The sequence below is a fragment of the Chamaea fasciata genome, unplaced genomic scaffold (assembly GCF_029207755.1).
Source record: "Chamaea fasciata isolate MVZ Bird 193981 ecotype frontalis unplaced genomic scaffold, bChaFas1.0.hap1 SCAF_3, whole genome shotgun sequence".
In the NCBI taxonomy this organism is placed as follows: domain Eukaryota; kingdom Metazoa; phylum Chordata; class Aves; order Passeriformes; family Sylviidae; genus Chamaea; species Chamaea fasciata.
In genome coordinates this window covers 81,502,454-81,574,542 of record NW_027094088.1, presented here as the reverse complement: position 1 = coordinate 81,574,542, position 72,089 = coordinate 81,502,454, and the positions used below count along the sequence as shown (strand labels likewise).

The following is a 72,089-nucleotide window of genomic DNA, read 5'->3' as shown; positions in this document are numbered from 1 at the left end:
TGGGCACCACTGAGTAGGACAGCAGCTTGGTGACACCATTTTTGATTTTATATCCTTGATTTGCTAAAATCCTATGTAGGGTGCATTTGAGCCTTTACAGCTTGTAGTGCACAAACTCTTGCAATGTATTCATCAACTTCCTGGAATTCTCCTTATTACGATTAAATAACACTGGCTTCAGTCATCCTTGTGGGTCCCTTCGAACTCAGGATATTCTATGATTCTTTGAACATCCTTTTTGTCTTCTCAGGATTTGAAGTAGTTTAACTCCCCCTCATCGCCTCCCAAATGCTAGAATAATATACTGTTCATGTTGTGCCTCCATTCCGTTCCATACTGTGCTTCAAGGATGCTTAAATTGATGAAGACTGCTTTCTGGATGTTTTTTTCCCTTTCTGTTTTATAACCAAAACTGTCAATCCTCTTCTAAAACATAGCAACTAATGGGATCAGTCATCAACTGTGTAGTTGTCAGAAAAGCAAGGACAGTGACTGAACTAACCTGGAATGCAGGGGAGGGATGTTTCATATAGTCAAATAAAAATCCTGGATCTGCTTAGACAGATGGAAGGACTGCACTAGGGATGTTTACAAAATCTAATGCTGGGTTTGAGGGTCTAGTCCTCTGACAACTCATATCATCAATGAAAAAGGAAATATGTCCATCCAAACAAAGTGGGCGAAATAGGCTTTACTCTCTCTTGCCTTATCTTTTTCTGGTCCCCATGTGGTTAAAGTAAGAAAAAAATGATAAGAAGTATTGATTGTTGGAGATTTAGTCCAGTTAATTCCCTGGATATTACCAGGAGATAACAGTTTGGAGAGAAAAGTGGCATCATATCTCTCTGTGCCACAAGTGAAACCTGTCAGCCGAAATAAGGTAGGCGGTTGTGGTGTCCACACTTGGAGAAAGGTGTTGAAAAACTAAAAAGGCTTCCCAAACACATTTCAAGAATCACCAGTGGTCCATAAACCCCAATGTTACAGGGAGAGACAGCCACGAGAACATTCCATGCCAATAAAGGTTGAGAGATTGTTTGATGGTGAGCTCTATTGTTCCTCTTGGTAGAGACTTTGAGTGCAAAGGTTACAAAGTGTAATAAACCTTAATGGTGAGACGTTGGAACTAGTTCCAAGCAAGAAAAACCTTAATGGTGAGACGTTGAAACTAGTTCCAAGCAAGAAAATGCACTTTATAATAGTGGAAGGAAGTGCTTCTACCCAGATGAATTGAATGGGAGAGATGTGGGACTTAACTTATTTCATATTTTAGTTAAGTTTTAAGGCCTGTTCTTTTGAGAGCCTATGGAAGGAGGTGAGTATCTCAGGCATTCTGGGGTAAATCTGGTTTTATGAGTCAAACTCATCTTCACTCGTGACTGTAGCTGCCCTTCCAGGGAAGTGGGAATTTTATAATGATAAATTACCGTAACAATGTTTGCCAGAGCTGGTGGATTGTGTCCTCAGTGTTCTGAAAGTACAACCTGTAAGACCTGGTTGACACTGACTATCTGTCCCTTGGAGAAATAATTGTGACTAGGTAGGCTGGGGGGGTTTGCAGAGGCAGGATGTTGAAATTAGCTAACCTCATGGTTTTAACTGGATCCCAGCTCCAAGGTCACTTCTAATCTGGAACAGCATTGACATTGACAAGGAAAGCTGGGTCCCTGTGCTAGGGAGATACTTAGCTACAGATTGGTTGAACACAGGATGTAGGTAAGGTTGCGCTGGGATACGTCATATGTGATGTATGCACATTAACACAAGCCAGCCATGCCCTCTTGCAACAAATGTCACCTGGGGCTGTGAGGGGCAGTGCTGTCAGCAGGTGAGGGAAGGGACCCTCCCCTCTGTTCAGCACTGGTGGCACACTTTGGGAGTGCTGGGACCAGTTCTGGACACCCCAGTAGAAGGGGGGCATGGATATACTAGAGTGAGTCCAGTGAAGGGCCATGAAGGGATTGAGGCATCTGATGTATGAGAGGCTGTAAACACCTGATGAGGGGAGTGAAGGCAAAGGAATTAGGTGCTTCTCAGCAATGCCCAATGGCAGGACAAGAAGCAATGGACACACTCTGAAATACAGGAAATTCCATTTAAACATAAGAAAAGACTTGTTGCTGTGCAGGCAATCAAAGACAAGAAGTTTGTCCAGTGAGGCTGAGGAATCTCCGTCCTTGGAGATGCTCTAAAATGTGATTGGACAGGGTCCTGAACAACCTACCCAGCTGACCCTGCTTGAGCAAGTGGGCATTGGCTCAGACAATATAGAGAGGTCCCTGGGACCTCAGACATTCTGTGATTCTGCCATACTGGAATACATATTATGGACAAGGAGTGCTGGAGCTGATGACACTGGTCCTACAAAGACAGTGTGTCATTTAAATTCTCATGTATGCATATCTCATGTATGTATGTTTTCATTTGGACCTTTAGTGTGGCATCAGCACTCAATGGCTGTTGATTAACCCCTTCACTTCCTATGACCTTCTTTTGGCATGTCCTATTGCATTTTAGGACTCAGTCCCAGATCTAGATATTTGGTTCTGGTTTTGGTTTTCAAGTGCATGAGCTTGCATTTGTGATCACATCTAAATTAACAAAACTGGACAATTTTTTAATCTCAACAATTGATCAGTCAGTCTGTATAACAGAACTGTTACCTTTATTGTTTTTCACATTAGCAGCAATTTGTGTGTCATATTGCATACTTTATGTACAGTGATGCAGTTCTTGTCAAGGGCATTAATAAATGTGTTGAAAAAATTCATACCCAAAAGGTTCTTCCATAAGTTTGAAAAATATGCAATTCCTGAAATGAAAACACTTCAGGTATAGTGTATTTTTATGACCTAGCTGTTAACCAGGTTTAAAAATTAACGTGTAATATGCTGCATTGATTTTGTTTACAGTTTTTTTAAAATGCAGAATTATGTCAAATATTTGGCAAACACACTATTTCAGCCACAATCTTCATTATCAGTCTAATGGTTAATCTCATTAAAACAGTATCAAATTTGTTTGACAGTCTGGGTTCCTGGGAAATTGTGTTGACTGACGTTAATAAACCCGTAATCCGTTAATTCCTTCATTAGTATCCCATATCAGCATTTCTATTCGTTTGCTTGATGACGCTTGCTAGCTAAAGCTGCCTGTAGTTACCCAAGTGATTATATTTATTGCCTGAAAGGGCTGGTTCAACATTAACTTTTTCTATACAAAAGGTCTGAAATTCAAAGTACCGCGATGCCATTGCCAAAGACGCTGACAGCAGAAGCACAGGATTGCCGAGCAGGCCATTTTGTCTTCGGTTTCTTAACCCTTCTCCACTTCTTGAAAGGCGACGGAAGGTTTCTGTCGCTTGCCCCGGCTCCTCGCCCCGGAGCTGCGGGTGCCCGGTCCCGGGGGGGCGGCGGGCGCAATAGCGCGGCCATGCTCTAGATGGGGCTTCAACACCGGCGGAGGCAGCGAATAAAACCAGCCCTAAAAGACGATGGAGGGGTTGGAAACGAAGCGTCGTCCCGCCTTTAAATTCGTCCTTCTTCCTTTCATCCAACTGCCTTTTTTTTTTTTCCACAAGGGCTTGCTAGTAACTGGAGGCATCTCTAAAGAATGGAAGCTGGAGCCAGCATTGTTTAATGTCTCTATTATTGAGCTGGCCAAGGCAGGGAGTTTGCTGGGGCTTTGGGTTCATATTCCCACTCCTGAAGTTTGGCTCTTGGGCTGGGGGCTCCTTCCGTGCCTGTGCAGACAAGAGTGGTCTCCAAAGGGCTGTGGAGGGAGTGCAGCCGGGGCCAACTCTTGCCATCGGCAGCTGCCTTCAGCTGCGTGTCCTGTGCCAAGGGCACTGCCCTGCAGATGGGACCTCAGCTGATGCACAGGCAGTACCGTGGCTGTGGAGCAGCCCGGTGACCGCGGGGTCTGGGCTGATCCCACCGCTGCCCCAGCCCGGCCCTGCTGGCTCCGCAGGCGCTGCGGCGCTGGCCTCAGCCGGTGGGACTCTGCAGTCTCCACTGTCACCCTTGGGGACAGAGTAACCCCATGAAGCACGGATGGGCCAGGATGCAGTTCTCCAGGAAAAGCCCTGGGATCCTAGTGATGAACATGACTCAGCAATGTGCCTTGGGATCTCCAGTACAAGAAAAACATTTAAAACCTAGATTGGATCCTGTAAAGGACCACCAAGCCAGTGAGGAGCTGGAACACAGGATATTCAAGGGAAAGCTGAGACTTCTGGTTTTGCTCAGCCTGCAGAAGAAATGCTTCAGGGAGAACTTAGTGCTGTCTGCTGTTATCTGCTGCGAGGGTGTGGGGAAGATTTATCCACACTCTTCCCAAGGTGCCCAGTGGAAGGATGAGAAGCAGCTTGCAACATGGGGAATTCTGACCAGATGGTAGGAAAAAAATGTTCATCACGAGGGTGGTCAAACACTGAAGAAGGATGCCCAGAAAGGTTTTGGAGTCTTCAGCTTTGGAGATACTAAGATCTTAACTGAACGCAGCCCCAGGCAACCCAACGTAGCAGCCCCTACTTTGAGCAGCTTGTCTGACTGATGGCCTCCAGAAATCCCTTCAAAATATGTTAGTCTGTGATGCAGTGATTCTGAAATTGTGTTGCTGTTTCCAAGCCAGGAGTGTGCCCTGGCCTATGCTGCCTCCCGGAGCATGCACAGGGATCATTGTGGAGAGTGCTAGCTGCGCCATGAACTCCATGGCACTGGCTGTGGTCACATTTTCACAGGGAAGGAGACAGAGTTACAGTTCTGAAATTGTTTGAGTAAATAAACACAGTTTCCTAAAATAAAAATTCAGAAAATAAAAACACCTCTTTGTTTTCATGCAAGTGCTGTTAGCTTGTTCATTCTGTTCATCTGATTTATGACAATAGTTACAAATGTGAAATCCTGATCCTTCTCAGGCTGTGTTCTGGACAGGGATCATCAGTGGCTTGTACACACCAGTACAAATAAATACAGATATCTTTTCATGAGCAGAGATATTTCCTTTGTACTTTTGTAGACTGAAACTTCTTTTTAGGAAACTGAAATTTCAGAACCGAAGAGTTCTTAACATTTGACTGATTTCCTGTAATAATACATTTAACTAGTTACTAATTCCTTATTCCTATTTAAGACCCATTCATATCAAGATTTATGAAACGTGATGACTTTAAGGATTGCTCAGTTTTTCACATACAGAAGACAGTATTTACTTGATACATATTTTAAAGCAGGTTTTCTGGAGAAACTGAGGAAGCCAAGAATCTTTCCTGCACCTTCCAAGTTCACAGTGGGGAGAATGTGAGCCAAAGGATGTGAAAATGCCCTGCCATCAGCCTTTCTCTGTTTAATCTATTAGCCACTCAGCTGTATAATGTATTATCTGTCACACAGTGATAAGCAGCTTAGCTCTCTGAGATCATATTAAATATGTTCGGTTTAGCCTAATTCTGCAGCGCTCCATGAGGAGACACCCTGATGTCCACCTGGAGTGGAGCCCTTTTGAAACCAGTGCAGCTCTGCACAGGGATGGAACCCTCTTCCAAGGCTCATAGCCTTGAAGGAGAATATTCTGACTGTCTTCTTTTCTAAAACCCTTTCTTCAGTTCCTGTTCATGCACTTTGAGGAATGAAATATTCAAGTGAGCCCATGCCCTAGAAAACAAAAATATCCCTGTCGCAGATCATCCAGAAGTTTATAGGTTAGAACTGCCTTGATCTCTTTTAACAAGCTCTGCTGGAAAAATATGTTTTAAAAAGAACTCCTGCCCTGCATTTTTGGTACTTTAAAAGTACATCTGTGTAATATTTTGTTAATAGTTCATTGGAAGATTGACATCACATCTATTCCCTATATTGTCTTTAATTACTTGTAAAATTCATGTCACCTTGAAAAAAACCTGAAGCCTGCTGAAAGTCCTGACACTAATATATTGGTTAGTTAGCAGTCTTTATCCCATCAGCCTCTGAGAGGTGGCAAAACAGGGCAAAGACTGTGTAATGACAGATCATCTCAGCCCCTTCTCCACAGTGACTCCAAGTGTTCCTGGCACGGATGCATGGACTCCTTGGCTGTTCAGGGAGCTCCATCTGCAGCTCAGTGATCACAAGCTGGATTTTAACCAATAGATATAAATAGATCTGATGGAGATGATGAATGTGACAGTCATCCCTGGACAATCACTGCCAAGGAAACTGCAGTATTATTAAAAAAAAAAAATCCAAGATGTTTGGCTTTTTTGGAGGGGCAGAATGGAGACAACCTTGAGCTCCAAAGCAGCAGTTAAGGCAGATGCAGAACTTAAAAAGAGTATTAACTGATATTAATGTTGACTAAATATAATAAATACAGCACTGGCTAAAATGCAGGTGTACCGATATTGGTGGGTGTCCCTGAACTAAGAATTGGTGAATACTGCTTGTGGTAGGAAAAGTAGAATGAGTTTTGGTTTTTTTTTTTAAGCTTATTAAAAAAGTTTCTGCTTTTTTATCTTGACATTTCTGTTCATTCTTTGCATATTTTAAAACACAATCACAGCCCTCAGTTAATCAACTTAAAAAAAGGCTGCTGCTCAGGCTTCTTCTCCTTATAAATTCTAAAATGACTATTTTAAGGGTGTTGCATGTAGTCCTTTTGGTGGGAAATTACATTCGACATTGGAGTTAAAGGTCATATGACCTCACACAAGATGGGTGCCAGTGCTGAGAAAACTGAATAGACTGGCACAATTTCCACAGGATTTAAAATTAACCTCATTGGATGATTGGCTTACATTTCTAATCCGATATATCAGGCTAAATATAGACTTTGAAAACAATTTCTTTCCATGCAAATAATCACTGCAGGCTAAAAATGAGTAAAATTTAAATGAAGAGAGAAAAATACTAAATTAAATTATAGACAAACTGCCATCTTGCTAGAACATTGACCTGAAACTGCACATACAAAAGGAAGAGAAGGCAAAGGAGAAAAAAATAAAGAGCAAAATTATTATGTTTGGATATATATTTATAAAGGAAGATTTTCTGATGCTGTCAGCAATTTCTGTCAAAGATCTACCTTCAGAGGCATCACTGCTGACTTTGAAACATTTCATGTTTTATTACTGCATTTTAATCATTAACTATGAATGGTGTCCCTGAATGATCTGCAGGAGCTATGAATCATTCAGTATTACTAAAACAAACTTTTTTTTCTTTGCAAAAAAAATTTGCAAAAGTACAGCAAAACCTTTAGAAAACAACTAATATTTTAGGAAATGCTACACATCAATACTGCAAAAACTCCAAGGTCACAGAAGGAAACAGAGAGTGGGGAGCTGAGATTAAGACTGTATGCAGGGTTGCTTTTTTGGTTGTTTTTTCTTCCTCTAGTCCCCTGGATTCCTGAAGAATATAAATATAATAAAATATATTATGTAGGTGGATGTAACTTGAGTTTAGTCAGTCCATACTAATGGTCTGTAGATAAGAGAGATGCTTCTGTGCAAGAACCATCTCTATGGCACTAAACCCATCTAGAAATGGTCTTTCCTTTCCCATATTAAAGCAAGACATGAATTTCCATGTGACAGACAAAAAATTATTTGCTTCACTGACAAAGGTTCCTATCTGTGTTGGAATTCAGCAAGTTCCAGACATAAGAGAAATATTATAACCCAGTTTACTTGGTTTTATTTGTTAGTGTAACTTGTACCAAGAAATATAAATAGCTCTTAGTTCCTGGGGAAGCTCACAGCGCTGTTTTTGATCAGTCTCATGAGAAATTTATTCTAAATACTTCAAGAGTTTATTCTTAATACATGAATTCCAGCCTGTGAGAGAAACTGTATCTTTAGCCATGATCTTCATTATATCCTAGTCCCATAAAAATCATTCTTATTGGTTCAACTTCTGTGCTGAACCAGATGCAATTCCTAGAGGAGGTAAGACTAAGAGGTAATGCAACCCAGCCTTGGGAGTGGCAGCAACATGGAGACAGCATGAAGACACTACAGATAAAGCTGAATCCGAGTAAGATGGAGATGTCTGTAGGTATGAAGACCATGTTTAACATTTATTTACTGCTTGCCATGCTTAATAGCTGCAATGCAAAAAGTGAAAAAATTGAAAGATCCTAAAAGAAATTTTGCAAGAGGGAGTGTCTCTCAGAAGTTGCTTTCAAGAAGATATGCAAGATGCATATGATTCTCTGATTTTCTGCCTGCTGCAGCTAGGTTGGCTGCTAAAATCAGAACCATGACAGATTTTTCTAGGCCCGTGTCTCTCCACTGGATCATGCAATAGAAGGTTTGTAAGGCCCTTGCCAGTCATATTCCAAAAAGAAATCTTCTCTTGCTTTTATGATGATTCACAGTTGTCTCCCAGCCGGAATCTGCAACCCATCTTGTGGAGTATCTGTCTTTCATGCAGATAGTCCCATTTATTTCACTGAATGCTGCTTGAATGCTGCTTGTCTGAGTGGGGTCTACTCAATGGGAATAAGGACTGCAGCTGCAGGCTTTAGTGACTCAATGGGGACTTGAAAGATTTGAACTGGCTCTGTGGGTATATGAAACAATATTTTTCCCTTCTGTCAAGCCTCCCATGAGGTCTTTGCTGAACCCTTGATAGTCTTTGAACAGCTGATGATGTGAGGAGGAACCCCTCACACTGGCCTCCAGTGCAGCCTATTATGTAGTCCAAAAACTCTGAGAATGGGTCTGTTGTATGTCCTCTTATCTAGACTCCATCGAAAAATATTGCATCCAATTATGACACTATTGTGTTGAGTTTAGTATTCCTCAGACTTTCCTAAGCTTTAGTTATCTAAATTTTAGTTTTCTAAACTTTAGTTAACTAAAGTTATTTCCTGTTGTTTTAAATAGGACTGGTTGGGAGGTGGAGGAGGTTTACATGTTGAAAGTAGACATCACAAATATTCACCCACTTAGGGTCTGATAGAGCTCTTATATCATATTTGTCCATTTGTGGACAAATTGTGGTCAAAAGACCAACTTCCTGTATACAAATAAGGAAATTTAGACAAGTAAGCTTTTTAAAATACTGTAGCTTTTTTCCAGGAGTTATCTAAGAGCAGCCTATGCTGACCATGACTAAAATAGGTTATGACTGAGACAGGTATGCTGTCAAAATAGGTTTAACAGCATAGTTGCTTGGACATACCTTCATTAGTTATTTTATATCTGCTATTCTGAAAGTAATTTTAGTTCAGTCTAGCTGCATTTAGAAAAAATCAATGGCAGCTTTGACATGCTTACCCTTGCCATGCCATTAGCAGAGCAGCAGACTTGACCCTGCTGGCTGCATGATGTCTGTTGCTTAGTGAAATAGAAAGTATATACCTTGAGAAAATGGTTTTGATGAATTGACAAAATAATATTTCTTGCAGCAAGATTAATTTTGCTAACCTCTCATAGCTTCTCATTTTGATTAGGCCATGCTTGTTTTACAGATTTCCTATGAAGACCAGTTGTGTGTCTTTCATCATCCTTTTCTAGTTAATTGAAAAACCCCAAAGAAATGGGGTTGTATTAGCTTTTTGTTTTTACCATACAATTCATGATCTGACTAGTCTGGAAGCTGGCCTAAGCCAAGCCTTCACTGACAAAAGTCATACATACTTATTGTGTCAACCAGCAGTTCTCCCAGTGGAAAAACATGGATGCAAACAATGTCATTCTTTTTCTGCAAAGAAGAGATGGTAAGATCAAATGTGGCCAGGGGTAGCAGTACTGAGTTTTGTAGCTGACTTTTGGGAAGTGCTAAAAATTCTGCTTAGCATTTTCACCACTTTATATTTTACAGCTGAACAACAGTTGCAGGTTAATTAGCCCTCTGTGGAAAATACTACTTTCCAACTGCTACCTCCCCAGCACCTTTATAGCAGAACAAAATAAATCTTAGGTAGCTCTGAGACAGAGTAGCAGCTGCACCAAAGATTTGATCAGGGAAAACATTGTGCAGAACACAGGACATGGAAATGCAAAATATAAAAACTTTATTCTACAAATCTAAAAGGAATAAACAAATACTAGCAAATTTTGCAGGGTTACTCTACCAAAGAATACAAAATGTATATCTACTTTGACAGTCAGGTCTGTGTTTAGTTCAAAACAGTTTGGGTTGAGACTTGTAAGGCGGTACATGGAAGGACATGAATGATTCCTCTACCCATCACCTGGCACACTGTGTGGTTTCTCATTTATTTGGCTTCTTGTTTGCCTCCTTCATGTTCTTTGTTCAGAGTATTGGTTGCACAGGTTGTATCTATGCTAACTTGATGGTGCCAGGCCAGGCACCTTGTTTCCATTCTGTGTGCTCCTGCTCTGAATCCACATCTCTTCAGCTTCTGTCCAGGCAGTAAAGGGTCATCTTGGTTCAAACAGCCTATGACATTGCAATCACTTCTCATGAAGTTCAATACCCCCTGTCTGCAGCACAGGCCTAATTACTGCTGCCACTCTTTCCTTTTCTGCCTTCTCCCTCTACCAGCTTCAGCTAGTCCCCTCTCCAGACTGGGTCGTCCCCTCTCCAGTTTGGGCTACAGGACTCCTTTCTTCACTCTCATTCTCCTTGGCCCCTGCCCAAGAAGCCAACAATGTCCAATGTCAGGGCATCATTCCCCTGGTCCAGATGAATGCCAGCAGGTTGTCTGTACTGCTTCTATGGAGTTAAATTCATGCTGCTTGTGCCTCCTGTCTGTGGGGAAGGGCTCTGTCAGCTCTGTATCACCTTCTGCAGAGAGATGGTCTACATCTGAGACAGAGTAGGGGCCAGCAGACCACGACTGGGCCACCCATGCTGCATGTGGGGACACCTTTGGCCTCTGAGATTAGGATTAAAGCTGGGCCAAAGATTTTTTTTCTGATGGTTCCTAAAGATTGTCTCAAACTTGTGACCTAGTACACTCTTGTGTCCCCTTAGTGGGAGAGTGGCCTCAATCTGTGGGCTTGAGACCATGCTAGACATGCAGAGCATACATAATCCTTATCCTCAAATTTACATCAGCTTTCCACATTTGAGATGTTTCCCCACCTCTCTGTTCTGTGAAACATCTAAAAAAACACCTAAAAACTATAAAAATAATAACTATTCTTAGTTCATTTAGTGCATATACTTTAGGAAAGTTGCCAAAATTCATGTACTCAACTGCTCCTTATTCTCTGCAAGATTACTCTCTTTTTGTCCTTGCATATGTAAATATTATTGCCGACCCACTTCTGCATCCTGCAAGAAATTAATCTTCTAAAGTGCCTTATCAGAGTGGAACTGAACAGATCTGGGAACACAGCTGAAAAAAAGCCAAAATGGATGTGGTAGATTGTTTTTCCAAGAGCTTGGCAGAAGGTCCCTCCCGGAAAGGGCTGGCAGGAATGTAAGGCTCCATGGCTGCTCTTTGAGTGCACTTCACATCATGAGTACTTGCTAATTTAGGTTCCATTTGAACTGCAGATGGGGAAATGAAATTTGTGGGGGCTTTCATCCCTCATCCGTCTGCAGTAATGTAGATTACTAAAGGTTGTTCAAATCAGCAGAAATGTGGATGCAAACCTACTGGACTTGACAATTGTTGGGCCTGATTTGCTTGCAGTATCTTGTGCTGAAAGTGTAGACAGGATAGAAGACTTGACACTGGCTGAAACCTGCCTGATTTCCTCCTCCTCAGTAAGAGCCACCACTTTCAGTAACAGTGGATCATTAAAGACACAAGTAGAAAATGAACTCTAGAACTTCTTACACAGTGTAGCTGGAAGTTTAAGGGATGAGGACTGATTTATATAGAACATGAAAGACGTTTTAATCTCCAGGTTTAGTTGACTGAGCAGGTCAGATGACTGACCAATATCAGATATGGAATTTCATAGGAAACTATTTTTCTATTCAAAGATCCTTAATATTGGCAATTCCTGGAGGGAATCAAAGCAGCCACAGATATTAAAACTAGTCATGTTTTAACTAAAGAGCAGCAGATTGTGACTTCAACTAAAGAGCAACTGCTGAGAAGAATGGACTCATACAGCTTTGTCATTATTAAATATATTTAGATTTAAATGGCATGAAGGAAGGTTTGCTTAAGATATCTGAAGTTTTTAATATTTTTTTGTTTGTTTGTGTTTATTTTCTTCTGTCATTTATAAAGAGATGGTACAGAAATAATTCTGAAATGAAGAACAGCTGTACCTCTCTGCTCTCCTCAACATGCCACAAATTTGTAAATGCAAGAATCAAAAGCTTTCTCAAAATTTTTCCAGTTCTGTCTCTTCCCAAGAGCCTGCTTTAGCACATGGACTTTGTTGTAGCTTCAGAGTAATTCAAGTCAAAAGAGAAAGAGCTCTGTCTTTCGATGTTATCTCCAAAATCTGGCTGTGAGGAAAACTGAGAAATGCTCTCAATGTAAACCTCTGGCCACAGTGAAGGTTCTGCAAAGAAGAGAGTCTTGGATAAAACTGAGTTTGTTATTGAGAAATATCAATGATTAATAAAACGTGCAAAAATTTTGCAAAGGATAGAGTGATCCTGATGAGGAGCTGCTTGACCAGTTGTACATGTAGAGGACGATTCATAAGAATACACACAGCCCACAGCTACAGGCATTTAAGCACAATGGAGAGAATGTGCCCTGGAGGTTACTTCTGTGAATAAAATGATACCTTAAAAATACAGTGGTTTCTAGGATGTATACAGAGAGCTGGGCTCCAAGCAGCCTTACTTCATGTGCTTTTAAGCTGTGTCTAGCCAAGACAGCTATCAGCCACCACACTGAATGCCATTACTCAACAAGTGAAACAGTCCTGTACTTACATTACATTATCTTGGCCATTTTGTAAGGTTTAGAGCCCTTAAGTTATCTTTCTCTGGTGTTCTGCAGTGCAAGAACAGCTGATGGTACTCTGTAGCTCTGTTGAAGCGGGAGCACTGTGTCTTCTCTACCCTTTAACTTCATTTTCTGCTCCCTACCATGACAGTCGCATTTCTACCAAAAAAGATTGATCTGAACTGGCAGAGCTTTTAATGGCATTCTAAATCTGTAATTTTCAACATGTTTTGGTACTTGGAATTTTTAAAGTGATAAAGTGAATTAAAGTGATAAAGACCTCTTTAGAAATTTAAAGTGTGCAGACTGTTGAAGAGTCTGTGAGACTTCACTGTTTCTTAGCAATGTTTCACAGAACCCAGAGAAATAATTAATTGGTACCAACAACCCACAGACCAGAAAACTTCTAAAATGCCTCAGACAGACTGCTTCTTTCAGGTGGAAATAAAGTCATCTTAACAGTTCTTTCAGTCCTGAACATAACATTCCGTGTCTTCCGTATTTTTATCGTATTCCTGTTGCATCTTACTATACAATCACCTTTTACCATAACTAGAATGTTCTTTGTGCAAAGTTGTACTTTTATACTTCTGTTTCCACATCCTCATGAGCCTTGGGTCTGTGTGTACTTTGTTACCTTAGCAGCAGTAAAGTTCTGTTTAATCTTCCGTGAAGATCTGGCATAACAATGAATCATTCTTACCATGAAATCTTTAGAAAATACCCCTGCCCCCCATAAGTTCACATTGTCTACTCCAGTCTTTCTGTACCTCCTGTAAACATGGGAAACTGCTCATAAATCATTTTAGGAATGTTTTTAATTTATTACTTTCCTTCTACTTAACTAAAAGTTCGTACCATTTTGTCTTCAAGCACCCAGAACTGTTCAATAGAAATGGAGTTAAAGGCATAGCCTCAGGACATTTACCAGCAGTAGCTGCAGGACAAAGAGTCATACCCAGTCTTAACCTGTGAAAACATGTGAAACATGTGAAAATGCAAAACATCACTGGGTGATGTCTAATAGGTTTTACACCCTACAGAGGAACAATTCTCTGCTTAGGAGCCACATAAAATAAGATGATGCTCTACAAGCTTTAAAATCTTCAGCTTCTCAGTGTAATGCTTATTTTTCCTAATTTTCTGGATTACTTCCATAATGAACTAGCTTCATTATGTGTCTAGAAAGACTGGCAAAAGAGAGACATGACAAAGCTGTCTGGATTTTTCAATTCCCATGTTGCAACAAAGTTGACACCGAAAAGCCCTAGGTGCAAAATTTTTAGCCCAAAATATTACAAATATACTTTAAAAATTGAGATGTACAAGAAAATTCATTGACATACAGGTTGAGATTTTTCAAAATCAGTTCTAAAGAGTGTTTGAAAGGATGCTTTAATTAAGTTGTTGCATTTGTTATCAAGTTGTATGTGGACAAGGAGCCCCCTATTCTTTGATGGTTTCTGTAAATATGTGTGGAATAAAGATGCTGAAGCTTTGGCTAAAGCTGTGCCAAGTGTGATAGAGGTAAGATTTTCATGAGGTCTGGTCATGAAGACCAGACTGGTTATGATTTTACCTCAATTTGAGTCTATCAGCTGTGGCCATGAATTTAGCTGCTCAGACTCTGTTTTGAAGTTCCTACTGTAGGAATCTACCAACCCAAGGGCTGCAGGAAAAAAAGGGAGGCTCTAAAAACAATAAAAAAGAAAAATGTGCAGTCTTGTCTGTCATTTTCCCCCCATAGGTTTTGAGAATTTATGCAGCTTAAAAACACTTTCAAATGAACTGAAATGAAAGTTGTTTTCCACATGGGAAAGGAGACTGCATCTGTGGCTTTTGGAGCTAACAAAATAGAGGATACTTACAGGAAGAGGAAACAATCTTAAAAAATACCTTAGTTACAGTTTAATAGTCTCATTAGAATTCTTAATTTTCTTATTTCTAGCTCATGCTTTTTCCATTTAATGCCATTGCCACATGCCTTCTCTGGGTTATTGGTTATGTGTCAAAGCGGTCTCTAAGATGTAGGAGCATTCTCTTCTTCTATTTAGTGAGAGATAAAGATGTCCAGCACCCTTCAGAATCAGTCTTGCTATCTTTTTTTTCTGCTTTGCAGTATTTATGAAATATATTAGCTAGCAGGAGTTATTAATATTATAGTTTAAAGCTCTGTATTAGTGCTGTGAGTGAATCATGTACAGCCAGCTGCAGTGAGTTGCCCTGATTTTATTTGTTTCATAAAATGAGAGAATGGCCAAAACAGAATATTAAACCAAATATTTTCCAGTAGTGAGTAAATAGAGAAATAAGTAGGAAGTAAGCACCTCCATCTTTTAAAGAAAACTTTGAGAAATGCAGGAAAATTTGCTGTCAGAAATAATCCTGCAACGTGAAGGAAATTCACTGAGTAAGGTCATGGGAATTTTCCAACAAATTCTTATAATTACTCACCTATCACAGAATTTTGACAAGTTGCTTGATGTTGCCTTACAAACCAACATTAAAAAAAAAAATCTGTTTCCTTTGCTGCTTTCCCTGGTCATTCAGCAGCAATTAAAAAATAAACACTTGTCGTTCCCCAGTTTGTGGTTCCCATAGTAAAAGTTACGCTCAAGTGAAGGCAGGAGCACTGAAGCCAGAAAACCTTAACCTTTGTACCTTTTATTTAAAAGTAAATAAAATTAACTTTTTTTCTTTCGACAAGTACTCTCATGAAAGCAAAGTAATGCATACAGCTCTGCAAGACTGGTACTTGAATTCCCATTTTAAGACTTTATGTTCCTGATATTAAGCTCCAGTCCAGAGGACAGTGAAATCAGTAGAAAGGTTTCCAATGACTCCCACAAGATAAATTAAGCTCTAAGAGAGCAGTGAGAATTTTATGGCTCTTGCTAGGTACCTTCCTCAAGAAATTCAGGATTTTAAAATAAATAATCAATATTAAAATGTACAGCAAGCTTTAAGAATATATTTAGCAGCAAGTCGAGGTCTGTCCTTAGTCTGAATAGTGGAAATTCACTGAGGTCAGTGGCAATGCAAAGGTGTGAAGGAGGATGACCTAGCTCACTTCATCATTGGGGTGAAACGATGTGAAGGGGAAATTCAGTCAGAGGGAATGAGCATCCATCTGGCTGCGTGCAGAGAAGTAAGAGGATGAGGGTTACGACTGTAGTAACATGTACAAGGTTGTCGGCTGTGCGGTTCTTGACTTTATTTAAAGGCAGGCTGCATCCTCACAGACCCAAAAGCTGATGAGGACCGAATTCCCCTTGCAGATGAGCTGACTGATGAAGGGTTATTTTGGGTTATCTGCTTATCCTGTTGATTAATAACATCTGTTCCACAGCTGACAACATGGGGAACTGTACATCCATACCAGGGAGTGAAAATGGGCAGCGCTGTTTAACTCCTTTGGGATATATGGCATAGGACGGCGCTCTCACCCAGTGTCCTGCCTCTCCTGCATTGTCCCTGTTGCTTGCCTTGACAGGAATGCCTGTCCAGAAAGGGCTTATTTTCCACCGCTTTGCGCAGTAAGCGGCGACCAAGGGGCCAGACCCGGACCCAGCGGACCAGATCTGGCGGCTCCGCATGGGGTAGGAGGACCAGGAGCAGCCTGAGCTGGAGCGAGGAGCAGCCCTCGTGGCGGGGGGAGCAATTCCAGGCGTTGTTCACCTCGTCCTGCGGGCAGCGCACCTGGAGGGCGGCACAAGCCCCTCTCAGCCTGTCCCAGGCGCACGGCAGCATCGGGCAGCCCCGGGCGCTGGGGCACGGCAGCTGGGGCGGGCAGGCTGCCGCATGCCTCCCTTTCCCCGGCAGCTGGGGGCGGGCAGGCTCCTTCCTGGCTCCCTCCCGGCTCCATGCTACGGCTGTCCCCGCCCGGGGAGGACTACAGCGCCCGTCGGTCCCTGCGCGCCGCCCACACACCCCCGCCTCTCGCCGCTATCGCTGCCTTCTGCCAGCCGGGAGCCGGACTCGGTTCGCCCGAGAGGGGCTGCGCTCGCAGGGCAGGGCAGGACAGGGCAGGGGGTGCTGCGGGCGGTGGCCGCGCTCGGGGGCGGCGGCGGGGTGGAGCTGGGCGGCCCCGGCCCCGTCCCGTGCAGGGGAGCGGCTCCTCGCAGCCTGGCTGCCTCGTCCGGACCGCTCCTGTCGCCGCGGCTCATGAGGTGAAGATGGTGATCCGCGTCTTCGTCGCCTCCTCCTCGGGCTCGGTGGCGGTGAGTGGGGGCGAGCGGCGGGGAGCAGGGAGGGGAGCGCGGCCGCCGCGGGCAGGGCTCAGCCTGCGGGGCCGGGACTGCGCGGGGCTGGCAGCCCGTCCTCCCGCGCTGCCCAGCCTGCCCTCGGCTCCGAGCCTTGTCCCCGCACGCCGGCACGGACCCGAGGCCGTCCGTGGGCTGCCCTGGGACGCGGGGCTGAATTTGCCGCGGTTGCGTGTGCGATGGGGGCGGGAAAGACAACTCTCCTCCGCAGGGCTGCCGAAGCTTAACTAGTTCTTCAATTGCCTTTGGCAAACCAGGCACCCCGAAACCTTTGTAGGGGACAAATCTCGGGTGTGTTTAAAGGGTCTCAGAGGTCGTTAAGTGGGGTTAAACTTTCGCTGTTGGGAGGCGATCAGCGCCGCTGTGCGGGGGAGACCAACCCGAGCGGAGCGGAGCCCGGGCAGGTGCGGTGCCTCGGTGCTTGCCACCCACGGCAGGGTGGACAGATAAATATAAGGAGAGCCTAGGGATAGGCTTCAGGCCAACAGCACCTCTCTGCATTAAGAAATACTCTGGAGTAGGTACAGCTTTTCTCAGACTCGCTTTTGAAGGGTATCACTGCATTCTCTGTTTAATTGAAGCTTGTACATCATTCTCTTGTTAAATTAATTATGCGTGTGACCTATGAATTTCCATATTTTCATATAAAGTGACAGCTTTTTGTTAAGGAAATCTGGGCAAACGTCCTACTGAATTTGTTCTTTAAAAAGAAACATCAAAGGGATTTAGATACAATTGATATTCTTTATGCTTCAGCAGTGAGGGCAGCAGCACTTTCTGTGTTGCAGAAGGACATAGCACATTCCTGTCTAAAGGTTTATTATGTATTCAGTTCCTTCAGCTTTTTACTGTATGGATCTAGTTTTCAGTTCAGTAACATGATGACAGGTATGTGTTCTGATATGTTTTGGCATGAAGTGTTCAAAATGCTTAGTGGCTGCATTACAGCTAATAAAAACTAATTATCCATTTCAGTGGCCAACTGAGTAAATACAGCATCTTCAGAACTCTGTAATCCATGTCCATTAAGCATGCATAAGAGAAACATCATCTTCCCTGCATGGGCAGTTGGTTCACGCTGAGGTAGTGTAGCACTGCTGGTTTTAGTTTCTTTTTCATGTCCCATGGGCTGAACAATATACATACTTTTGTATTTTGTTTTTGTTGGAGGGGTAGAAAAGGGCCACATAGTTCACTCACCCCCATCTCCAGTCTGCAAGGAGGTTACTGGTAGGAGTTTTTGATCCTGCTCTCTCCTTACCCTGTCTGCCTGCAAAGTACTTATGCAGTTAGCAGAGCTATGTAATCCTCATAACTATCTCTTAATCCAGCAAACCAAATCTGAGTTTGACAAGCAGTTTAAATTGCACGTCAGTTGTCTTGCTGGGTTTTTTTCTGGGTTGGACAACAAGAAGATGACAGGATATGGGTAACAGTTTGCATGCTGGTGATAGTAACTTTCTTCATCTAGTCAGCAGTACATCTGAGTGCAGCCTAACTTCAGCAGAACAGATGATTCAGTGATTGAAGGTACTGTTATAAAGGGCCAACGCTGTGACATCTCTTTCCTGTCATTTTTTTTTCATCTGTGTTATCACAGCATTTAAGAACTTTAATTATGGGCTAGGTTCCTGCTGTTCTTAGTGTTGCATCATCGAGACTTTTCTTTTTTTCTGTAGGCTTTGCAGGGGGTGTTCTTAGATCCAGGCTAAGTATGGAGAAAAATGATGAAGAAAACACTATTATTAACTAGTTATGTGGGAATCTGCATCTGGAGAAGAGGGTGGTTGCTGTATTTCATGTCTGTAAACAGTTTTAAGGGAAGATTTAAACTTACTATCATCCTTCTAGAACTAAACATCAGTAAAAGGAAAGAAAAAGTGTTCGAGTCATATGATTGTCATCTTCTCCAGCCTTCAACACTACATCAGCTATTTTTTGGGATCCCATGCAATTCACAAGACAGAGTTATTTCCCCATTGACAAAAAGGAGTACCCTATATGGATCCTACTCTGTCTTCTGCTAAAAATGGTTTCAGAATACATGATTTAATTTCTACGTGCAAGTCAACCTGAGTCAAATTGTAGGCTAGCTGCTTGTAAGAGTAGATGTTTCTCAGATTAGTATCTGACCTGCTGTAATTGACCAGAAACTTCTATACATAGTACTGACTGACAAAAAAAAGCAGTGTCATTGTGACATAATTATTTTTCCAATCTCTCTAGACATACTTTGTTAAATTACTCTTCATTTTAGAATGGAAAGTTCACGTAGTCTCTAGAGTAAGATTTTGTTTTGGCAAATATAATGAGCTGAACTCTTTGTGTTTGACTCCTTTTGAAATCTTCAGAATACCCAGGTCAAATGATAGTCATTTGGCTGAAACATTCCTGAGAAATACACTGATTGTATACTCAGAAAAGGCTTTAGTTTGCATAAATATAACTTTGTCTGGAACCTACTAGAGTATTTATTGACCTCGATACTTGGTGTAATTTGCTTTGTACTAAAGAAGATAAAAATATGTAATTGTCACACATAATTCTACGAGTCCAGTGCATAAAATATTTCGAAGGTCATTCCAAAGAATGAGAAATGGAAGTAATTGAAGCGAATGAGAAGAAGGCAAGAATAATGTGAATTTCCCCTTCATTTGGTTTTGGAGTTCTCCCTGCAGCATCTTCCACACGTCTGAAAGTTCATAGACCCCTGAGAGGTTAATTGTTGTAACTGCTTTTTGTTTGTTTAATAAAACTTGTGACTATAAATGCTTCATGAGCTTAAAATAACTCACAGATCCAAAATGTAGTTGTTGCTTGAGTGGAAACATCGATCTTCAGTGTTTAGGGAAGCTGGACAGTGAGTTTAACCTGTAGGGACGCTGTAGAGAAGTTTCTGAGACCTTCTTGTGGGAAGGGAGGGGGGAGGCATTGTGTGTGCGGGTACATTTCTAAATCACCTCGTGTTGTGTTAAGCATGCATTAGGCAGATTCAATTGAATCGCAATGCGAAGCCTCTGAATAGGCAGACAGGCGTGTTTCTACAAGCCTTACTGTCTCCTGCTCTTTCTGACCTGAATTTCTACTTGTGTTGGTAAGCTGTGTCTCGAATTCCAAGCACTTCTTTGTAGGGCTGGGGAGGCAGGCTTTGCTACTCCTCCCTGATAAGGACAATCAATGTTCTTTTGTGCCGAAGAGAAATGTTACTTTAAAAGTAGCCTTTACTTTTCTCCCTCAGCAGTGCTTCATTATGTTCAGGAAATAGTTTATGCCCATGTTTTTCACCAAATCATTCCAAGGTGACTGTAATTTTATCTGTTTCGCTTTCTCCAGTCTATCAATAAAAATTTACACTTGTGCTACTGTACTACGTACGGACTCGTAGTTAAATGGTTTTCACTGTTTTAGAGCAGCTTTACCTTTGTCAGGAAGCTGGTAGTATGAGCTAAGTAACTTTAAGTTTGGAATTCCTACAGTTACTATCTAGAAAAGCCAAACCAGAGAAGACTTCAGTCTTGGAGTTAGAGGGCTGAAGATCAGGTAAGAGGAATATCATAGAAAAGCTGTTAAATAATGGAGAACCTTCAAACAACTGCCTCACTTGTACTTTCTCTCTTATGGAATTAATTTATTGAAGCTTCATCTCTTGAGCTGAACAGATAATATCGAGGAATTAGTGAAATAATGGCACAGCATGTACAATCTGCTCTGACTAGTGAGATACGTGAAACACTTTCCCATTGTAATTTTTGTATGTTCACAAGATGAGAAAAACAGGTCACTGAAATGAATTCCTTTTAGTTTGCAAAGATAAGTGCTGCTCAGGCACATTCTTCAGGAGAACATGTTTGGGAGGACAGGAGAGTTTGGGGAGGAACAGTAACAACCTGAAAAGAACAGACTTTTTTAAATGACCAAAACTTGGACTTTGACTCTTGCAACTGAAGAGGATTATGGATTTTTCACTAGGAAGCTTGATAAGATAGGTGCAGTTATAGTTAAATTGTTTCTATAGCAAATATTGGTTTTATGAGACTAAAGCTCTCCTTTTGATTAAGCGTATTATGGAGGTCAAATGAGTTGGATTTTTTGTTTCCTGGAATGACTTTAAATCACATTATAAAACATTGGAATGTCAGAATAATTGTAGTCATGTTTGTTTGGTTCACGTGTTGTTGGGTAATCCAATGGAGACAAATACAGTGCTAGCATTCTTAAGCCTAAGCTGGTTTCTGATGGATGATGAATTTCAACTCCACCCTTGTTTGTAAAAAGTCATTGTAACCCCACCTTTCTTATAGCACTTCGCAGAAAGATTGTGCTTCTTGTTGGAGTTGTGGAATAAGTTAACTTAGAATATGTCGCTTCTAGAATATCCACCATCTTAACTTTTTTTGTTGGTTTGTTTGCCTCTCTGCACCCCAAAAACACAACAGTCAAAACTGAAAGTGATTTGGTTAAGTGATACAAGTGCCTTTTGAGAAAACAATATTAGTTATGGTGGTCATTTGGAGGGATTGACAACTTGCTGCATATGATTTATGAAAGTTCAACGGAAGAAAATAATAAGCTTTGTAAATGATAAATATTATGATTTTCTAATACTTGAATTTTGTAAAATAAGATCAGAGCAGCAGGTAAGTTAGCTTTTCAGAAATGAGACAATAATCTTTACAGCTGGAAGTGATCCTGCAGTATTTATATTGGAAGTTGCAGTATTTTGAGTGCTAAACCACAGTATTGTCTACATCTGTCAGCATGCTGAGGATATACCTGTTGGATTGGATCTTCAAAGACTGAATCCCAGGTTCATGAATCCCACATGAACATCATACTGTGTCACTTCACCTGTTCAAGGTGGTGGTGCTTTCAGCTGTGCATCTACAGGGCACTGGATACTGGAAGAAAAAAGCTGGATCCTTGCTCAGTCACTGGAGACGTTATGTGTATCCACATCTTGGACATTAGCAATTATATTTGGTGCATAGGAGACATCTGGGGACTTTCTGGATCTAGTCCCTTTGATGAACAAAATTAGTTCCTTCATTCTTCCTCAAATTTCTTATTATCAGGTCAGGTGACTCACATTCATCTTTGCTGGCTTCTGTCAGTCCTATTTTGCAGGGTTGTGGCATAGAGAGCCTGAGAGCTTCACTCATGACCGTGAATTCTGTGAGGCAGGCGGGTCAATGTCGAAGGCTTCAGCTGGTCTTCACCTTAAGGACTCACTGTCTGTGCATGTAGGTTTCAGGTCTGTATTCTAAATAAGTGTAAACTCTAGTTCCATTCTCCTGCATTGTGATGGAGAGAACTGTGAGCCTGTGAACAGCAGTTCAGATTGCTTAAGGAATGTGTTCAGGAGGGAGCTGAGGGTGAACTCTAGTCACAAGGATGCAGGTTGAATTTGTGTATGGTATTTAGTACCTAACTGTTGCACCATTCTTGTATGCTCTAGTGCTTTCCAAATATTTACATTTCTTCTTGGCAGATAGATCATGTCAGAAATAATGCTACTTTAAAGAACATGCCTCGGACTACACAGTGTTACGTGCAGAAGGTTGGTTACCAACCTTTGATTGCAATTAGCTGTAATAAAACTTCAAAGGAGCTATTGTTCTGGCTGAGGTTATGAAGACTTTTCCCCTTTGTTTTTCTATAGAGTAGAGCAGTATCAACGTGCAAGTTCCCAAATGGACATACTTCACTGTTGGTGACCTGTTCTCCTTAATCTTCCACCCATATTGTTAAAGTCTAGAAATTTTTTCCTAACTCTGGTCATAGTGCCAGGGATTGCTGGATATTGCATATAACTGAATTTGATTATAATAAATGGAAAAGAACATTGAAGTGAAAGCTAACTTGCATGCAATTTATTAGTACAAATTACTTAGGGGTGTTCAGAAATTGGGAGTTGTGGAAAAATAGCATTTAAGGAAGTTCTTCATTGTATAAAATCAGTATCACTTTTGTGTTTATCCATCTGAGTGCAACTTGGAGATAGAGTAGTTGCTATTAACGAGATGCACTCTGGGTTACCAGCTCAGTGACAATTCTCTCAGGGCAAAAGCTTCCCCACCTGCAGCGTCAAGTGTTGGCCCCCTCAGGGAGTCTGTCCAAAAGGAAATGCTGCAATCTTTGTTTTCCTTACAGTGTGGAAACTTGCTAAGAAGAGGAATGAACACAGAAATGCACTACTCAATGGAATCTATTCCTAGTTGAAATCTACTGTATCCAAAAAAGCATGACTGTGTTCAAGTATGTCAATGTTTTTTAATAGCTTAATTTTTTTAATAAGTTTTACAGAAGATAGTTAACGTTTCAGAAGTCCCCTGAGTTGGCAAATTTTCTTCCTTGGCAAGGTAAGGGGAAATGTAGGGGCAGTGGTGGTGCTTTGTACCTGTGACTGTCAATGAAATTCATCTGCAGATAGCTGCCGAATCTCAGAAGAGCTTCTGAATTCCTCAGTAGCCAAGATACTGTTTCCATAATCTTCTCTTCTGGGGTTGGTGTGTTGTTTAGTTGGCACCCATTGGATGGGCAGATGGATTCAATTCAGAGACCTAAGTCACTGTTGCCTGTAATTTCTGAAAACATCACATTTCAGTGTCTCATGTAGATGAGCAAAGGGTGACCTGATCTTTTGAGGAATGACTCAAAGTTGTTGGTGACCAGGCAGAAGCAGTGACTGAGATACAAACGTTGTACAGGCAATTCATTTGACATAGTTTGCCTTATTGCAAGAGAACACAGACAGGAAACTTCCTTCCTTGTCCTATATGGGCTGTGGACCTCCATCTGTGAAGTATTTCAGGGTGAAATCTTTTAATTCTTCAGTTCAGAGCTGTAGGAGGCCTTCCATTCAGGTGTGCCACTTTACTGTAAGATATTTATCACCATTTTGAAGGGGCTGACTCTAAAGCATGTGGGTCCTTTTGTGGTCATAAGAGCTACAGTGATGAGGAACCTACTCAAAACAAGTTATTTCTATCTCATTAGTGGGGAAGGGAAAATCAATTTGATTTACATCAGTAAACAAGCTTACTTTGTCTAGATTTAATATTGTACTTCACTGTAATTGAATTTGGTACAAAGAAAAGGGGGTAACTCTCTTGCTGGCTGATTTCTGAAGAGAAGTTCTATGGGGATGCAGGTTGTTCAGGGGGTCAAGTGAATCATCAGTGACAGTATGCCCTTCTGTTGGTGCCCATCTGCCTTGGGTAGGACAGACCTTGTCTTCATAGTTAAGAGTTCCAGGATTTGTTATTGCTGTTGTTCTGTCCCTGGATAACTAATCCGCATCGTTCCTACTAAGACAAATTGGGAAAACACAAGTTGTTTGTCATTTTACTGCAAGGGATAAACTTACAGAAGTTAATGCCTGGGAGTGATATTTGCATATGCATCAACTTGCATTTTGTTTGAATATGCATATGTAGATATGTACTTTTGCATGCACACATATATAGACAGATACAAATATCCATATATATATGTGGATATATATATGTATACATATATCTTCAAGTATGTATGTATACATACTTGAACCTTTGAATCACTGATAGATGCTAATTATCCCTCAGTAAAAATAAACCACTGATTTTAGCATTCTCAGAAGAGAAATAAAGTCCTGGTGCCTTTAGGATGCTCAAGAAATTTTGGCACCTGTTGGGGTCATGTCAAAAATGTCTGCTCCTTTATTGCAGCTGTGGATGTCTATCTTCAGTGTAAGCTAGAGTGCTGAAATCCTGGTGCTTGCTCACCTATCTCTATTATTCTATGTTATGCCAAGTGTCTGGCCTGGACTTAAAAGCTTTATTTATGTACCTTACTTCAGCTAATGAGTTGTTTTGCAGAATATCAGAATAGTTATACCAATGTAAGATACCCGCCAATGTGATTGTGCTGGCTAATGGGGACATACAGTGGAATAAAATAGTTCCCTTCCTACCTAGGAAAAAGGTAACATCGGTGTAAACAGTGCTACAAAGATTTTTATCTGACAGCTCTGACAGGGACGGCAGAGGTATTTGAAGACCTTAGTGCTGATAACTTCAAAGTTGCTCTTCTGCCTGTTTCAGAGCTCCAGGACTGAACACGTGGCTGTATTCTGGCCTCCTCCATTGCAGCTGTGAGCATTTGCCTTTGTGGGTGCTCAGGTGGGTGGGTGATACACTGGCTCACGGAAACAAGTGTCTGCAGCACCAGGCCATGTCTAGTTGTGCCACTGTCGCAGGGGCAATGATAACTTATGGCAAGCTTCTGCTTGTGGCAAAGCCCTGAACAGGCACACTTGCTGGCTTTCTGAATGTTCCATTTCATGGGATTGTTCTGTTGCAAACTCTGCCAGCAGGGTTACCCTCAGAACTGTTTGTGAGAAGAGCCTGAAACCATGAACTTGTACTTCATATTAAATGCAAATCAAAACATGATTGGGTATGTTCCATTCACACATGCTAATGTGCTTTTGCATTGGCTTTTGGATTTTTATGCTGTTACAAAAGGGTAGAATATTGTTTACCTTCATATGTTGGGAGATACAGCTTTTGAGATTCTTTCCACCAGTCTGTGTAGCACAGATCCTCTGAATTCACTGGATAGGTCCCTCTTGAAGCAAGAGAAAGTGACTCATAAAAAATTAATCAGAATTAACAGTGGAAATTCTATTAAAGCTTTCACAAGTTTGTTTTGTTTCCTGGCATTTTCATATGCTGCAGAGGATGATATTGGGTATTATCAGTGCTATTAAAACCTTTATGAGTGATTATTTGGAACAATTTAATAGTAACATTACGAATCAATTAAAGACTGGTTTCTTAATCTGTGTTCTTCAGAGAAAATCAAATGATTTTTTGTGTGCCTTCATTTGAAAGGAGGCTTCCTTTGATCTGATGAATAATAGAGCATCAGCAACTGAAACCTGTCATTAAATTGCTGCAGGGTTAGTGAAATTATCATCCCTGTCCAATCTAAAGAAATGCAATTCAAGTATGCATTAAACCTTTGATCTGGATCTGCATCTCCTAAGGTCAGATAGTCTTTCTGAAACATCTCTAATTGAGTGATCTGATAGGTTTATGTAGAAACAGAGACAGGAGTGGCATTTGAAGGATGTAGATAGCATCACATTCTTCAGTAGGAACCAGCTAGGAAGCTAAAATTAGTTAGAAAAGAGATACAAAACTAGTCTTTGATCAAAGAAGACAGCTGCTATGAAGGCCCTGATGTGCGAGCAGTCCCTTCCTGCTCAGTCAGATTGGCTTGCCTGCAGAAAGGTCTGTTTTCTAGTAAAGGTTCCCAGTGTGGGGCCCCAGGGAAGTCTGAAATTCAGTGTGTTTATGCAGCATGGTATTCAGCAATACCTTTGGCTATGTGGAGGTGACTCCTGTTGACCTTACAGGAGATGTGTCTGCAGTTTATGGGATAATAATCAGATGGCTGCTGTGTTTGGGATGCACCTTGTCACTAAGAAATGAGTCTGTAGAAGTATAATAGAAAAGAGAATTTACAGATACAGAGCTGCAAAACCACACAAGCTACACAGATATAGTTGCATTTGTTGAAAGAGAACAAATGTTGTCATTTATTAATAAGGTTAGAAACCTTGTTCTGCTCAGTTGAGTCAAAGAGAATTTCATTACTGATCTGAATAATAGCAGGGGCAGTCAGCCCTGGTTTAGAAAATCCATCCACCTAGCCTTACAAAAACATGAGAAAATGTTGCAGTAACATAGTCCAATTTTATCTGAAATATGACATTTGTCTTGAGCCACAAGTGTATTTTTCTGTTGCAGTTTCATATAGTGCTGAGAAAACCTGTAAATATCTGTAAAAACTTAGCATAATGAATTCTGGAAAACTTGCACTGCTGTTATTTTAAAGTGCATTGTCAGGGGTGTGTAGATCTGTAGTTGGCAGAATGACACATCTGTGCTGTGTGGATAGTAACTGTTAGTGGAAAACAGTGAAAGCATTGACGACTTTATTTCACAAACTCATGTTTGAAACTCTGGGGGCATGTTGGAATCACAGTGTCTCTGCTCCTTTAAGCTGAGAAAACAAGCAAACGCAAGCACTGTCCTTCTTAAGGAAAGTCTAGATGCTTTTTCTAAGTGGTCAAGGGAACTTATTCCCCCAAATTCATGGAGGAGGATTAGTACCTGGATGGGAATAATATGGTTGTGACCTTGTGTTTATGTAGGAACAGGATTCTGCATTAAACCCAGCATGCCACTGCTGGGCTAGATAGTACTGCAGTCCTCAAGCTTGCCTTAAACCCTCTGCCTTGCTGTCAGGGGACTGCTGCATGTGGCATCTTATGAATCCACCTCCTGCATCCACTGGCTCTTGTTTTGGAAGTAGCTGGAGCTGCAGCTGTTTGTACCTGGGTGCTGGGCTATGGGCCCTGACTGACAGAATATAGAGGGTGCATATCATCATGGATAGGGCAGGAGATGGCCAGAAGAACTTGTATCTTGAGCTGACAGAACTAAGACCCCGCCCAGATGAAACAAGGCTAGTTGCTTGTTAAGTCTCCTGGACTGTTGGGTGTTTTTATCCATTCTGATAGGTAAATACTCCTATGCCACAGGGTTTTGCTGCTTAAAGCTAATGAGAAGGAAGAAACATGACCTACTTTTCTTACTGCTGAAAATTTTCTTTTAGATCTCATTTGCAATAAATACAGAAAATACGGCTGGGAATGCTTTATTCATTGTGGCTAAACAATGTGACTGATAAATACAGAGAACTAGTTCAAACACTTTCTGTGTTCTGCTGACTCACTTCACCACAAAAAAAAAGTCAATTTCGTGTTTTCATCTTAAAAGTTCCGGTGGTAAACATGTTACGTAATAGGAAATGTGTGTGAATCTCTTGTTAGAGGGATTTTTTTTGTTTTTAAACTTCTATTTTCTTCACAGAATTTAGAGTAGAATAGAATATTTTAGTTGGAAGTAGCCTACAATGATCATCTAATCCTACTGCTTGACCATATAACTCACCAGAAGTTAATTAAAGCATGTTATTGATATCATTGTCTAAATGTGTCTTAAACAATGTCTAGCTAGGAAGCCTGTTCCAGTGTTTGATTACCTGTGTAGAAAGGCATCCTTAAGACAAGTTTGAACCTCCCCTGACAAAGATATTACACATCCTATCACTGGATACTAGGGAGAAGAGATCAACACCTCCCATTCCACTTCCCCTCCTTAGCAAACTGTAGGGAGTCATGAAGTCACCCCTCAGCCTCCCTTTCTCTACACTAGACAAGCCCAGCGCCCTCAGGTGCTCCTTACAGGAGATTCCTTCCAGCTCCACCACCAGCTTTGTTGCCTTCCTCTGGATCCTTTCAAGGACCTTCACATTCTTCCTAAGCTGCAGGGCCCAGAACTGCTCAGGGTACTTGAGGTGAGGCAGCACCAAGGCTGAGTGCAGTGGGATAATCACCCTCTGGATCTGGTGGCGATGCTGTGCTTGGTGAACCCAAGGATTGTGTGTTGCCCTCTTGGCTGCCAGGGCACACTGCTGGATATCAGAGCATTTGCTTACTTTCCAAAACGTGCTTATAAGGCTGCTTTCTTTGGTGCTATTTCAGTAAATATTTAATGTTTTAGGAAAAATAAAGAAACAAAATGGATTAATCATGTTTTATTTCCCAAAATCATAATTCTCCCAAGCAAGCTGAAGCACACAACAAAGCAACATCTCTAAATCCCTGTAGATTTCTAGCCATAGCAGTTTTGTACTCCCATGTGCAAACTATTCCCCACTCTGCTTACTCTGCACAACTGTGAGACTAAAAGATCAACTTCCTGTTCGTCTATCCAGGACTGAATTTCCAGTAGTTTAGACTTAACAATTCTTATCGACCTTGCTGAACTGGAGCTTTGCTGAGGAGCAAAGGATACTCCTCAGAATCAAATAACTTGGAGAAATCAGAAGAAGTAAGCATGAATAAATGTAATATAGCATGGAGATCAGAGAACAACTTGCATTTAGTTAGTAGGTACTGAAAAGTGATTGAAATGATAACGATTTCAGTTATCATATTTGTGTGTATGTCTTATGAAAAGGAAGATATATGCTGCTTGTTGAAAGGGTTTCTTTCATGATGCAAAATACTTGCTATAAATATGCCACTTTAACAAAAGGGAGTAGTATGAGGAGGAATTAAATGTAGAATGCCAAGCAGGAGATTTAAATTATTCTCTGGCATCTTTAAAGGGTTTCTGCTGGAAAAATGCATGAAAATAATGGGGTTTTTTAACCACTCTTGAATTACTGAAACATATGGTAAATTGTAAACAAAAACATCTATCTATTGAAAGAAGTTAGCTGCCAGCTAAGATTTGATTTGTTAGCCTTTTGAAGCAATAGTCTAGCCCTGCAAGATGGTTCCATCAGGAAAAGTTCTTGGTAGCTGAGAGCATATTTTACAAATCCCTGAGACCTTCCAAGCTGATCAGTTTCTCCTGTCTGTTGTGCTAGCCACCAACTTCCTCAACTTTGTTTAAAAGGAAAAAAGGTCCTAACACATAATTCTAATAATTTTGACTTTTTGGCTCACTGTTGGCTGAGACATTTTTAAAATCAGATGAAGTTATGGGCAAGCTCTGGTAATCTGCCCTCTGTTTTAGTTAGAAGTGAAGAACTACTGAAGAACCAACACGCTTTCCCAGTGTCCTCACAAGAAAATACCTAGGACTAGGAAAGATCCTGTATCTCTAGCAAAAATAGTGTTTCAAGCATGCACTTTGTCAAATAAAAATGTTTTCAGGATAGTGTAATTCCACAGATTCTTCCTGTAGGTTATATTATAATCTAAACTGGCAACAGGCTTTGCAAGCTCCCCTACTAGAACAACCAGCTTTGCATCCTGACCTTTAATCTGGCAGTCACCTGCTGCTTGCCAGGCTGGGCAGGGAATCTTCTGGCTATGTTGCTCAGCCTGCATGGAGAGTCCTTTGGCTCTTAGTCTGTCTCACTAATTTGGAGCTGCCTGTACCCTCAGTGAGACTTCCAAGTTCTGGTTCAATTCTTGCTGTGCAGTCTACAAGTTTCACTTTGTTTAAGACATTTTTTATTTCCATAGCGACGCTGTATTTTTTAGTTTCACATTGATGCAGTAGAAAAAAAATTCACACCATTAATTGGAAGATCCAGGATCAATGGCATTCTTACTCTTTTGATGAGGAAGGAATGAGTCAAAATTTGGGGTTCATAGCATCTATTTTCCTACAGTCCATCAGAGACTCCTCTGTAAGTGGATTTTCAACACTGTAAGAACACATTGTTTCTACTGCAAGAGGAAAATTATAGAATCACTTACTTCATTTGTGAACATTGGTGACAAGTCTTGTTTCCCAAAATACACAAGAATTCAAAAGAAGTAGACTCATGGGTGACTTCAGAGGCTTTTTCAGGTGCAGACATCTCAAAGACACCCTGTGCGGCACTGTCTCTAGGTGATTTTTCTGTAGAACGTTGTCTTTTTCCTTTCTTGGTCTTCCTCCTTTTTCTGTTTCTTCCATTTTTGTCTCTCCTTTTCCCTTTGTGCTTATTGAAACCACACTTAGTAAACTCGTGAGAAAACTCCAATCATCTCTTGTTTTGGGCAGTGATAGGTGTATTTATACTCGCTAAAGAATCCTTTGTATTTCAAAATGTAACTCTGTTACTTGCACAGGGAGCAATGATTTCAGACAAACTGCCTTTAATAATAAACTTTTCCCCTTACCTCGTGATAGACATATGTGCACACAGAAATAGATTTGAATGCATTTATCAGAGTGCAGCATCTGGCTAGGAAAATATGAGGCTAGCAGGCATTGGGCATGGAGCAGTTTAACTGTCTTCGTAGCTTTATAGAAAATGTTTTCCTTTGCTGACTGCTTGTGATTAAGAATCTCTTAAAAACCAAACCTGTCTCAAATTTTAATTGCATTTCTAAAATACTGGATTCTTTTCAAAGTTACCATACAAACATTGCTGAGAGGCAAAGGTGTGCAGAGTCCTTGGCTAAGCAGTATCTCAGCAGCTCCCAGAGACCTGCAGACTGATTTTGCATAAAGCTGAACAGATTGCCCTCTCAGTTTAATAGTGTTTCATATTGTGTGTCCTTAATTATGTCTCTGTGTGCAAGCGGAAGGTTGCTGCTAGCAGGAGACCAGGACTGCATGTGGCCACTGTTCACACACTGTTCTGTTTCTCTTCAGGTTGGAAAGTTCTGTGGTTAATTTTTGGGATACTGAAACTTTTTTTTTTTTGAGGGTGAAGCATTCAGGTGCTTTTAGCTATTTGGAAGCCTGTTATGAGAAGACAAGTGTTTTCCTTCTGTCACATGCAGTGAGGTATTTGCTACGCTGGAGAGCCACTCACTTTACTTTCAGAAATAGTTATGCAATGCTGATTTTTGTTCATTTTTATTTTAAAATTTTCTTCTCTATTAACCTTCTTCTCTTCATCACAGCTTCTCATCCTTTTTTTGTATGTACATAGCTAAGTCTTATTTTCCTGTGCCAAGAACAATGAATTAATCATATGAACCTGTGTAAAGTTCTGTCTCAGTGCTTGACATTTCACTGCAATAAAAATTGCCAGGGGTCAGTTATGCTGTCTTTTCCTAAGTCAGGCAAAGAAAAGAGAAATTTGGCAGAAAATCTCTGTCAGTACTGATCTCAAATGTAACAGGACCATGAGGATTTGCATTCAAGCTTGTGAATGCATGGGATAGTTTTTTATTGCTTTTTTATGAGAGCAGAAACATAGTGGAAACATAAGAAGAGAATGTGTTAACACAGTTTGAAATTCTGTTCCTTTAATGTGTTTAGGGCTTATATCTGTTTGTTAGAGCATAGTATCTCCTTATTATCTGGGAGTATATGTTAAGCCAGAACTGGGTGAGAAGTGAAGATAAGTAATCCTGTGCAGTAGCTATATTACATCTGCATTTTACACTGCAACAGTCATTTTGCATATGTTTGCATGACTTGCAGAGGCTTACATATAATATTTTCAGTCGTGGGAGTGAGTTGAGCTTGTGTTTATGTAACACAAATGCTGCTTATGCAGTTCATATTTCAAATACCTGTAGCTGGTCATGCTTTAGCTACTGCTGAGCCATTTTCTTAGGATGCAAATTTGATGAGATTGTGGTGCTGACATTATTGATGCTCTTTGCCTTGTTCCCCTGGTGGTTCTTGCATTATGCTTACGTGAGGGAAGCTGCAGGAGCTACTTGGCAGGAGGGAGGAACATTGTGTCATCTCAGTGACAGCCAGCAGTGAGATCTGCTGAGTTGTATCATCAAACTGCGTCATAAAGGTGCCCCTGCCAGATGCAATACATTCAGTTTTTGGCTGAGTCAGTGGGTGGATAATGTGACTGATGCATTTCTGGAGTGAGGGCAGGTGTGTCGAAAGAGTAAAAAATTTAAAAAAAGGAAGAAAATTAGCAGGACCATCTCCATCTTTAGAGGCACAGGTGTGCCAGGCTGTGGAACAAGTATTTGAGGTGAACTTAGACACATATTCAGTTTTCTGTTTTTTAAATGTCAGGTTTCTAAAATGTGCTGGTGGTCTGACAAGCCAGCTTAGAAGATAACCTCATAAGGCTTTGTTCTCACTCACTATGTGTGGTTTGAATATTTTTTGGGATGGATTTTGTGTTAGAAAGGTGGCTGTTTGTTCTTGGGATCAGTCTGGAATGGTTGGACAGTTCAGGCTAGGCTTTCGGTTCCTTCAGTTCGAAGAGGATGAGATTGTAAAACAGTCAGTGCTGCACCTCTCAGTCACCAGCCAATGCATGGAGTGGTATTTGCTGTTATTCCCTCCACTTGCAGGCAGGAGGACAGAAACCCAGGGAGTGCCTTATCTCCAGAAAGTGAGGGTTAAGAGTCTACAGCAGAGGACCAACCTTCCACATCCACTTTGTGAGCACCAGACACTCAGCAACATTCTTCCTATTGACACTGTGAAAAAATTTGAAACTGAAAATGTTCGTGCTTTGCCCCATTTATATTAACTGGACCAATGATAAAAGGCAGAGAAGTTTCTTTAATCGTGGCACAGTTCCTATAAACATTGTGACTTGAGTCATCTTGCATATAGTAGAGTAGAAGTAATACTTGTTTGTCCTATCTGAGTTAGATAAATTCTGGACTACGGAGGTTTTTGCAAGGTACTGAGTATCTTGGTTAAAATAGTATAGAAATAGTACGAAATGCAGCTGACTTTTAGTAATGAAGAGACCACAGGCTATGCTCCTCTGGTTCAGCAGCTGTCAGTAAGGAAGCCTTTCTAGGACAGGAGAACTTCTGAAAACAGGTTCAGGAAGCACAGACAGACCAAAAAAGAAGGAAACTGTCACTTGTTGGAAGTGATGAGAAGCTTCCAGGGAACTTTGGATAGAGGATGTAATCTGATTTTTCTAAACTTCTGCTCCAACCTGGATATGATTTATAATGGTAACATCCTCATTTTCTCATTCTGCTACTAAAAGAGCAAGAAGATTTCTCTTGATACTGGAGATCACTGTTCAGCTTAGCTGGGAGATCTGATACTAGTTGTGTGGGAAACAGAAATCTTGGAACAGAGCAGTTTTTAGTTGGGGCAAAGATGTGGCAAGTGAGGTGGCTGAAGTGAGGTGAATTCTGGGCAGAAACAAGCAAATATTTCAAGTAAAGACAGTCAATTAGTTGTGGGAACAATTTGGAAAGACAGACCAGCTCTCTGTTATTTATTATCAGTTCAGAAGTGGAGCTTAGAGGGGAAAAGAAGTCTGAAGAAACACTTTACTCCTTAGAGGAATTAATTCAGGGATGCTGAAAGTCAGAACAGATAATCCCAGTGGTCCCACCTGGGCTGGCCTGAGTATGTCTTTGAAATATTTCTCCAAAGCAGTCTGAAAATGTATCCTCCTGTTATCTGTTGCAAAGCAGTATAAAGAAATGAAAACTAGGACAGAAAGACAGAATACTTTAGCTACAATAGACTTCCTTTATAAATCGGGTTACTGATTAAGTGATTAGCTCATTTTAGCAGTTTTATGTATCTCAATGGGCATCCTATTTTTACTACTTTTAAATCCTAATAAAGATACCAGCTCTGAATACAAGGATAAAATTGAGTTGTCTCTGGGGATTTTTTCCTGTCTTAGTTTTGTGAATAGAAATATATGAACAATAAAACCAAACCCAGATAAATGATATTCAGAAGAGAATTACCCTGCTAAAAATAGGGGATGCAAACGTTGGACTATAATAGCAGACCATTAACTCCGTCAAAGTTTTCTCACTGCATTTAAAGATAGATTAGGATCATATTACATAAAGATTTTCCTCTGAAACTTCACAGTGCATATATGTTTTGAAGGTGTATTTTACAGTGTCTATTTTTACCCAAAATATTTTGCTGCTGAAGCAGTCTGTCATGTAAGACTACAAACACTCTCCCGAAACAGTGTGTGAACAGCCACAAACCAAGTTCTTCTGAACGTGGTACCTCTGACAATGGGATTATTTTTTCCAGGTTCCTTTCAGTTGCATCAGACTTGAGAAACCTTGGAAGCAGCAAGATTCTTTACAGAGAGTATTGTCCACCTCCGTAGTTGTCGAATGAGAATGAATTTTTCTCCACTGGTCTCTTGACAGGCTAAGAAGGAAGTGAGGACTGACACTGCGCTTTGTGTTGCCTTTGCTCCGTGTTCCCTGTGGCCAAACTGGGAGCTTTTAGGGCGCTGGGTGAGCACAGATGAGAGCTGCAGGCAGGATTGTGAGGCTGACGCACTTCTGCGGCACAGATCCAGTTGTAGACAGAGACAAAGGTCCTGTGGTTTTCTTGGGGAATAGTCAGCTGGCTGCTGTTGTGACAGATGCTCTGAGCATCCATCTTAAACAACAAGGCGTAATTTAATAGGATTTTAAATACAACTAATGCACTTGTTTCGGTTTATAGGCCTGAATCGAATAAATTGGGGAGGAGAAAATGCTAGTTTTTTGGCTTGAAATTTTCAGGCTATTTTGTTTAGGTTTATGCAGCTGGTACATCCACAGCTGATAACTCATACAGATGTCATGTGGAGAATTGTAAGGCTTATGGCTAAAAAAACCCTAAAACCCCAATTTACTTCACTTCAACATCTTAATTGGTTTTATAAAAATAAAATGAGGCATTAGGAAATTTGTGCATGTGGGAGAATTCTAATGGTGTGAGCTGTAAAATAATAGGGATCTGACTAGATCTAAGTTGCTCAGTTTACAGGCTGCTGGGAGACAGCAGATGAAAATGGGTCCATGTGGGTACACCTCTACAGGTGCATGTCCTGGCCCTGAGAATGGAGTGCTCTGGTACTCTGGAACTGTTGGAAGAATGGTTGCTGGCACAGTCAGCTTTGGCCAAGGCTAACTTAGAGTCTCACAAGCAACCCGCGGTCATGATTTAGATGTTACAGCCTGCCAGGGATCATTCCCAGTGTGCAGTTTGCAAGCAGCAGCTTCGAGAGGCTGCAGGTGTAATAGCTTTGGCCAGAGGATGCCAATTGGCCTTGGGGCTAGAGGGCTGGCCCAGCCGCTCTGGAGTTTGCTCATTGCTCTGACCAGTGCAGGAAGGCATTTTGTGTGAGTTTTAGCAGCACTTGACTGTAAGGAAATGACCTCTCCCATAAATAATTCTAGACATCTCCTTTCTTTTAAACCAGATATTTAATAGTTGCATTAAGACTATCTCAATCTGTCTCTTTTGTGTTCTTTTGCAGCTTCTTTTTTTTGTTGAAAGGCAGAGGAAAATGTTTTTGTCTTTCACTTCTACACTTTGAATTTTTAGGGACGTAGTAAAAGGCGTGTTGCTTTTGGTACCACCAGTGATGATGATGCAGTAATCTTGCTGTTGTTGATAATGCATTACTTGCATGCAAGTTTAGGAGCTGCCTTCTCTATGGAAAAACGATTCTTTCACATATGCCTAAAAAACTGAACCAGTGTGTGCAAATAAAGGAAAAAGAATAAGACACCGTGACACAAATTTACTGTGCAGGCCACTTCTTAAGAAAGACTGTAATTGTTTCAAAGCTTTGTATTTGTAGTTTCTTGGGATGGCTGCCCTACTTCAAGGAAATAAAAATTCCATCAGTACTGCTTTCAAAATTACGTATTTTTGTGATGCATTTAGATAGGTAGACTCGGTTGTGTGACAGGAGCAACTAGCACATGCATTTTGAAAATCCTCTGATTTCCAAATAGTATCTAGGTCATATGATACCCACAGGCATGATTCATCCACCTGGGCTTTATGCCAGCCAGCAACTGCATGGATATGACACCCCAGGAATACTGTAAAATTATTAAAGCTGATTTTTTTTTTCAAATAACACTGCGATGATAGCTGTAAAAAATATGGCACATAATTTATAGTTCCTTTCTGGAAGTATTCATTTCATTAGGTTGATGCAGAAAGTACACAGGCTTCCATTTCAAAGGTTGCTGTCTTGATGTAAAGGTCTATTTGAGGCAGAGGTTGTCTTTACTTGACTGTATCTGCTTCAAGCCCAGCTAGCTCTTACGGGCTGGTCTTAGTATCATGGAATGGTTTAGGTTGGAAAAGACCATTGAGATCATTAATTCCAACCAATCTTAACTACAATGAAATAAAAGCTGCCAGTGTTCTGCCTCTTTGTATAAAGATGATACTCTCTTTGAGGGGCAGAAACCCCATACATTTAATACAAACTTCATGCTTTTTCTTTTTTTGCAAAAAAGTTAATTTTCAATAGATGACATCATGGTTACTTTCAGGCATGTGTATTATGCTGACAGACACTCTTAGCTAAATATTCAACAAGCCTTGCTCAGGAAACTGTTGAACTGCATTTTAAAAAATGTGTAGGTGTCAAGAAAAACAAAAATGTGTGTAGCTAGGGTGGGGTTTTTTTCAGATGTACTGACATGTTCATCTCAATGAACACTTTAAGGAGTAAATTCTTCTGGAACTTGCCAGGTTATTTACCTTGCATTTTTAGGTGCCTGTGTACTTTAAAAATGTAGCCCCTAATTGTCTTTGAAAACCAACTGCCTCTTTTAACTTCTGCTTCTGAAGAGACCCTTACAGTTTGCTTTTTAAAAATATCTTTAGAGGGCAGAGGCTGAAATAACCAAAGCTGAATTAAACAGACAGTCTTATGCAGTTGAGGTGAAGAAGTATAACCTTTGCCCAGCATGTAAAGAAACAGCAATGCTTAGCTTTTATGAACTTAAAACTGAAAAAAATATTTTCTCCTTTGTCTTTGTGAGTTTGTGACTTCCCATCCTATGAAAGTGCGATGGGAGAGGAGGAATGTTCTCAGATTTGTAAGCGTGTCTTGAGTTACAGAGGACTTGGTCTGACTCTAGGTTTTTTTATTTTCTTTCTTCCATGTAGATAAAGAAGAGGCAACAGGATGTGGTGAGGTTTCTAGAAGCCAATCGCATTGAGTTCGAAGAAGTGGATATCACCATGTCAGAGGAGAAGAGACAATGGATGTATAAAAATATTCCTGAGGACAGGCAGCCTGCACAAGGCAATCCACTGCCACCACAGATATTCAGTGATGATCGGTACTGTGGGGTAAGTAGCTGTTATGGCTGTCAGTAGACAAGATATTAGTACACTCAGCTGGCCATTTACACATGGCTTGCTGTTGAACTTTCTCTACTAGAATCTGAGCTGATGGGGCAATAGGATCAGGTAATGACCATACAGGGAAAATTCAGATCATTCTTCTGTAAATCCTAGGGCTGTCTAGGGGATTCCCTCCAGGAATGTAAAAATCAGTAATGTCTCAAGCTTCATGTACAACCTGTTGATGGTAAAGTGCCTGGTGAGACCACTATGAGCTGGGAATTTGTGGTATTCTTGCTGCTTGAGTATAGTCCAAGCACAAAAATTCAGTAGGAAGTCTGTCTTTGGCACAGTAAATGAGAACCCTGGCTAGATTGAGTTTTATTGTTACTGTAATTAAGCTCCTTCTCTGCTGCTGTCACGATGTAAATTTCATTTATGCTCAGAGTGTCTTTATACAATCAGAGTGTTTAGGATAAATGAACACTATTTGCTGTAAGTCTGACAACAGGTTGATGGGGGGCTGTTTTTCTGGTGTAAGCTTCTCCATCCACCAGTGCAAGCTGAAGCAGTAGCCTTTGATATGTACATCCAAAGTGGTTCTGACTTAGTCCCTGCCAGATTCAACTGTGCTGCTCAGTTCTCATCAGAGCCTGTTTACGGCAGTGCAATTGTTAGCTTAACGCAGGAAGCATATAAAAAGTGATTTAGGATCCTCTGCAACAGAGGGATTGGGTATGATGCAGCAGCTAACTGGTTTCTCGAAGCAAAGTATTTCACGTCCTTCCCATGTGCATTGTATTGGCCTTACTTGTTTACCTCAGCAGTGAAACACTTATCTTCTTACTTCCAGGTAAGGTAAGTCAATCAAAGAAATGTATCTGGGACGTGGAAGGGATTATTACCCTTGCTTATGGATCAGCCCCTCACAAATAACAACCTTTACATTGTTCTGTGTGATTTTAGTTTGCCTGGGAAATACAGTGTTTTAAGCTGTTATTTCTTACTCTTTCAGATTGCCTTTATAGAGTGTTTTAACTTAGTCTTAGAAGTTGCTATTTAGAATTAGTAAAGCAGAAGATGTCATGCAACATGTGAGATGATCTCATTAATCAGTTTGCTGAGCTGATAGCCATTTTGGTTGAGCAGACTTAATCCTATTACTGGACTTCACTGTCTGCATGAACATCTTTAAAGAGCAAACATGCTTTGAAAGAAACTATGTTTTCTAGGATGAAAGAGAAAGGATGTGCAGGATCTCCAACAGTCATGAGTTAACCTGCTGCATTAGTTAAAGAAGTTCTTGGGTAATAAAGTGGAGGTGAAACATTATGCAGAAGGCAAAGGAGGTCAGTGCTGGACAGGAGGGTAAGATATTACAATCAGATAAAAGTCAGCAAATCTTGCACGTCTTGTCTCTCTTTGTCATTTCCACAGTGTTTTCATGTATTTATCTTGACACAAATAACTAAAACATAATCTCTATTAAGTAACTTAATCTGAAAAAATGCTGTGTCTTCTGTTAGTTGAGTTATTGAAATTTGTAGCTTATAATTTCTGATTTGTGTCCTGGCAATTTTTAATCTCAGTTTTCTCTATTAAAAAACTCTGTTTTTCTGCATTCTACAGTCTTATCAGGAAACTTTCTATGTACTTATTCTGGCTTATGCATTGTTGCTGACAATTCATACTTCCTTGTGATACAATCTGGTCAGGTCCATTGCTGTTCCACTAAAGGTATGAGGGCTAGACTGTGCCAAGCAAAATAGGTACACTTCTTATTTTGGTCATATTAAATATTCTATTTAGGTCATATGAAATATTCTATTTCAATAGAAGTTCACAAGCATATGATGTCCATTACTTGATGTTATATTCATACCTATAGTGGTTTTCTGTGTTAGTGTTAGCATTAATAGTTTTGGGATATTTTTTTTCTCACTATTTTCTCTTAGTCAGAAACCTCAGCAATGTGCACAAGGGGTTTATCTACGACTAGATTTTCCTGGCTAGGACATCACCATTTGAAATAATCACTTTTCAGGATGTAACTGCAGGCTAGAGGACGTTTGTCTTTAATGCTTTCAGTAAGTACCCAAAATGAATTTGTGTCAACCAGTTGAAATCTGGCAGCTCATGTAGGAGGGGAGAAAGGTACAAAAAGATGGTCAATGTTTACTGGTTCACAGTGTGTCTTGTACCACAGAGGGGAGGGATTCTTCTGGTACCACAAGACTAACTCCATGTTTTGAAGTGTGAGCAAGACCTTGTGGTTTTTCTCAGTTGATGTAATTTCAGACACAATCATTAATCATTTATCTATCCTCTCCTTTTCTCTGTCTTCTGAGATGCACTCCCCATTTTTCAGTAACAAGTTATGCTAAGAGATTTTGAAATAAAGTACTTGGCAAGAACAGTTTTTATTTCCTGTGAACAAGATAAGAGCTGCAAGCACACGAGAACACAAATAATTTGACTGATAATCAAGTGCTATAACACCAACAATATGATAATTTTCATATTTTCATGACTTTACAATCTGTTGTTTCATCTTAGTGACATTGCTATGAAATTGTGTGTGAGAAGAGAGCCTACCTTTCAGAAAAATCAGACACATGATCCAGCTTTTCAAATTTGCAGTAGTGTAAATCTGAAATTAGTACAGTTATCTTGCTCTAGTTAGTGCTCTATAAGAGTGAGGAGATGTTAGTGTCTAATGCTTGTTTCTGGAGAAGACTCATGCACTTTGCATAAAGAATAGTGAAGTGGGGCTAATTTGGAGTAGAGCTTTAATAGGTCTGGTAAGTTGTGTTGCATTGTTGGGCACTGGAATCAGTTTTGTCTTCCCAGTCCCTTACAGAGCTTGTCTTCAATTAGATTTAGTGGCTCCTGCTATGGTACTTTGACGTTCAGCTATGAAATGCAACTCAAATTGTGGATTATGTTCCCCCAGCAAAATAATCCCATACTGTCTTTTCCAGCCACTGTTCTCTGCAGCAGAGGGGCTTCACTCACCTGAATTGCTTGATTGTGGTACATGTGTCACATTCCTGGATAACCTGTTCAGTGACTTCAGTGGTCAGGTCCACCCCTTGATCATGAGCGTGTCTCTACATTGCATCTCCTTCTAGGTGTCCTGATGTGTCACAGGCCCGCTGAGCTATGGTCAGCTTGCCCTCGCATTCCCAATCCAGGTCCACTGCAGGCATTTCAGTTCTGGCAGCCTGGTTGGTCTGCCTGTTCCTTGTTTCCATGTTCTTCAGTGACATGGCTCTGGGGTCTGTGAGTATCTACATAACATCCTTTTACAAGGTTATCTACTCAGGCAGCAGTGACCTACAGCAGCCCAGATATTTAAGTAGAAAGCCAGGAGTGCTGGAAAACTGAACGTCTGAAATTAGGCCTGTGCCTCACACCTCCCTCTTCTTGAATTCTCCACAGCTGAGTTCACAACTCTTCTTAGACTAGGAGTGATTCCTGGATCTTTCAGAAGCTTGGAAATATCCACTTCCCAGTGAAACTCTACTCTTGTGAAGTTGCAAGTTATCGCTTTGAACAGTGACAGTTTTATATGCAGAAATCTGCCACTGAAGGCGAATTGCCTGAAATTGAAGCCAACCAAAATTGAAAGGAAATCTTTCTACAGGTGGGAATTTGAGCCAAAGGGAAAATATTTACATAGCAGGCTGACTTTCTTTTTTTTTTTTTTTGAAGCTGTTTGTGGGGTTTAGAGTGTTATGGTAAGTCCTGATAGAGTGCCTAGTGGGCAGCAGTAGAGGCAGAGATATGTGGTATTTATTGTCCTTCCCCAAAATGTAATGATGGGTGTCAACTCCAATAAAACAGCAAAGGCATATAGACAAGAAAGAAATAAAATAGGCTGCTGAAAGATGTGCGGTGTTCTTGGGGAACTATTCAGTGCACAGACAATTATTGTAGCCCTTTCTCAAATTCCTGTCATGATCTGATTTGATAATATTCTTATGCAAACAATTTGTAAAATGACACAATGAGCTGGAAGGTGCACAAAAGGTGGAGGTGACAGCTCTTGCCATTCCAAAGTACTTACAGATTCTGGCACTAACTCCACTGAATGTTCCCTTACTCCAGGTGGGCACTAGGCACTAGGTTTGAGGTCTTGAGTGCTTGTCTAAGGGAAGTCCTGCTGCTCTTGGGCTCCCTGCCTTGGAGGTGAGGGATATCAGTTCTTAGATAGTGGATATCTGTGTACCCTGTCACCATTGCTGCCTGAATGGCAAACATCACATCAGCCTGAGTTTGTCCTGTGCTGTCCAAACAATAGAACTGTGGCTGACATCTGCTCCCTTTTATTAAAGCCTTTGTTTCTGGAAGGCTACAGCTAAACAGATTACCAAAATAAACATCTGGCCTTTAGTAGAGGAGTAACAAGTTGCTTTGTAGAGTCAATTCTATAAGCTCTTCAAAAATCCTGTGCAGAGGTCTTATCAGAAGGTTAGGTAATGAAAACTGTCATGTTTAGCTTGTCCTATGTTGTACAGACAAGATCTTCTTTTATTTGTATATTTTTATAATATTAGAAGAGACTCACACATGCGCCCACATTCTCCAAGGAGAGCTGTGCTGCGTAAGAGTTTTCCATTGTAATCCTAATCAGATCAGTAAATGAATGTCATCTGTTCTGGAGAGCTGAACTGCCCTTTTCAGGGAGGATGTAAACAGCTCATTCTCAATGGCATACAGTATTAACTCAGTCAGTAGCAAAGTGCTGACTCAATGTGTTTAGATTATGAGTTCCTCACTATTACTTGAAGAAACAATTATGCTGCCCCTTTTAGAAGAACAGAGAGATCATAATCTTACATTAAAAATATTGACAAAGAGAAATAAATTTGAACAGCATGCCAGTGGAGGAATCTGTAAGTGTTGTCCGGTAATCACTGCATTTTAAAAATCTTTAGGAAAAGTTATGCAAGCTACATTTGGGTGGGTTTCTTGTTTTTCTGCTTCTTGATGTGGTAAGCAATAAAGATTTGTCTCAGATGTTTAACAATCTTTAGTTGCCAACTAAAAGTGAACAGCAACAAAACCAACTTGCTTGTTTAAAGAAACTTACTGGAAAAAAATTTATTCACAGTTGCTGTCTTTGAAAGTTCATTAGATGTAATGTTCTCCTAATCTCAGTGCAGTAATGAAGGTAAAATTGCTAATTGTAAATCTACTTTGTGTTAATGTTTTACTATGACCCAAGGCCTTCACACTTCTGTTATGTTCCTTGAAGTGAAATAATTATTTATGCTGATCTGCAGTACTGCCAATTTTAACTTTGGTGTGCAGTAAATAGTTTCTCACAGCAGTGACAGTGTTTATTTAAACAATCCTGAGTGTACCTGCTTAACAAAATCCTGAGCCAAATTAATTATGGCAGTGTCTGTAATCACATCACTGCAATGATCTGGTTTCCCAGCACCAGGAATACATCACACTTAAGGTCTAGTGATCATCACAGCTGGGATACAGCTAATGCTGTAGCCAGCTTGAGCTTTGTGAAGAAGCTATTGAGAGAAGAACCTACCCTGGAAGTGGGATTTCTAAAGAGCAGAGAATTCCCAAGGACCAATGGTTTTCCTACTGGAGTAAATTGGCATAAAACCCACATGAAGGCCAGAAGAACCTAAGACATATGTGTCAGATTTCCTGAATGCTTGTCCAGTGTCTCAAAGACTAAGACTGATGTTAGTGTTCTGTAGCATTTGGGCAATGGATGGTCTTTGGGATTACTGAATAATGTAGACATTAACACAGTTCTCCTGTCTTTGATTAATCTGGTTTTACAGAGGTGCAAAGCAGCAACAGCACCTTTTATTTCCAGGATAAGCTGCAAAGATTCAAATTTTAAAAACAAAGCCATGGAAGTGTGAGGCTTGGAGGCTTGGGTTGATTTGTGTTTTGGTTTCTTTTTTTTCCCCTTTACCATGTCCATACTTTATGGACAACATCACATGGCTCTGCTGAATATTGAGAGTTGGAACTCGGTGATCTTTGAGGTCCCTTCCAACCTAAGTCAGTGTATGATTCTATGATCATTTTAAAACTTAGTGTATGATACCCCTTAAGATGAGCATGAGTGGCCTTACTTTTGTGAGACTGAAGGTCCACATACTCAACTGTTTTATATCTAGACTTGTTTGTGGTCTTTCCTAGGCTTATGGCCACTTTTGTCCCAATAGTGGCCATAAGCCTAGGAAAGACCACAAACAAGTCTAGATATAAAACAGTTGAGTATTTTCCTTGTCTCTAGTTATTTTTCTGAAATAAATGCCACTTTAACATATTTAGTAATTCTTACTACATTTTTCTTTCATGAACTTGAACCTTCTGGTGGAAACTTTTAGCATCTTCCGTATGCTCTGGAAATGCATTCCATGTGTCCACTAACACATCTAGTACCAAGCCTCCTGCCACCACAGTGAGCTTCCCAGCCTTCCTAGCCTTCCTCCCATTACCCTCTGGGGTAACTTTGGTCCTGAAGACCTTTGCAGCCACATCTTGTCTCTACATCCCAGTTTAGAGTCACTCAGCAGGAGCTGGAAAGGCAAAGCAGAGCTTTAGGCCACACAAGGCCAACAAGATTTTGCTTGTTTCTAAGTGAGCTACAGGCAAGTAGCTCACTTACAGTGGCTTCAGTTTATTTTCAACAAAGCAAGAGCTTATTAGGTCAGCTAATCCACTCCCTAGCAGCTCATTGAGCGTATTGAGTGCTGTAACTGTTGTGGTGTTAAAACAGAAAGGCTGTATCCTGCTCAGGTTAGGTGGTGGGTGATGGACCTGCCACCAACTTTAAGGGTGAGGAACCATGCCTAAACCAGTCAACTAGTTACTATCCTGTTAAAAAGCCGTTTCTGCCTTGAAATAGCTTTTTACTTACCTTCTTTATCCTCCTGTCCTTTCTTTATCGCTTTAAACAATCCTGAGATACATTTTTTCCTCCTAACTGGCATTTGTCTTTCTTGGTAATATTTCATACCCTCAGTCGTGGGATTTATCATCTGTATTTTTGGCTTTTCAACTTCTCCAGAGGGATTGAACATGTCTGCATTGCTGATGGATGATTCATGTCCACTGTCTCCATGTCCTACTAGTTTTAGTACTCAGTTTTTAGTCAGTTTTAATCAGCTACTGGTGTTGCCAGAATTCTATACATTAATGAAGTGTGAATAGCAGCTCTGGAAGGCACAAAGTTTCATAATTTAAAATGCTACAGTCAAACTTATATTTGTGCACGTAGTTGCCTTTTGAAGTGGGGCAGTGGGTAGCAGTTTGCTGTACTGGTGTATTTTTGGGTTAACAGCTGCTCTCTGAGTGCCTACCATGGACAATGGGAGTCACTTCCTTGCACAGGGGCAGGAGAGCACTGCTCCAATGATCTCAGCAAAGCCACAGCACTCCCTGGCTAGAGCTCCTTGAAACAGTGACAAGAGGGTTGTAGTAACTTGTTGCTGGTGGTGAAGCGTGGTTCAGCAAGAGGGAACCACTGTCTTGCCAAAACCAGTGAATGGTGGGGTCCTTCCTCTGTGGGAGGCAGGATGTCCCACAGAGTTTTTCCAAATGGAGCCCGTTGGGTCACCAGTGAGTTTGGCCTGGCTGTGAAATTCTCATTTTCACTGAGCTTGTGCTGTTTTCCATCTTCAGCCTCTGCATCTACTGCTGGTAGCAGTGTGGTGTTCTTTATTGAGATAAGAATTTTTGTGCCCTCACCTGTGGATTTAGTGTCTTTACATGTGGCCCAAATCTGCATAGACTTCCTCTCCTTCTAAGGGTAAGATCAAAGGCAGGGTGTTTTTGGAGCATCTTTTATCTTACTTGTGTTACAGGAAAAGCCAGGGATGCCCACTTTGAACTCCTACCACTCATGACACAGCCATTGAGTCATTGAGAACATACTTCTCAATAATCTTTTAAGAAACTACTGTGCTAGGGCGATTTCTTAACATTTTTAAAGGACTATTATGCATTTTTGCAACATTTTTTGTTTCACATTTGAATATTTTGAGATCATCTGTTGTAATTGCAGACATCACTAGGAAAATTCTCCTATTTAAAATGTACTTCTACTTTATCTAAAAGCATGATGCTTTTTCTCCCACACTGCCCATGAAAGTAAGTGTCAATAGCATTTAAATACATTTTGCAATGCAGATATTTCAAAACATCAGGGAGATTGCTTCTGGTGGATAATATCTTGTGGTTCTTAAATATTCAGGTCCCTTTAAAATGAATCAATCCACTGGGTTTTGTACTCTTTCAAACATGGATTTAGTTTATCTCACTGTTTAACCTTCACTATTTTTTCAGTAAGGAATCCAGGTTTGTTAAGCAGTAAAAATGTGGAAAAAACACACTAAGTCAGGACTTGATAATTCTGAAAGTAAAATCATAAACTGGTATTTGAAGACAGCTTTTTATTATTAAGTATTGAATTACTTTACAGAGGTTAGGTTAAACAGATGTTAACAGATGTTCATTGATGATGGTGGATTAGCTGTCAGTCATTGCAGCCTTTTTTGTTATGATATAATTTTCAGTCTCTTAGTCCTTCCCTTCTTTCTTTTCTTACCAGTTTATTAACAAAGAGTGAAAAAAACCATGGTCTTAGCGTAGTGATACTTCTATAGCTAATTGAAGTACTGAGATTAAGATACTTCAGGAGAACCCCAGGAACTTTGAAATAGTGCTGAGAGATGATGACTCACCCAAACGAACACAGAACCTTCTTTGGACAAACTGTTGAGACAAAGAAGTGTGCGGGGGTTAGTGAAGACTGCCCGTGGTGCTTAGGAGGGAGAGTATTCCTGGCGGGGACCCAAAAAGGTTTCTGCCAAAACAGCTGCATGCCTGCAGGTTGTCTTCTGGTAGTTTGCAGGGCTGTATGGGCATCTTCAGGCAATTTAGGCCAGCCCTGATACTAAAGAAAGGGTCCTTCTCACTGTAGGTTGTAGTCATCCACTGCTGCCCTCCCTTCTGCTCCACAGACAGTGTGACTCACTTGTCCATGAGCCCCGTGGAGCAAATGAAGGTTATTTCTCAGGGAGATCACGTGCTGTCTTCTCGTGTGTTGTTTATATAGCCTGTGTTCCTCATGGGTTTTCATCTGCTTTATAAGAGTCAGAACAGACCTTTTAAAGGTTTAATAGTGTCCATGCAGCTTTTGAAGTTTCATTCTTAGAGGTCAGGGGCTTAATCAAACATCCTTCTGCAGAGCTTCAGTATTACTTATTACACCTCTTGGTATTCAATGATTACATTGCCCATTTTAATCCATGGCACTGCTGGGAATCCTTTCAGTAATCTTTCAGTTTACACCATGACTTAGTTGATTTGCCTGTTTTACTTGGATTTACTTTCTGGCAATTGTAATTTTTTGTTAATTCCTAAGTTACCATATGTCATGTTTTAAGAAGAAAATAACAAAAAGTCATCTTAAGAAGGTTTACTTATGTCAGCTAATATATCTGAGGCCTGACGACCATTATACACTCCTGCTGGCCTCTTGGTGTCTTTCACAGGTGCTTTTAGTATAGAGGGTCAGGCTGAGAAATTGCCCTTGTACAGCTGTGGGTTGTGTTTTTGGGAGGGCTGAGGCTGTTTAGATAATTATGCAACTGCAAAGCATCCCAGTTCACACTGATACAGTAGTATGTCACTATTGAAATGCTGGCAAAGCACCTTCATCTAGTCCACCATAAAGGTTTTAGGGTAAATTCTGCACTTAAATACCTTTAAAATAGACCTACAATAGAGTTTATTTTGATGCAAGTACATGCTTGTACTTTCCTGTCAAAATAGTGAGAGATGTTGAAGTTAGAGGATTAATGTGTTTTTCTTCACCACTGTAGTTTGTAGTCTGTGATCTCATTGCAGTTTAGGTTGTAGGTTTGGGTAGCAGAATAGGGGTAAATATCAATATTTTTCTGAGCATTATTACGTGTCACTCTTTAGTCTAATACAAGGTGTGGTAATACAAATCAGGAGAATAGGAATACAAATGTTGACTCATCTTTTCTTCTTTTACTTCTCCAGGATTATGATGGCTTTTTTGAATCAAAGGAGAGCAACACAGTATTCTCCTTTCTTGGACTGAAACCTACTTTGGCATCAAAGGTTAGTGTAGCATTGCAGACTTTTAATGGAATTCTTGAGATGTTGAGATTGAATTTTCTTTGATCCCTGTGTGGGATGGAACTCTTTGTTTGGATGCATCCCTGCTGTGATCCATACCTTGTCCATATCACCTTAAGGCTAATGAAGTAATCAAGGGTTGTAAGGAAAAGTAAAGCATTTTAAATGAAAGTAAGCATATACATGGGAGTAATTTGGGACAGCAGATAAATTTAAATTTAAAGATTACATTCTCTTTCACATTATCAATCTAAATTGTAAGCAACTGGTTTAATTATAACAGGAGGCAGAACTAGGATTTAATCACTGGACTTTCTGAAGCCTTGGGTAATGGCTGAGCATTTATTCTTTAGACTTTTTTTTTTTAATGCTGAAATGCTGGAGCAGTCAGAACTTACATTAACCTTTTTGAATTCAGTTTTAGCAATCACGTATCTAGAGGTCAAAACACAAAGCCAGGTAGCATCTTTCTGTTGAGGGCAGTATAACAGGAAATTTTATTGCCATATGGAAGTCTGGACACTTGTTGAAACAGACTGTGTGGTGCACCTTTTGGCAATAGATCAGACACAGAGGGGAGGATTTTTCTTCCCTTGGATACTGTAGATGTAGATCTAGATTTATTTGGTACTAGTACTGTTTCAGGCCTGGGTGGTAGCTCTTGGGTATATATAGAGTTCTTCTTCTGCCAGGAATTCATTTATTTCTGGACCCCTTTAGGGAAAGGAGTAGGAAGGAACCTCATCAGAGAACCACAGAAGCAGGTTATTTTGGCAGCCTGCCTCACACTGTGGCTTGGAGAACTTGTCCCAGGAAAAAGATGATGTTCTGACTCAATCTGAAATAGCAGCTTCTGTGCAGCCTTGTTCCTAGAAGATATGGTGTTGGAGGTTTGGAGGAGTGTCTGTGAGCTTCCTGCTTCAATCTAGTAGTACTTCACAGAAATACATCCTCAGCTCCTCAGTGGTCCAGGGTTAGGGTCACCTTATATGCAAAGGTCACAGGTATGGGAGATGAGAATGTAACATTAATGTTATGTTAATAATAATTAATAATACTCTATTTTTTCTCTTTTCAGTAGGAGTCAGAACCGTAGAAAGTCCATGTGAAGTATCAACAAGCACATTCCTGAATGAGTGACTTTATTCTTCAGCACATAACAGCTTCCCTAATGGATCACTGTGATAGAGCAAACGTGTCATTAGTAGTAGTCTGCTTGCCATGAGATGGTGCTCTCCAATAATGTGGACCTAATAACACACATATGGAATAGGATTAAGGCTGGGCTACTCATCTTCCGTCGTAAAAATGCTCACTGTTGATATTTCACTTTTGTCTTTGGATTTTGCACCTGGCCCTGATATTCTAACAGGCATGTATGTTTCAGAAGAAGGAGTGGAAGTGTAGGGCTTGTATCATTCATGGGTATACTTATGTAGTCATATCCCTTTTTTAATTCTTCCCACTACTGTAGTTCAAATTAGCTCATCATGATAGTTGAACTGCTGGTGGTTATTACGATGTTTGTGCTGGCTATGATCCAGAAGGTAAAAAGCATCAATCTTGAGATCTCAGTCTAAGCCAATAACTGCCATATTTTTGCTCCACATTTATTTATTGTGATGTTTATTCTAGATCATGGTTATTTTAAGAGACATAGGCTGCTAATCTTGTAAATGAAGACATGATTTGTATAATGATGCACATAGCAAGTGACTGTTTAAAACAAGTTGCTATCATGAAGGAGGTGCCAAAGTGAAATATTTTGACATGTTTCCAAATGCAGGTGAAATGTTCAGTAAAACATTTGGTGGCAATACTGGGGAGTTCAGAAGAGCTAAAGGGGCTCTAATAACTAATGATAATATGTGGTTATCTCTTAACTGAGAAAGTCTTAACCCCCAAGGTTGGACCTCTGTAGTTGGACTGTCTTAAAATGAAATTTTGCCAAAACTTCAGTTTACCTTCAGTTACACACAGCTCCACCTCAAGCCACCCGAGAATCCAGGGGACACTTTGAGAGCCAGGTTTCAGTCCCATGATGGTTAAACACTCCACCAGGAGTGAGAGTGTCCAAGAGCATGCCTAACTTGCCTAGCTGTTGTCCTGGTTATGTCCCCAGATGTGGTTGTGTTGGAGGTGCTTCAAAGACAGTGAGAAAGCTGAGTGTGTGCTTTACCAAATGAGGCCAGTGAAGTGGTTCAGTTGAGGAACAGGAGCCAAGTAAAGGAAGTGGAGATTATTCAAGTGGGACTGCATTGATGCATGACTTGCCAATAACCATTACCAAATGCATTCTAGACAGAAGTAAAATTGCATTATGCATTCTGAATCAAATCTGGATACATAAATAACTGCTATGCTGTAATGTAGCTTTTACTCAAGTGATTTCATACTGGCAAGGTAGTGCCATCACAATGAATGTCCTTATGTCTTTGGGTGAATGAAAGACAACCACTATGTAGAAAAGCTAGTTTGCAATCACAGCATCACTCAGACTGTGTGGTTTGAAGGAAGCCAGACTTGTAAAAAGTGTTAGAAAGCAACATTATCACAACACTGTGGAACAAATCACTTCTTCTGTTGACATCAGTAATCATGGCATACCAAACACGTCAGCTGGAAGGGACAACTGAAGGGCATCTGGTCCAGCACTGTCAAAATCAGGCCAAAGAACTGATTTGGATCAGATATGGGTTTGTCTAGTAGAGCATTAAGAATATCCAGCGATGCAGCTCTCATAACTCTCTAGATAACCCGTGACATTGCTGCAGTGCATTCCTAGTGAAAACTTCATCTTTTGAAGTCCAGCTTTAGCTTCTAGGCTTTAATTTGAGGCTGCTGCCTTTGCTGGGGTTTTTTGGCACTCCCAAGAAGAGATTGGCACCATTTTTTTTTAAATGGCTCTCGAGATAGTTGTAGGCTACCACTGGGTCACCTCTTAGCCTTCTTCTTACCAGACTGAACAAACGTGGGTGCTCAGCTGAGCTGAAGAGCTAGATGGAGCAAGAGCACGCACAGATTTGAAGTTTGTGGTTGTATTTACTGGTCAAAATCTTTGCCAGAGCATCTTCTTTAGAGGAATCCTGAATGGGCATTGATGTTTGTACGTGTGTTTTTAAGAATTATGTTGTCTGTGTTACTGTGGCATTCTAGTAACCAATCCCATATTTTCATGAGACTTGAACCTCACTGTAGGAAGGGAAATGACATGAGGTGGAGCTGTATATTGTTAACTTCACCACGTTCAATATAACTATTCTGAAAAAGAAGTTAAATATTTAACTTTGTAAATGAATAGAGATATAAATTTATGTGATTTTGCAGTTGATTACTTGCAGTTGAGAAGCCATCCTGGATTTATCATGTACTTGATACGTTGTAAACTTTGAGAACTGCCTGAAGTCCCAGGTTTGAAAAAATTACCTAAGTGTGTAAGCATATACACATGAGTAATCCTGGGTGAAATCCCAGGCTTACTGATGTGAAGGGAAAATCCACACTGATTTCTCCAGGGGTGAAATTAGTTTCACGGAGCTCCTTTTGAATTTTGATAATGTAGAATAGAAGGCTCTCATTTAGTGGAGAGTTAGTCTTGTTTCAGCAGTTAAGTAAACCTGGCTTATTTCAGAGCATGCATGTGGGCATAGTCAATTGTATGAAGGACAACACTAGCTCCAAAGATATCCTGCTTGCCTGCATGGATTGGCAGTGTAAGTCCCTTAGAATGTGTGCTTTTGAATTATAAATAGCTAGTTAAAAAAAACAAAGTATATATGTTTGGATGTGAATTTTGTCTGTTGTACGACAGCCTTATTTTTGTAATTAAAGCAAGTAGACTTCTAGTTTGTTACACAAGATGATCTGGAATATTTTTAATCAGTTTTGTAGTAATGAAATGTAGCTATAACATAACTGAAGAGGTGTGAGGAAACTAGAGACATTTATTGAAAGAAATAGGAGATTCTTAATTCTGTTTAAAATTTTGGCATATTTAGTTATGCTTTAGAACCAAATGATCCCAATTTCTAGCTAATACTTGTAACTACCCCACTTTTTGAAATGGAGAGCAGTGTGAGTGAAACTTCCATCTTTTTACCTAGCTAAAGTTGCTGTGTGGGCTGACCTGCACGTGCACATTCACTGTATCAGTGGCTTTGATAAAGGTGTTTTTGTTTGTGCCACACACTACTGGATAGTGCCTTGCCAGAAAGAGGACTGTTTCTGTGGGGTCTTTTTAGATGTGCTTAAACTTTGAACTGAGAAAGGCATAGTTTCTATACTGCTATTTTTTTAAAAATACAGTGAATTTATTTTGAGGCCTGAGTCAAAAGGCACATCCTTTGTAAGACTGAAAGAGTTTTTGATGAGTCTTCTGAACTCTTGATTTTTCCCAGGTGACTCAGTTTTTTCAATTTTCTTTTTGTTGACTGTCTGGAACCAAACCTTCCAAGGGAAGTGAACCTGAAGTAAAGCCCATAAATTCATGTTTACACTTTCTTTAAAGTAGTGTCTGATTCTAATGTTGAGCAGCCCAAGTGCTATCACTGAAATGAGGAGTAGCTGCCAGGTTCTCAGTGGATTTGTTTTTTTAACCCTAATCCTGTCCTCCACCATCAGGCCATTTATTTGAGGTGTCCTATTCAGGCAATGCCATGGTTCAGAAGTAGGACCCTGAAATTGCCTTGTGGCCCTTCACAGGAGTGCAGGAGTGGGGTGATTAGCAGGAAAATGCCAAATCTCATTAGTTTTCAGTAACTTATTTACTGATTTCACTACACCTTGGCATGAACAGTGGGGGGAGGATGGAGCCCCATATATTCACCATTCACATAGAGCCCAAGTGGAAGACCCAGTGCAGAATGGTCCACAGCTTGCTCTGGCACCCTGAGCAGTGGTTATCACAGGGACCCTTGGCTGGCAGTGACACGTGTGGCACCACACACCACTGCATTCTACGGGACTCGAGCTGCATCTTGGCCTATGCTTCACCCTCCTGCTCCCTAAGGAATTTGGGAAGGAAAACAGAGAATATTTCCTTGAGGGCAGTCCTTCAGCCAGGGCAGATCCAGCTTACTCCCTCCTTCCCAATCTTTACCTCTTCCTCATGTGTGTCATCCTGTCCTGTGTAGACCTACCTGTGTGCAAAGCTTCCACTCCCAGCCATCTGTAATATCCCTGTGGGGTCACAAACGCAGAGCTGGTGTTCCCCTTCACGGCGTCAGTGTTCTGTAACTCGGTAGAGGAGGGAGCATGTTGCATCCTAGGTTGTGTACACGTTATGTGTTCAACTGTGTTCATCTAATAAAAAAACCCTGTAATTCAAAAAAGAAATTTGCACTGTGTGGTATGTGCTAAAAGAAACAATGAAAAAATATGAGTTTATTCTTGCTGCAGCTTGCTCTGGTGGCAGCCTTGGTGCTTTGGTTTGGGCAGCCTCTGCAGAACTTTTCACCTGGGATGGGTGAGCCTGATTTTGTAAGATGTTAATTGCCTTTCAACCCCAGTGACTGCATGGGAATTGCAATGTGTCTAGAATACCTCCTGGTTTGGTGTCTCCCCAGGTAAATAGTAGTAAAGAAAAAAAAAAAAAAAGAAAAGAGGGATGATGTATTGTCTCCCATTTTTTATACTTGGGTTACCTGGAAATAAAGGGCAGATACTTTGGGGTGGCTTGGACACTGGGGACAGGAAGTTTTCACACAATGAAGTTTTGTTCCCAGGGCTAAAACCTTGACTGCTTTTTACATCTGAAAGGAATGTGAGTTCCTGGTTTGCCTATCCACTTTGCCAATCCATCGAAGGTAATTAAATACATTTTACCAATTAAGTGGCTAACCAAAGGTACAGGTTGCAGAATTACAGTCTTCCCTTGATTCTCAGTCTAGTAAATAGGTTTTAGTGCCTTATCATTCCTGTCTAAAACTTGCCCACTCTCTATTGTGGTTGCTTCCATGAAAACTCCATTTGTGACTTTTGCTGCACCCTGGAGCAAGGTTCTGTGCCATCTGCTTTAGGCAGGATGCATAAAAGAGGTAGAGATGGGATAGACAAGCCTGAAATGCTTGCAGTGGGATCCTCAGCGGATGCAGGATCAGTAGCACTGCTCTGAAGTGAGTAGAGCTGTAGTAACTCATCTCTTAGCTCACGGTGGGTAGAAGCAGACTGATTTTGCCACACAGGTGGGCAGGATCTTCTTGATTTGCAGAGGAAACGATGTTCTGTGTCACTTTGCTCATGTAGCATCAGGGCCTGCACTCTCTGTGAAAACCAGTGGCACTGCCATTCCTCCTACCTGGTGGCGGAGACCACACTGAGAGCAGAAAGCAGGCAAAGGTCACATGGTGTGGCATGCCTTGCCACTGGCTGTCATTCTTCCGTGCATCCCAGCTCTGCATCTGCTCCCTGTTCCAGGGCAGCAGCAGTGCAAAAGAAGTGCTTAAAGGTCATCACTGTGTTTGTACACATGCAAGCATGTGTGTGCCAGTCTGCCTGCATCTCATTTCTACTCTACGGCAGTTAGTCTGGGAAGTGACAAGGTCCTACTGAATTCTCATTTGTTTTTCAGGTGCCAGAAGGACTTGCCTAGTTCATTCCCTAGACTTCAATCAAGCTGTCACTGAAAGTGCCTTTATGGTCTTATCTGAAGTAGCCTCCTCAGGCTGCATGGTGCAGCACAAGCAAACATTTTGGGTGCAAGTCCTCTATATGATGTAAAAGTGACCATTGCATGTGATTCGATCTCCTGGTAAATTTGGGAAACAGGAAATTACAGATATAAGGAATTAGCCCTCTAAAGAAAAGGTCAGCTGGAGCCTTGAAAAATTGTGTTCAGAAGACAAGAAAGAAATTGTTATATTCTGATTTGGAAACAGGGAGTTGAGAAGCAGAGACCTGGAGAAATGAGTGCCAATCTCTAGCTGCTTGGTTGCTTTATCCAGTTTAGCTGTCCACAGTACATACATGTAGTTCAGGAGAGGAACCTCACCCTCCAGGGAAAGCACACACTTCCAGGTCCAGGGATTCTATCCCCTTCAACCATGCCACACAGCAACCTGTGCTTATGTTTCCTTTTTACCTCTTTGGAGATCAAGATCAATTCCACTGCAATCAATGAATCTCAAGATGTGAAAATAAGAGCTGAGACAACATCTGTCTGCATTACAGCACCTTCCACAAATAAACCTGGCAGATTGAGTTACTCTGCTGGGAACCCCCCCCAAAAAAAAAAAAAAAAAATTAGTAGCTTGTTTTCTTGCCTTGTTTCTTTGGGTGAGGCACTTCTGGTATCAGCAAGATTTTGCAAACATGTCACTGTGGAGTGCCAGAGGTGAGGGTGTAGAGGGCTTCTAGCCCCAGATACCAAGCAAAAGCCATCACTGCTTTCCTGACTCCCAAAGAGACCAGACTGCAACTGCACATAGGCATGAGGGATTTATTTCACCAATGTGTGACTGAAGGAGTGAGGAGCAGATCAGTGCTGGCCTAAAGAAACCTGCAGAAGGTGGTCAGGAGTCCAGGGGCAAGGTCAGGCAAATAATATGGAGCTGTAGCAGATGAGGTTTGCTGAGGAACAGCTCAGTTTTGTCCCATTCTGCTTCTCCAGCTGCTGCTTCCCCATTACTCCTCTTCATTAAATAGTTCCAGTTCACACCTTCCCAATAGGAAAAGGGTAATTTTCAGATTTGATGGTTTCTGCATGCATTTCCAGGATAGCCTCAGCCAATTTTCTTTCTTTCCTGCCAATTTGTGCGTCAACTTCTCTTTCACAGGGCAAAGCTCTAAGGAAAGCACACACAGTGCTGGATAAGGCATGGGTGTTGCTGCTGTGGGGCTCCAGTCTGCAGCACATAAGCACCAGTCTATCCTTCATTTGCAAAATCCATCCCATGGAGCCTGATGTTACGGCTAACCTTTTTCTTTAGGGTCTCTGACTTTCACAGTTTTATACACTTAATGGAGGGAGGTGGGAAGACTGTGGATGTGAGGAGGTCAGCCTTTCAGGTGTGAGGATTAGGAAAGCTGAATCACTCTTGAGCATGATACAAGCAACACGCTGATGTGTTCAGATACATAACATTTATCATTTAATTGTGGATTTTCTAATTAAAGCTGTATCTGGACAGGGCTCCCCCTTTTCTGGTACCGTTTTCTTTGCCTACACACCTATATTGTCCTCTTTCAGCTATTGCTTCATGGTTGTCTGCTGCGAATAGCCCTTGCAGAGTCCTTTGGTGATATCACCTGCCTGGAGCAGTGACACAGTCATGTGCCCCCTCCAAAAGTCAGGAACACTGCTTGCTGACATGGCTGTGGTCCCACAGGCACTGCCTCTGACTGGTGCTGCAGAGCCTGGTCATCCTGCTGCTGCCCTATCACACTGCCCCCAGTAATGTCTGTTTAATGGCTTCCACTGCCAACACCCAAGATAATGGTTCTCCTATTAAGAGACTTCTATAATCATTGGCACTAGTGGTTTGATTTTCCTTCAGCACATTTTAATCTCTGGGTTTTCATAGCTTCAAATCCTCTTTTTTTCTTCCTAGTTTTGATGGATATGCTTTTTTTTTTTTTTTTTTTTTTTTTTTTTTTTTTTTTTTTAGATATATTCCGTGAGTGGCATAAATTTGGATTTAAGCCATGAAAGGGCTTTTAGGTCAGAAGAGCTATACAGCATTGCTGTGAAATATGCTCTTGAGTCATTAAGGTAAATTGCTGTAGCATCAGTGCTACTCCAGCTGGACCTTAATGCTTAAGCCCTAAGTGGCCATTTCATGTCCTTTGGAACAGTTTTGCTCTGAGCAAAGTGTGAATATCCATCAAACCCACTTACACCTGCTGAAACCTGCAGAGGGGATGGCATCTCAATGCAACAAATTTCATGGTCTGCATTAAATAATCAACCTAGAGAAGATTCTTGGGTTACAGAGACAACTTCTCTGCTGTTTCTGTTGCCACAGAGTCTATGTCATACAACTACACAACTCCAGCTAAAAGCGCAACATCGGGTCTGGGTTGGTATTTTTTTCCTGTGGATTTTTGGCTCTGCTCTGCGAGTTGGGAGGCTGTCTCAAAATCCTGCTTCTCCTACAGCAAAAAAAGAAACTTTCTTCCAAATTCCAGCTGAACTTTATTTGTAACCCGCTTATCTTCATCGTCCTGGTTGTTCTTTCATTTGAATAAATCTCCCCTGCAGGAATTACCTGTCCTATGAGCTGGTTTCTTCTACCTTAGCTATGCTTTTGTCAGGTAGAAGTGGCTGAGGCAGTTCAGAGTCCAGTTGTCCTGATGGCACCACTGACATCCAGGGCCAATTTAGATCCCCAGGATGAGGAGACTCCCACTAGTCAATAGCATGGAGTAGCTTCATGAAGCAAGTCCAGAATGAGCTCTTTTAATTACTTCAGCTAGCAGAATTCGTAATTAGAGAAGATCTTGATCCCTGCTCTCAGTGTCTTGGCAGAAGTGTTGCTGTTTAACAGTTTTTCATTTTAGCTCTGATTGGGCTATTGCTCCAATTTAGCATATTTCCTGGCATATTGTGTGGGCAGATGAAAGAACTGTGCCTGCTAAATACATGAATTAAACATTCTCTTGACAGACTTTAACCTTCAGTTGATTCAAAGGTGTCAGAAAAATCGATAGCCAGGGATGCGTTCCTTGAACTTACAACAGCTGCAGGACTGAAATACAGATCAGGAAAAGACCATGGGTAGCCAGCCACCTTTTAAAACTTTTAAATTTTTATTTCAGTTTAATAGATAGACATGTATATTTAAAAATATTTGTAAAGGCAGATCCCAATTCTCCACTAGTTTGAACAAGGAACATGACTATCCTTGGCAAACAGCAGCAGCTCCAGCATAAGATCCTGTATGTGAGGGGCCTGTGACCTGTTGTGGCTCTGTTTGTGGGCTGTGGTGAGCAAGACAATGGCAATGGCCACTTTTCCCCAAGCATGTACACAATCTGTCTCCTTCCTTTCAGCTGCTGAATGCTGCCTGCTGTTTCTGCACGAGGCTCAGGCTCTCCCCCTTTCCCCTTCTCTGGCAGTTCTTGCTGCTGCTTCTCATTCACCCCCAGCACAGTGCTGCTGCCTGGATTTCCTCATGTCAGAGCAAAATCACTGTGTGTGTTTCAACAAAATCACTCTTGTGGTGTTTGCTCTCAGCAGGCTCCTACAACTGAATCCCCCACCCCTTGTTGTACCATCCTGTCTAGACTTCCAACACATCAGAGTAATTTCCAGTCTTCTCTCCTTGTTTTACACCTTTTTGTGCCTTCAAATGCAATCCCTGTGCCGTTGTGTCTTCTCTTTGCCACCACCCCCAGCTTTACACAGTCTCCCTGCCTTGTGCCACCACCTGAGAGGTTATGAAGATGAATGAGTAGTTTTGGGATATTTTATCAGGGGAAATGTAACAAAAGTACTGATTATCTTCTTCCCAGGGTAATCAATTGCCATTGCAATCTACAACTCACCAGAAAACTCACTTCTCTCTCTGGCAGTCAAAAGCCCCCAGAGTAGATGCATCAAGACAGTGCTGTGGAGTTCATGCTCTCCAAAGCCCAGCGGGACATATGCTCTTATGTTTGGTAACAATAATAGGAAGAAAACCACTGTTGCATATGTCCTAAAACCATGGAGAATGAAACATGAAATGGTGACTGCTTCAGCAGCTTTTCCCAGCTGAAGGCTGGGGACAGTTTTGATCACTGTAACTTTTTACCATGAAGGACCTCCTTTACCATGAAGACCTGCTCAACATCCTCTCAGGGCTTGGATGACCTAATATTTATATTAAACTCGCTTCAGGGATGGTAATAGTTGAAATTAGAAAAACATTTCAGGTTTTCTTAGCTTTCTCTATCCCACCCAGCTACATTACACTATCTTAGCAATATCTTCAACCAACAAGCAGCAGTCCTTATAAAAGATGCTCTTAGAGACTTAGCATTATAGGGGATCAATAAAGGCAAACTGTACAGTTGTTGTACCTTTCTGAAGACCTTTTTCACATTCTGTGGAATAAAAAGGGAGGTGAGGGGCTGAAAAAAAGGTGAAGTTAAACAATGCAGTCTCTAGTGAATTTGGTCTTCTCAATGTGCTGACTGAAGAATCTTACATGAGGGATGTTTGGAAAAACGTCACTCATTTTCTTTGTAGAATAAATAGATGGAAAACAAGCCAATGCAATAATTATTTTTTGCATTTTTCTTGAAAGATAGAAGCCCCAAAGAGAGCAGATACGTTGACATTTTTTTAATGTATGCTTTCAATCACCTCATTTTTCATCAAGAAAGGCTTTGATAGAAAACTATTTTACCAGCAGTTCCATTAATAATAAGTTCACTTCATATAAATTAGCACAGGAAGTTGTTGAATAGCCTTCTCTTTCTTCTTCCCCTCCTTAGCTATCCATTGTTAGAAAGTTCTGCTGTAACACCACCTGCACACCCTGGTGTGGCGTTCCCCATCTCTATCAGGGGTCACCTGATCACCTCTGAGGAGAGCACACCTGTTTTGGGAAAGCACAACCATGCTTTCATGGAAATCCAGATGGTCCACCAGCACACAGTGAGATGCCATGGTACCAAGGAGCCATGTTCCTGTTTACCCGTGGGAAAACTGGAAACCTGCTTTTCAAAAACTGGAAGTCATGAGTTTGCATCTTGGCTTGCTTTGGAGGGTGGATGCTTTGGTGCTGCCACAAAGTGTCAGTCCTGTATCAGAGACAATGAAGCCAGGGAAAGGGAAGGAGGGAAGAGCCTGGCCCAGCCATGGCGGGGTGTGGATGGAAGCAGGGAGCTGGGATGTGCTGTCTATCACTGACATCTAGAGGACAGCACAGACAATCTGTATATTGTGAAACAGGAGGTAACCAAAACCTCACTATGGTGAGCCTTCCCTGATGACTCACAGGTTCCTTGCAGTTGAAACTCACTGGCTTTCCATATTCATGCCACCTTTAAGTGTTTTACCCAGTTTGAACACTTACATGGCATCTTCTGTTGTCTGTGAGGCACTAGCTGTCTTCTGTGGGTGCCTCCATCTTCCTCTCCCCAGCAAACACAAAATTTGAGACTGATGAAACCAACTCACAGCAACAGAAGTTTCATCATGGGGAACACGCTGGCAGAGCCGTCACCCACTGTGGCTGTGAAGCCCATGGACTTTCCTCAGCCAGGTGAGGGAGGTCAGGGGCTGGCAGAGCTCTCTGTCTAATGCCAGGGTCCAAGGGCACCTGGCTGGCACCCTGTGCTGACAACAGTGTCAGGAGGGGGCTATGGGGTGCTGCTGGGTGCTGTAGGGTACAAGCCCTACCACAAGGTGTGTTTCCTGCCCCACTGGACTCTGGCTGGGGGCTGAATGGGATCTGTCTGCTTGGAGAAATATCCAGGAGCTTTGTGTGAGCCTGTTGTCATCCATTTGCATTATGAGCACTTCACGCCTGCCTAAAAAGAACATGTTGTTCAAGCCTCTGTTAATGCAACATAAGGCAGCTTTTAAAATTAAAGAAAATAAGTAGGGGTGCTCCTGATAAATTAGCTTTAATTTTAGAGACGGTTTTTCTCAGTAGGCTCCTCTTCTTGGCACAGCTGAAGAGGAAGAAAATAAAAGTTATTATAGACGGATCACCTTCTCTGCCTTCTCTGTGTCTTTCTGCCAATATCAAGCTTTTGCAGATGTAGAAAACAACAGAAAAGGCTCAAACAGCAATTCCTACCATTTCCAGGAAGCTTTAGAGGGATTATTTTTAACTGTTTGCTGCTCTTTGGGCTAGGCTCTTTCGCCCCAGGTGGTAGTCAGTAATCACATCAAGTCAAGGAGGTACTTCTGCATCAACAAGGGCAGCATCAACAACGATAAAGGAGTTATTACCCCACTTGTGAGGCCACACTTGGAAAGGTGTGTTCAGTTTTAGTCCCCATTAGGCGAAAAGAGATGTGGACAGGTTGGAGAAGGTCCAGAGAAGGGCCATGAAGATAATTTAAGGACTAGAAAGACTCCACACGGGGAAAAGAAATTGTTCAACCTTGAGAAGGAAGGGGGGACACTATTGCCATGCTCCAGTATTTATAGGGTGACTATAAAGAAGATGGTGACTCTCTTTTTACAAGGAGTCACATTAAAAATACTAAGAGTAAGGAGTAAAAGTTACTCCTGGGGAGATTCTGACCAGAGACATGAGGAAGATTTTTCACAATGAAAACAATCAGCCACTGAAATAATCTCCCAAGGGTAATGGTGGATTGCCCAGCATTAGACAGTTTAAAGATTTGGCTGGGCAGTGTCCTGAGCCATCTTGCCTAGACCATGTTTTTGTCAAGAAAGGTTGAATCAGATTGTCCATGAGGTCCCTTCCAACCCAATATTCTATGGTTCTATGACTCCTCTCAGGGTAGCTGAGCGTGCAGGCAGCAGCTCAGCACTCTGTTTAGACCACATCAAACTGGCACATAAAGGGTTAATTTCCCACGCTCATGGATTACCCTACACCCTGGGTTTTCAGCTCCCCTGGACAGTCTTTCCTCATAAAGAAACTGAGAAGAATAATAAAAGGATGAGTAAACTGTTTTGCACAAAACTAATAAAAATTTTAGAGGGATTTTAATTGAGTGCTGCATTTAATTAGCTTTTCCCATGGTTTCAGCTTTGCTCTCTGGATTTACAAGGCAGAGTTCAGTGAGGGCAGGTAAGGCAGTACGTGTAACCTGTGCCACTGCTTCCCAGAAGCCACCCCCATTGCTGTCTACTTTCCTGCTGGGGAGGCTCCTGCACATTTGCTTTTGCAAGCATTGGATCCCAGTGGCTGACATTTGCAGGTTCTTATTTTATTTCATTAGATTGATGAAAGATCCTCAGTAAAAAGAAGTAAACCATGAGCATGGTCCTTATTCCTGTGGTGACAGAAATGGCGTTTCTGCTTCTCCTGCACACCATGTCAGGAAAAGCAAACACAATAACAAGAAAGTAGGCAAACCTGCTCATCTGCAATGAAAGCATGTTATGTGTGGAAAACATACATAAATTGGGCAGTGGACACCTGATGGTGCTTCAGGAGAGCTGAATGACATGGGGACTGACTTCTTCACAAAGCTTTAAAATTGCAAAGTTGTTCCAGTTATGTCCTGGGTCAAAAGTTGCAAATATTTATTGTTTCATGTTATAAACCACCCAGTAGTTGCTATCCTTAAACCAAGGAAATTTCTTCAATGGATGGAGAAAGGTTACTTTATTTCTCCTCCTTGTTCCCCCAAGGGTGGGGCTGTCATTTACTGTTTCAGCATAGACCCTAGTGAAGGAGGTGTATGGACGAGGTAGAAATGGCCCTATCTTAGGTAACATCATCCCCCTGGGACAGGAGCCACCTCTTTGGAGCAGTCCTGCATGAGAACGATGCCTTTGGGGGTCGTTTTGCACCATCTGAGACAGCTGATGTGGACAGTGCCTCCATGGCCAGGGAAGGCTGAGGCAAGTCCAGGGGCTCAGCTCAGTGCCACACAGGGATGCCCCAGCAATCAAGCCACTTGCTAAAGGGAATCAATTTTAAAAGCAGATGGTTTAATTAGAGCACTAAGCTTCTTCGTTTTAATGCTACATCTCCAGATAGTTTCACTGTTTTATTATCAAGTCTCATGTACTTATTTCTTTCCTGTTTCTTGACAGATGCTTTCATCAGGGTTATATAAAGTCCTGTTTTCATCCTTACTTTGCCTAGGAATAGATTAAAGAAAAGCTGAAATACAGATTATTAATTATATGCAGAATGAAATATTAACCATATACATTTTTCAAGTAAAAAATGCAATTTTAAGCCAGTTGCCTCATTGCTCCACAGCAGTATGTGCTTGCCTAGGAGTGGTTTCTCCAGGGAAGCAGCTGTTTTGCTGAGGCTGACAGGAGCTCTGCACTGCTGGGGGAGAGGTGAAATGCCTCTTCTTGCACAGGCACACATAAATGGGAAAAACCCCTCAGAGAATTTCAGTGATGCTTCTGTCAAGTCAGAAAATTAGGCTGCAGTTGAACAGGCTCCTGTGAATCTCTGTTGCTTCTACACATATTACTGAGCGGCCAGACCAAAATTCTGTAGGAAGACACAAGTTCACCAAAATTCCTGAGGTAAAGTTAGCCCTCCTCATTGCTGGGTTCAAAGATGCACTTGCAGGAAGCACAAGCTTGCCATCAATGGTCCTCCTGCACACTTGCTTGGCTCTGTTGGCAGATGGACCAACAGGTGGACAGGTATATCTTGGAAACAGCGATGTGCTTTCTCACAACCCAAACCAACCTCAAACGCAAGCTCTGTTAAAGCAACCATGGTCAAAGCAGCCACAAGACATAAACAGCACTGTTCTCAATTGTTTAAATATTGGTTACAACCCTTCAATGTTAAGGATTCCATCATGATCATAGCAACCCAATAGATGCCCCCACCTCACCAGCTGGTGTTACAAAAGCTAAATTAATCCTTTAGCCTTTTATTCAGTTTAGAAAACATACTAATTGTGGGATGTAGCTTAGCTCAATTTAAGATAAGTAAATGAATGTTCTCATGTGAACAATGCATCAAAGTTCTCATTACTGCAAATGGACATTTACAGAAGGCTACCTGAATGCAGCCATTTGTCTGTCTAATCCTGGATCCAAATCCTGTCTTCTGTAGAAAAGATAAGAGATCTCAATATTTTATCCCACATCTATCTCCAATACACCAGTGTCACAGCTCCCAGACCTCCAGGGACACACTTTCTTCCTGCTTGTACTACTACTGTTGCCCAGAACTTTGCTGTAGTCACTGTGAGGCAAGATTTTGGGGATGGAGGGAAATTAGAAAAAGTCTGCTTAAGATAATTTTAGAAGTTCCACCTTTTAGTAAAAAAACCTCATTTCAGCATAAAATGAAAGACCAGTCAAAGCAATTTGGTCTTACAAGAACTTTGAAGGTCTCAGCTGTGCTTAGAAGATTTTCTCCAAGCCTGTATGTTTGCACTACCTTTCTTTTTGACTGAAAATGCGCTTAGTGCCAATAAGGCTTTAATGTGCCTGATTTTACATATCAAAAAAGAGTGGAACATCCTTTAATTGTTCTTCAGGGAAGGACAAGACAAGTGAAGAAACAGGACAATCTCAACATTCCCTAGTAAGTTCCTTTTCACAGACTATTAAATAAACAATAAGCACTATATGTTGTAGGCTCTGTGGTTTAACTAAAAGATGCCATAACCCTCTGGAGTTTACAAGTGCTCTGTGTGAACTAAAACAATTTGGCTGGCATCTGCTTCTGCAGCAGATTTCCCATAGCATCTAGCTATTCTAGTTTATTCATAATTAAATCACAACAGAGACATCTGTTTTAAAAGCAAAAGTAAAATTTCCAAATCAGTTACAGCTGCATGGTCTTGATATCTTTTTTTTTAAAAGGAATGGGACCATCTTCGTTTCAAAATGGCCTTTAATTAATCTCCGTCCTCCAACTATCTCTATAAATATTACCATTGTCCATGGTTTGTTACCACAGTAGATTACTGAACTAGAAACAACATAGAAAGACCTTTTAGATAAGATTACAGGGCAGCAAAGCCGTGGCAGCAAAGGAAGGAGCAGGAATGGCACAGAGCTTAGCAGAAATGTCACTGACATGAGCAATGATAACCTTTAAAAATGTTTCCTATGAAGTAGAGATCAGGAAAGAATACCATCAGATCTTTACTGATACCAGGTAAGAACATAATCGGGTCTTTATTGATACCAGATAGTACAAAAAACCTTACACGGAAAGTGCTTACTCAGGTTTTTTCTGCTCAACTGGAATTTCATCTAGTTTAGGTGTTGGGAAGGAAGATCAATCAATACTGCAAGTGACTCCTTTCACACTGGCTAGATGTCTTCATAAAATGTTTTATAAATGATAGAAATAAAAAGAAAGTCTTGTTCATCTGTGCTTTTGTACTAAAACATCACGCCCTGTTTTTAATTGTTGCACTTCTGTTTCAAAGGAATCCCAGATTTCTTCTGTGTTTTCCTTTACCCTTTCATCAAGTGTCCTGATTATAACATACAATTTTTGTGTTCACAAAATTACTTGTCTTGAATTTGCAGCCAGTGCCTGAGAGGGGAACTGATCCACTGCAGGGATAAGAGAGGTCTCCCAAAACTTGTATTCCTACTAAAATTATCACAATAAATTATTTATCACCTCTAAGCAAAATATCTGCCAATAGAAAATACTTTTCCCAGGTACTCAGAAAGGAAAATCACATTTTCCCCTTAAGGTATCAAGAAATGTGGCAAAATGCTCTGGTTTTCTTCCTCCTCTTTTTAGCCAAACCCAGGTTTGGTCAATTCTCAGCAAAGCTGCATCACCCAGAAAATTTGTTGCCTCCCTGAAACAAAGCAGCAGCGTGCATGTCTGTTCAAGCACAAACCTTGACAGAGATAAACCCACCTCTAGCAGTGACAGTTCCAGGCAGACCTGAGCCTAGAGACATTTTGTGCCACCTCCAGTTAATAGGAGGGTGTATCTGTCCCTTGTCCTGCCCCTGCTGCAGTGCTCAGATTGGCGGTGTGCTCAGACTGGGTGTCCCTCCAAAACCAGGGAAGCCTTGTGGGTTGCAGAGGATAAGGATGGTGTGGAGATGGTGCCTTTGCAGGAAGCAGAATGGTGTCCCAAGGACATGTTCATGCTAATGACTTGTGACTGGGAAGGGAGATCAGGATGTGCTGTGAAGCCCCCCCCCCCCAAAAAAAAAGGGGTGAGAAAAAACATGTTACAGGAGAAGCGTTATATGGGACGAGACAGTGTTTGAGCTTACTTGAAGCTGAATAGGGGAATCAAGACATAGGCAAGACATTGTGTGTCAGAAAGCATGCAAGAGAAGCCAGCTGAAACTAGTATGGACCAGCTAATTCAAGGGGAATTCAAAATCTTTTGTGGAATTGAGCCTTGTAAGGGCAGCTGTGCCCAGGAAACCATATCATTAATGACATTTAATGCTGAGATTGTGCATGTAGTAGTGTCAGGCCTTTGGAAGTAAATGTAGCACAACAGGGATAATCAGGTGGTTTGTTTGGGAGGAGACTGGGTGGAGAAAGGTAGGCAGGGGTGATGAAAAGAAGAGCAGAAATGGGGGGGGGGGGAAGGAGAAGGTGGCAATAAACCATTCTGTGAACATCAGGAGGTGGGGTATTCACTGGGAGGAGCATGGACACTACAGGCAGTGCTGAAGCTGATGGGCACATCTGAAGCCCACCAGGAAGCTGAATGATGATCCACTGGACCCCCCATCAGTTGAAAGGATTTGCGTGGGAGGTTAGAGCAGGGTGGAAGTATACTACAGTGACACATGGAGTGGGAGGGCACAGGGAGGAGAAGCAGAGTTGGAACACATTGGAAATTACCCAGGTGTGATCTGTCAATCTGTTAGAGTTTTCCATTACATTTGTCAACCTCATAAACAGGTAGATAAAACTGCAGTCATCCAATGGAAAAAATCACAGAATTATCACTCATCCTAAATATAAATATAATAAAATTCATAGTGCCTACTCTAAAAGTAAAGAAAGTAAGTATTGCATGAGGCTTTGAGCATTGTTTTCGTTTGTGAAAAAACCCCAACTTTGTATTTAATAGGTGTTTCTTAATGCAGGGGCAGGTAAGGTGAAATGTTGACACATACATTGTTAACTTGGCTTTTCTCTTTATAATGAATGATGACAAAACGTATGGATTTAGAAAGTAACAGAGTAGTGCTCATCATTTATGAGCTGGTTTATAAACAAATAACGCTGGACTGTTCCCTATTAACCAGCTGTTCTGGCAGATAATAGTTCAGTGCCAAGCACTGAACTCATATCAAGAATGGAACAGTCTCTGCAGCCTTGCACATCTTCATGGACCTGGGAGTGCAAAACATGGAAGGGCTCTCATTGGGTTAAGCACTCAGAAACTCTCTGAGTGCATCCATAATCTGCTTACTGGCTAAGCTGGTTGGGGAGCAAGTGGCTGAGATTCTGCTGACCTTGCCCAAGGGGTCATCTCAGTCCACACAAATTTCAGAGGGTCTCAGACTGCAAAGGCAGTGTGCTAGCCCTGCTCAAAATTATTGTTACTGCATCAGAGATGTGTGGTTGCTTTGTCTGCATGAGCACTTAGAAGAAATAAGGGTGTGATAGTGATGATAATCTGCTCTGTTTTAGAGAGTTTGACAAAATTGACAAAAGACAAAAAAATGGTTGCAGGAAAAAATCAGATGTCCATTTTTCAGCAGAACTAATAACACTGGTTTCAGGTGAAGGCCAGGGTTTTCTTTTTCATCATGCTCATTGAATACCCTAAAGCACAAAGTTTCCTGTACAGTATATTACATTTAGATTTTAAAAATAAATAACTATATAAACAAACAAATAAATAAATATATGAGTATAAAGTCTAAGGGATGGACTGGGTAGGCTGGAGTAGAACTATGCCTCTGTCTTGAAAATTCAATGTGATATGATGCATTTTCATACTTGTTCAAGTTATCTTTAAAAATATTCATTATACAACCTTTTGTTTCCTCAATTTAAATATTTTTCTATACTTTGGACAAGGACGCCAATAGTGACCATTTACTTGGTGTATTTTAGGTATTTAATAGTTCCTTTTCCCTTCAAGGAGGAAGCCACATCCAATCCCAGGTATTTCTAAGGTCTGGTTTTACTGGAAAAGATCAAGGCAAAGAAGGTATTAAGGACTCTGGCTTTTTTCACCAGCTTCCAGAGATGAAGGTGAGTCTGACCAGCCTGTAATTCTCTGAATCCTGCTTCTTACCCTGCTTGTAGACAGAACTTACATTTGTTTTCTTCTAGTCCTCAGGATCCTCTCCCAATTTCCATGACCTTCCAAAAATGATCAGGATTGACCTTACAATGACACTGGCCAGTGCCCTCAGCACTGATGGGTGCATCACCAGATCCCATGGAGTTGTGTGTGCTCAGTTCCTTGAAATGATGCCTAACCTGCTCTTCCATGCTTTAGACTTTCCCACTGGCCCTGGGAACCTGGAATTCCTGAAGAATCCATAAAGACCAAGGAAAGAAGGCACCAAGCTTGGTTTTTTCCATTCCCTCTGTCACCAGCTCTCCTGTACAATTCCTCAGCAGGCCCATATATCTCCTGCCTTTCTTTTTCTGGTGATACAGTTGAAGAAGCCTGTTGCATTATGTCCCTCACTGGATTCAGTTTTGGAGAGTTTTAACTGTCCACATCTCTTTCCATCTGTTCTGTGACTTTTTTCCCCTGGTTTTGAAGTGGTATTGTCCCTGCAAGTAAAGTAAAAAGTAAAATGAAATTAAACATTCTAGCATTTATATTTCATTTTCTGCAGGGAACACCCATTATTACAGGGTAATGAATTTCACACTTGTAGGAGATCAGCAGAATGACACCCTCAGCTATGTCTGTGTTGGGTGACCACCATACTTCTGTGTCTTGAAGGACCTTCTGGACTTTTTTGCCATCTCACAGAGTTTCCTACATGAAGCCTTGCTGTTCACTGGGGTGCTAGCTCAACAAATTCCCCCCACACAAATGCCGTGGGTAGAGACCACTTGCTCCCCTCCATGGCTTTCCCATCCCCAGGCACTGCAGTTTGTTGACACTGCAGGAGAATTGCTGTTCCTCATCTGCCCAGTCCTGTTTGCTGTGTGGCCCTCAGTGAACAACGGCAGAATGGGAGTCAGAAAATGAACTGGAGAAAGGGAATAATGGAACAGAGTAGTAGCTCCTGATTTGAGCAGGACTAATTGATCCAGCTTTCCATGAAGCCAGTCTATTTGCAATTCTGATTTTGGGTGTCAACTACTTCTTCAGAGAGTGGAGAAGTTGTCACAAATCTAAGATGTTTTGAAGGATTTTTTTTAAAATCATATTTGGGTTTTCTGATGTGTTTTTCCTAAGAAAAAATACTAGTCTTGTGAAATGAAATCATACTCTATTTCTCATTTTACACTAAAAGGAGAAACCAGTATGGGTGTGTAGTGGAGAACAAGGATGAATTTCCCTGTGTGGGAACCCAGGAATGCTTCAGTTTGTTCAGGTGCAAATGATTCACATTTGTACAAAAGCATATGGATTAGTTCTATTTATTCATTTACTTTGAACTGTCTCCAGAGGTTGTCACTGATATTCTGGTTTCCAAGTCCTACCATGCTAAATGGCTTGCAGGCACCTCACAGTTCTTATTTATTTAGTGATATTCTTAAATATCCATTGGAATGATAGCTTTATACATCAGTGATTCTGGTTCATTTGAATTCTTATAATAGCTTCATTTCAATAATTTGCTATTTCTAATCCAGAATTTAATGACCAAAACTACACATATTTATCTATTCTAATACCATATATAATTTATATTATTTACATAATGTTATATGTATTATTTACAACATTATTTATATGTTTGTGCTTTCACTTTTCGTCTAGATTCCATCAGACTATTTACTAGATTTGTATTTCTGGCATGATTTTAGTATCTTGTATTTCTGTATTTCACTTTCCTGGCATCAAAAGAAAAAGCAACTGCAAAAAAAGAAGAAATCAGATAGTTAGAATCATACAATCATTTTGGTTGGAGAAGACGTATATGATCATCCAGTTCATTTATCCAGCACTACCAAGTCCACCATTAAACCATGTCCTTGAGCTGCCACAGATGCACAGCTTCTAAATGCCTGCTGGGATGGTGACTCCAACACTTCCCTGGGCAACCTGTTCCAATGCTGGACAACCCTCCTTTCAAATAATTTTTTCCTAATATTCGATCTAAACCTCCACCGTCACAACTTGAGTCCATTTCATCTTGTCCTATTCCTTGTTACTTGGAGAAGAGACAGTTCCCCAGCTGGCTATAACCTCCTTCCAGGGAGTTGTAGGTAGTGATAAGGTCATCCCTGGGCCTCCTTTTCTCCAGGCTAAACACCTTCAGCTCCCTCAGCTGCTCCTCATAGGACTTGTGCTTCAGACCCTTCACCATTCTCTGGACTCACTCCAGCACCTCAATGTCCTTCCTGAGCTGAGGGGCCCAGAAGTGGACACAGGATTTGAGGTGTGGCCTCACCAGTGCCAGGGGCACAAACACTGCCCTGGTCCTGCTGGCCACACTATTGCTGATCCAGGCCAGGATGCCATTGGCCTTCTTGGCCACCTGGGCACATCGGCCAGGAAAGGAGACAGCCCAGCAAGCAAGTCAATGTGAAAAGGCAATTAGATGGGAGGAACAAGGACAAATGAGAAAGAGTAATTCCCTTTCTTTTTGTCAGTGTCTTTTAGATATTTGTTATTTGTAACGTTTTACACTTATTTTCATTTTTGGGTAACTCACTGAGACCTGTGCTCTTGCTGAGTCACTCTTCTCCTCTGAGAGATTATTCCTTCAAAGTATTTTCCATTTTCCAAGTGCACTCATCATTTATAATTACGACTTTGAAATATTGCATTCAGTTATCTTTACAGTCCTACCTTCCATTTCTTGTCAAATAGCTCAAAAAGTCACTTCTCAAGCTGGATCTATGTCACTCTATTCTTCTAATCCATTTGGCATGCTTTTCTATTGACTGCCATGGCCAAAGCAGCATGAAAGTAAGCTGTGTGATTGAAAGGTATCTTTTATAAAAGCCAGGGATACAACCTGCTCTCAGCATTTCACTGAGAGCACTGCCCCATTAGCATGCGTTATCTCTGCTGGAGGACAGTCAGATTGCTTTGCCAGGTGTTTCTGTGAGGGTTTTTTCTGCTAAGTCACAAAGAAATGGCAAGGCTGGAACCTGATTTTCCTTGAACGGCAACAACCACCTTGTAAAGTATCTTATCTCTGAGGTAGTTAGAAAAAAGGGAAAGTTTACATCATAGTGCCTATTTCAATTCTGATTTTTATTCCAGATACTGCTATTTCAGCTTATTTTCCAGCAATCAGCTTTAAATGAGACAATTCTGAATTTCATTTCACTGTGAATTTAGATGCACTTTTTGAATTCTCCTGTTTTCTTTTGCTTTTCTACTGAGAAAAAAAAAAGATTCAAGAATTTTAGAAGAGCATTGGTCTTCTTTTGCCTGGAAGACTTGTAGCTATATCTGTCTGTCCTTACCAACCCAACTAAAGCAAGTTTTTTCATCTTCAGTTACATTAGCACAATACCCTCAGTGCAGAGGTCAGTGTTTTTTCTCTTTCTTTTGGATAAATTTCATAACTCAACTCTAGTTTTTCAAATCACAGATAAATGGAATAACTCACAGTACATACAGGACCACCTTTGGAAAGTAGGGCAATGGCACATACAATTTTGTTTGCATGACAAATATTCTTTGCCGCTTATGTGACGAGTAGCAAATCAAGTGACTGCCACCCATCTAGCTAAAGAGAAGACAGAGGGAATGATACGTTAGATGTGCAGCTGAGGCATTGAGGATGTGTGTTTCACCTCCCCCTTAAACAAACACTGGAGGTAAGATGTGTACTGCCATGCAATTTTGACCCACCCAGAGAGATAATTTGGGACATGTGCTGGTTCAAGCAGAGCTTTACCAAAGAGTGAATACACCTATGGGTTTTCAGGTCCTTTTCATTCATAAGGGAAACCAAGCATGGGAAAAGGTGGTTTCCTCTGCAACTCTTCTGCAGTGGGGTTTTGCAGAGGCTCAAAGCAGCTGGTGTTCTCCAAAATGCCTCTGGGCCAAGCCTAGCAGGTAAAATAGCAAATGAATTCTCCATCTGCCAAGGCAGTGGGAGTCTGGGAGTTTCTCCATCTTAGCCAGGAACACAGTTGAAGGGTTGTTAAGAGTTATTAGCAGTGACAAAGGTACAGACATCAGAGTGTCTCAAATCAGGTGGCAGAGCCATGTGCAGAAGTGTCTCCGGTGCAAAATATTTACAGGAAAGCTGTATCTGTTGGATGTTAGGCAGTGTTTATGAGAGTTCTTGCAAATAACAAACTCAGCCAAACTGAAAATTACTTTTTTTTTGCACCATACTTATTCATGCTCTCTTGAAAATTGTATCCCTTATATCTGTAGTTGTGGGGGTGTGGGTGATAGGGGTCACAGTCTGACTTTCTCCCTCCCTTTTCTCTCTCATTTGTAAAATTTATTCTTTTAGACTATAGTGATAAGAAAAGCCTTATATTCCTATCCAGGAATATGTTTATCTGAGCCTCCTAATATTCAAGGCCTTCTTTTTTCCTTCCCCATCCCTGCAGTAGAATTACTGGCACAAATGTCTA

General features: G+C 41.1%; 1 protein-coding gene across 1 annotated transcript; it reads left to right on the top strand.

Moving 5' to 3' along the window:
• The first annotated feature begins 16,679 nt into the window (after positions 1-16,679).
• SH3BGRL2 (SH3 domain binding glutamate rich protein like 2) lies at positions 16,680-53,161 on the top strand. Its single transcript, XM_066180311.1, has 4 exons — positions 16,680-17,036; positions 37,490-37,675; positions 47,729-47,809; positions 48,906-53,161. The coding sequence occupies exons 1-4, from the start codon at positions 16,680-16,682 to the stop codon at positions 48,906-48,908; spliced, it is 627 nt and encodes a 208-aa protein (XP_066036408.1). The 3' UTR covers positions 48,909-53,161.
• Positions 53,162-72,089: the final 18,928 nt, after the last annotated feature.

Bases quoted from the DNA above. Each gene is read 5' to 3' on its own strand.
- SH3BGRL2 (XM_066180311.1), top strand. From the start codon at position 16,680: ATGCTACGGCTGTCCCCGCCCGGGGAGGACTACAGCGCCCGTCGGTCC. The intron at 17,037-37,489 runs GTGAGTGGGGGC...TCTTCCATGTAG, and splicing joins CCTCCTCGGGCTCGGTGGCG to ATAAAGAAGAGGCAACAGGA. The intron at 37,676-47,728 runs GTAAGTAGCTGT...TTACTTCTCCAG, and splicing joins GTGATGATCGGTACTGTGGG to GATTATGATGGCTTTTTTGA.